Consider the following 72089-nt stretch of genomic DNA (forward strand, 5'->3'; position numbering starts at 1 on the left):
AGGTGGAAATCTCAGAAGGAGAAGTTGGAGCTCTCAGAAGGAGAAGGTGGAGTTCTCAGGAGAAGGTGGAAATCTCAGAAGGAGAAGGTGGAGCTCTCAGAAGGAGAAGGTGGAATTCTCTGAAAGGTTCAGGAGCTGCGTTCCTGTGAGCTCTCACTGAGACACTTGAAAGGGGTTTATACAGAAATGAGTTGGCTGTGTTGGCCAAGGGTTTGAAGAAATTGCTAAAAGGATTGTTTGCAGCTTGAAGAAGCTCAGGCGAAACAAGGGTTCCAGTACGACCTTGTCCTTTTGAAAATGTGGATTATTGGCTGCATCCATCAATAGACATTGATCTTCTATACTACTGCACCAGGATTCCAAGGAATGAACTGAGCATTTTGCTATAGAAAAAAAGAGGACTCTTGGTGTAAACGTTCCCTTTCTGTACTAAGGACTAAGTGCCATGGTTCTTTTGTGAAATTAATATATGTCTTTGTAATTCTAGGTTGAATTTGTTTATTTGGATACGGAAGGTGCTTTTCGCTGTAGGCGGTATGCTTTATATTTCCCCCCCCCTTTTTGCCGTGATTCTATAGTGTGTTGTACAATCCCCAGGTGGGGGCAGGGGATCCCCCAGTTTGGGGGCCCTCCCCCCACTTCAGGGTCATCAGAAAACCGGGGGGAGGGGCGGAAGTAAAATGTCTGCTGGGCACTCATTATTCCCTATGGAGACCTATTCCCATAGGAATAATGGAGAATTGATCTACGGGTATCTGAGGCTCTGGGGGGCTTTATTTTGAGGTAGAGGCACCAAATTTGCAGCATAGCATCCAATGCCTCTCCTCAAAAGACTCTCCAAGTTTCAAAAAGTTAGAACAAAGGGGTCCAGTTCTATGAGCCCCAAAAGAAGGTGCCCCTATCCTTCATTATTTCCAAGGGGGGGGGAGGCATTTAAAAGGTGTGCGGTCCCTTTAAATGTAAAGAAGAAGACTTTGCCCCGCCCTTCTCTCTGAATCAGAGACTCAGAGGGGCTTACAATCCCCTATATCTTCTCCCGCCCACAACAGACACCCTGAAAGGCAGGTGGGGCTGAGAGAGCTCTTCCAGCAGCTGCCCTTTCAAGAAAAACTCTGCAAGAGTTATGGCTGACCCAAGGCCATTCCAGCAGTTGCAAGTGGAGGAGTGGGGAATCAAACCCAGTTCTCCCAGATAAGAGTCCACACACTTAACCACTACACAAAACTGGCTCTCACTGTGATGGCCAGAACTCCCTTTGAGCCTTTCTCATGGCTCCACCCCCATGTCTCCTGGCTCCACTTCCAAAGTCCCCAGATATTTCTTGAATTGGACTTGGCAATAGGGTTGCCAAGTTCAATTTAAAAATACACGGGGACTTTGGGGGTGGAGCCAGGAGACTTTGGGGGTGGAGCCAGGAGACATTGGGGTGGAGCCAAGATCAAGGCTGTGACAAGCATAATTGAACTCCAAAGGGAGTTCTGGCCATCACATTTAAAGGGACGGCACACCTTTTCAATGCCTTCCTTCCATAGGAAATAATGAAGGATAGGGACACCTTCTTTTGGGGTTCATAGAATTGGGCCCCCTGGTCCAATCTTTTTGAAACTTGGGGGGTATTTTGGGGAGAGGCCTTAGATGCTATATTGAAAATTTGGCGCCTCTACCTCAAAAAACAGCCCCCCCCCCAGAGCCCCAGATACCCGCGGATCAATTCTCCATGATTTTCTATGGGAATAAATCTCCATAGGGAATAACAGAGTTCCCAGCAGACATTTCCCTCCCCTCCCCCCGCTTTCTGACGACCCTGAAGCGGGGGGGGGTGTCTCCAAACTGGGGGATCCCCTGCCCCCACCTGGGGATTGGCAACCCTAGCTGAGATGATGTGTTTGTTCATTCTTTAAATTGAAAAACCTTTGATCCCCACAAGGACCTCTTCACACCGATAGAGAGATCGAGGGGTAAGAAAAGATGCACCGCAAAGAATTGATAGGAAGTGGAAGTTTTAATGATGAACAGCAAGAGCGCAAGACAGTTTGGACGTGCCGGTACAATTTGAAGATGCTCCAGTACACGTACAATCGGTAGCACGATAGTGACTCTTGGGACCGATGTAAATTATAACTTTTGAGGTGGAACACCCAGAACTCTCGACCGAGCAAGTTTCCAGCCGTTCTGGCTGCAAGGATGTCCTTGAAAGCACAAGTAATACTTCAAACATCACAGGAAGTGGTAGACAAGGTGTTCGGTGTCTTCCGAAGGTCCCTGCAGTTGGCCCAGAGAGGTACAAATCTTGCAAAGCAGGAAAGGAAGGTGGAAACCGTGGCGCAAATGAAGAGGCCTCAATTGGCACGATTTATACGCGTGGAAGAATTGGCCGCAGGGTTTTGATTCAGCGCAGACGCCACGCAGCCCCGTGCCTTTCGTCATCTGTTTGTTTTGTTTTTTCCACTTGGTCGTTCGTGGTTTGCTGCTGATCCTGACATCGTTTTGGCTATTTGCAGTTGGAAACGCAGGGCTCCACGCATGTTTCAGCGCACAGTTTCACACATTGAGGAGCACACGGAACACCGCAGGCTGAGACACACGATGAGCAAGCCGGAGTACAGGTTTGAAGGCACTGGGGCTGGCAAACCTTAACACACAGGTGAGGAGGAAATGGGTGGCAGAGCCCCGCACATGTCGAAGCACATGGGTTGCAAGGCTCTGAACACTTGGATGCACATGGGTTGCAGGAATACACGCACTTGGGAGCACATGGGTTGCAGGAATCCACACACTTCGGAGCACATGGGTTGCAGGGATCCACACACTTCGGAGCACATGGGTTGCAGGGATCCACACACTTCGGAGCACATGGGTTGCAGGGATCCACACACTTTGGAGCACATGGGTTGCAGGGCTGCACGCACTTGAGAGCACATGGGTTGCAGGGATCCACGCATTTGGGAGCACATGGTTTGCAGGGATCCACACACTTGGGAGCACATGGGTTGCAGGGATCCATGCATTTGGGAGCACATGGGTTGCAGGGATCCATGCATTTCGGAGCACATGGGTTGCAGGGATCCACACACTTGGGAGCACATGGGTTGCAGGGATCCACACATTTCGGAGCACATGGGTTGCAGGGATCCACACACTTGGGAGCACATGGGTTGCAGGGATCCACGCATTTGGGTGAGCATGTCTTCACACATGGAGAGCAAGCCTTCATACAAGGAGGTGGCAGGCAAGGCTGCTTGCACTGATATTGGTGGCAAGACATCTTTCTTATCTTGTGGATGAGGAAGCCTAGAACGAGATAGGGAGATAAATCAGGCATCTGTGTCTCAGGAGACGTGTACACGGCCACAGCTTCGAGACCTACCGATGAAGCTGTGAAAACGAACGTTTCCAAGCTGCTGAACTGCTGTAGCCAAGCGCAAAAAGCCAAAAGGCCGTCGCAATCACCCTTCACTAAACCATAAACCTGCAACTATATCAAAACTATGCTACCAAGTCTTCTCATGTCAACTTGAACATATGAACATATGAAGCTGCCTTCTACTGAATCAGACCCTGGGTCCTTCAAAGTCAGTCTTGTCTACTCAGACTGGCAGCGGCTCTCCAGGGTCTCAAGCGGAGGTTTTTCACGCCTATTTGCCTGGACCCTTTTTAGTTGGAGATGTCGGGGATTGAACCTGGGACCTTCTGCTTGCCAAGCAGATGCTCTGCCACTGGGCCACCGTCCCTCCCAGCTTATATAATGTTACTACTTATCACTATCATATGCAAATATTATAATTGTGAATGCTCATATTCTCATGTACAACCTGAGTAAGCCTTGCTATGTGTGCCATATATGATTGAAGACCTCCTTAACAATATTTAAAGTCCAGTCTTCGTTTAATAATAGTCCAAGGGAACCAGGCAAGGATATTCTGTAGTCACCAGCAGGGGGTTTTTTTGTAGCAGGAACTCCTTTGCCTATTAGGCCACACACCCCCTGATGTAGCCAATCCTTCTGGAGCTTACAGGGCTCTTCTTACAGGGCCTGCTGTAAGCTCCAGGAGGATTGGCTACATCAGGGGGGGTGTAGCCTAATAGGCAAAGGAGTTCCTGCTACAAAAAAAGCCCTACAACAACATGGGATCACAGTTCATTATTGAGGCAAGACAAAGAACAAACACTGTGATATACAAGCTACAATGTTTAGTAACTCTGAGTCATATAAATCTGTAGTATGTGTTATATTACAAAGACGTACAATTTTACACAAAGGGTTCATCCACAACATTACAAGAAAAGTCAATCCCTATGAGCACCCAGATATAAGCTCATTTCATCGTGTCCAAAGACTTCCTCAGGAGTAGTCCTGTTTCCTTCAAGGGTTATCAGCCACTTTTTACAATTCATTATTAATGTTTCCTAATGCTTTCTGCAGCATCTTTACTTTCTTCAAAAATTCTCTTCCTGGAATAAACCATGGTAAATACATACAGCAGATTACTAAAGTTACTAAACTCAAAGTTTAAACTTTGAGTTTAAAGTTTACTAAACTCAGATTACTCAAAGTTACTAAACGTTGTAGCTTGTATATCAGAGTGTTTGTTCGTTGCATTGCCACAAAAAAAGCATCACAGCTTGCTTTGCACAGGAGCTCCAGAGGGAAGCCTCTATCTTCTCTATTGGCTGAGACTCCTCCCTTGGGAAGGAATAGCTTGTTTTGCCAGGCTCTCTCAATCGCACAGCAGAGCTACTTAGCCAAGCCTGTCTTCATTGATTGGCTGAGATCCTAAATCGTTCCTAAATTAAGAATGAAGTAGCCTTAATTCTTAATTGGTCTATCATAGAATCGTAGAGTTGGAAGGGTCCTCCAGAGTTATCTAGTCCAACCCCTGCACAAGGCAGGAAACTCACAAACACCTCCTCCTAAATTCACAGGATCTTCATTGCTGTCAGATGTCCATTTAGCCTCTGTCTAAAAACCTCCAAGGAAGGAGAGCCTTCTTGCTTTACACTTCTTGCAATCTTGCTTTATACGTCTTTCCCAAAATGTCCGGAGTAGTTCTTAAACATAGCATCCTATGCACCGTCAAATCAGTAACACATCATGGTAAACCTAAATATATGAACTTTTTACCTAAAGAAGACCATAGATTTATAACCTATCCTTCTCTCTGAATCAGAGTCTCAGAGCAGCTCACAATCTCCTTTCCCTTCCTCCCACACAACAGACACTCTGTGAGGTAGATGAAGATATTGGATTTATATCCTGCCCTCCACTCCAAAGAGTCTCAGAGCGGCTCACAATCTCCTTTACCTTCCTCCCCCACAACAGACACCCTGTGAGGTAGATGAAGATATTGGATTTATATCCCACCCTCCACTCCGAAGAGTCTCAGAGCGGCTCCCAATCTCCTTTCCCTTCCTCCCCCACAACAGACACCCTGTGAGGTAAATGAAGATATTGGATTTATATCCCGCCCTCCACTCCGAAGAGTCTCAGAGCGGCTCACAATCTCCTTCCCCTTCCTCCCCCACAACAGACACCCTGTGAGGTAAATGAAGATATTCGATTTATATCCCACCCTCCACTCTGAAGAGTCTCAGAGCGGCTCACAATCTCCTTTCCCTTCCTCCCACACAACAGACACCCTGTGAGGTAGGTGGGGCTGAGAGAGCTCTTACAGCTGCTGCCCTTTCCAGGACAACTCCTACAAGAGCTATGGCTGACCCAAGGCCATTCCAGCAGGTGCAAGTGGAGGAGTGGGGAAACAAACCCAGTTTTCCCAGATAAGAGTCCACGCACTTAACCACTACACCAAACTGGCTCTAAGAAGAAAGGAAAGAACAGCTTTCTTCAAAGCCGTTAGACAGCCACTAGACAGCCCATTCCAACAGGTGATGAAGAGGCCACAGAAAACATCCTTAAGACTAAAACCAACCCATTCTGTGCATGTCAACCTAGTCTTCAGATGTATGCAGCAGATTTAAGAATGGACAAAGGCAGGCTTTTGAAGCCATCAGAAGTCCACTTACCCAACTCGCCGAGAAGATCGAAGGTGTAAGTTGTTCAGGAGTTGAGGGAAGGAAGGACTTTTATACGCTTTCCATATGTTCCGGATGTGACAGCTAAATGTGTCAGGAAGTCAAGCTGACGATTTGTCCATCAGCACCATGATAGGAACATCTGCGCTCATTTGGAGACCTGTTTTGGCACATGCTTTGGACGTACCTCAAGTTCGGTCCAACCCTCTCAGAAGGAAATGGATGTCTACTCATTCAACACTGGAGACAAGATGTATCACATCATCGTCACAATCATCCCTTCTTCCTAAAGAACTGAATCAACTTTTTTTCTACATATACCAGCAAAATCTCAGTAAATGCCAAATATGGGCAGATCAGTGCAAAAAGATTAGGTCTTCCTCTATTGAAACGGCATCATAAGAACATAAGAGAAGCCACGTTGGATCAGGTCAATGGCCCATCCAGTCCAACACTCTGTGTCACATAAGAACATAAGAGAAGCCATGTTCGATCTGGCCAATGGCCCTTCCAGTCCAACACACTGTGTCACATAAGAACATAAGAGAAGCCACGTTGGATCAGGTAAATGGCACATCCAGTCCAACACTGTGTCACATAAGAACATAACAGAAGCCATGTTGGATCAGGCCAATGGCCCATCCAGTCCAACACTCTGTCACATAAGAACATAAGAGAAGCCCTGTTGGATCAGGTCAAAGGCTCATCCAGTCCAACACTCTGTCACATAAGAACATAAGAGAAGCCATGTTGGATCAGGCCAATGGCCCATCCAGTCCAACACTCTGTGTCACATAAGAACATAAGAGAAGCCATGTTGGATCAGGCCAAAGGCTCATCCAGTCCAACACTCTGTCGCATAAGAACATAAGAGAAGCCATGTTGGATCAGGCCAATGGCCCATCCAGTCCAACACTCTGTGTCACATAAGAACATAAGAGAAGCCATGTTGGATCAGGCCAATAGCCCATCCAGTTCAACACTCTATGTCACACAGTGGCCAATAAATGTGTGTGTGTGTATACACACACGCACACATATACATATACACACATACACACACACACACACACACACACACACACACACACACATATATATATATATATATATATATATATATATATATATATATATATATATATATATATATATATATATATATATATATATACACACACTGTGGCTAATAACCACTGATGGACCTCTGCTTCATATTCTTATACAATCCCCTCTTAAAGCTGGCTATCCTTGTAGCCGCCACCACCTCCTGTGGCAGTGAATTCCATATGTTAATCACCCTTTGGGTGAAGAAGGACTTCCTTTTATCCGTTTTAACCCAACTGTTCAGCAATTTCACTGAATGCCCACGCCACGAGTTCTTGTATTGTGAGAAAGGGAGAAAAGTACTTCTTTCTCTACTTTCTCCATCCCATGCATTATCTTGTAAACCTCTATCATGTCACCCCTCAGTCAACGTTTCTCCAAGCTAAAGAGCCCCAAGCGTTTTAACCTTCTTCATAGGGAAAGTGTTCCAAACTTTTAATCATTCTAGTTGCCCTTTCCTGGACTTTTTCCAATGCTATAATATCCTTTTTGAGGTGCAGAGACCTGAACTGTACACAGTATTCCAAATGAGACTGCAACTTCAATTTATACAGGGGCATTATGATACTGGCTGATTTGTTTTCAGTTCCTTTCCTAATAATTCCCAGTGGGTGGGGCTGAGAGGGCTCTCACAGCAGCTGCCCTTTCAAGGACAACCTCTGCCAGAGCTATGGCTGACCCAAGGCCATTAGAGCAGCTGCAAGTGGAGGAGTGCGGAATCAAACCCGGTTCTCTCGGATAAGAGTCCACACACTTAACCACTACATCAAACTGCTCTCTTTGGTGTAGCGGTTAAGTGTTTGGGTCAGCCATAGCTCTCGCAGAGCTGTCCTTGAAAGGGCAGCTGCTGTGAGAGCTTCCTCAGCCCCACCCACCTCACAGGGTGTCTGTTGTAGAGGAAGAAGAGAAAGAAGATTGTAAGCCTCTCTGAGACTCTGATTTAGAGAGAAGGGTGGGGTCTATATCTGCGGCCTTCTTCTTCATGATAGATCATTTAAACCAACTTAGCATCATGAAATGTTTTTTTTTTTTTAAATAAATATGTATAGGGCTGGAACAAACCTGAGATACTTCCGAAACATGTGCTAGAACAGGTCCCAAAAGGAGGGCAGATGTTCACAAGTGGTGATTGTTACAAATTGTTGATGATCACGTTGACGGACAAATCATCCCTTTGACTGCCTTACGCACCGAGGTGTCATGGTCAGGACAACTGAAAAGCGTATAAAAGTTCTTCCTTCCCTCATCTCCAGAACAGCTTACTCCGTTGATCTTGCAGTTTCGAAGGTAAGTCAATTTCTGATGCTTAGAAACCTTCTCACTTTTTTTTTCCATTCCGAAGTCGGCTGCGTGGCTCTGAAAAGTGGGATTGGCTTGCGCAGACCGGGTTGGTTTTAGTTCTAGGAATGTTTTCCGTGACTGCTCTGTCTCTTTGGAAATGGCTGTCAAATGAGATAAAGCAGGGTTGGTTGGTTGGTTTTTCGTTTAAGGAACTCCTTTGCATATTAGCTACACCCCCTTGATGTAGCCAATCCTCCAAGAGCTTACAGGGCTCTTCTTACAGGAAGATTGGCTATATCAGGGGGGTGTGGCCTAATAGGCAAAGGAGGTCCTGCTAGAATTCCTTACAGGGCTCTTCGTACAGGGCCTACTGAGAGCTCCAGGAGGATTGGCGACATCAGGGGGGTGTGGCCTAATAGGCAAAGGAGGTCCTGCTAGAATTCCTTACAGGGCTCTTCGTACAGGGCCTACTGAGAGCTCCAGGAGGATTGGCTACATCAGGGCTGTATGGCCTAATATGCAAAGGAGGTCCTGCTAGAATTCCTTACAGGGCTCTTTGTACAGGGCCTGCTGGAAGCTCCAGGAGGATTGGCTACATCAGGGGGGTGTGGCCTAATATGCAAAGGAGGTCCTGCTAGAATTCCTTACAGGGCTCTTCTTACAGGGCCTGCTGGAAGCTCCAGGAGGATTGGCTACATCAGGGGGGTGTGGCCTAATAGGCAAAGGAGGTCCTGCTAGAATTCCTTACAGGGCTCTTCGTACAGGGCCTACTGAGAGCTCCAGGAGGATTGGGTACATCAGGGGGGTGTGGCCTAATAGGCAAAGGAGGTCCTGCTAGAATTCCTTACAGGGCTCTTCTTAAAGGGCCTACTGTAAGCTCCAGGAAGATTGGCTACATCAGGGGGGTGTGGCCTAATAGGCAAAGAAGGTGCTGCTAGAATTCCTTATAGGGCTCTTCGTACAGGGCCTGCTGTAAGCTCCAGGAAGATTGGCTACATCAGAGGGGTGTGGCCTAATAGGCAAAGGAGGTCCTGCTAGAATTCCTTACAGGGCTCTTTGTACAGGGCCTGCTGTAAGCTCCAAGAGGATTGGGTACATCAGGGGTGTGTGGCCTATTACGCAAAGGAGTTCCTTCTACAAAAAAATCGGCCACTTTGTGACACAGTGTTGGACTGGATGGGTCATTGGCCTGATCCAGCATGGTTTCTCTTATGTTCTCATGTGACACAGAGTTGCAGCCAACTTCTTCCAAGTAACACAGACACCCCATCCCAAGAGGAAGCCTTTCAATCGGAGACTGAAGCCTCCAGAGGTGGAAAGTCACATGGCTTTGGGGCTTCCCCCCGCCGGCCAGCTGACTGGGGGCGGGAAGGAGCTTGGGAAAGCGGAAGAACCCCCACTGGGACCTGGAGATTGGCAAGCCTAATTCAATTATATATTGAATGTTATGTTTGTGAGCCTCATTAGGCTTTTGGGGAAAGTAGGAATCTATCAAATAGGGCTGCCAAGCCCCTGGGCCCAGCGGGGGTTCTCCTGCCCTGAAGGTTCCCAACTCGACGTCTCTGGCGCAATGACATCACCTGGAAGTGATGCCATTGTTCCAGCGACGTCGCTCGCCGACTGCTCTAGCCGTTTCCGGGAAAACTCTATGGTTTTCCCGGACGCTTTAGCAATTTGGGAGGGAAAACACTATGGTACAATAGGAGGCCTTGGGAACCCTACTATAACTAATAAGTCCCCAGGTCCGGATGGCATACATCCAAGAGTTCTGAAAGAACTCAAAGTTGAATTTGTGGATCTTTTGACAAAAATATGTAATCTTAAATTGAAATCTGCCTCCGTTCCTGAGGACTGGAAGGTAGCAAATGTCACCCCCATCTTTAAAAAGGGTTCCAGAGGAGATCCGGGAAATTACAGGCCAATCAGTCTGACTTCAATACCGGGAAAGTTGGTAGAAACCATTATCAAGGACAGAATGAGTAGGCACATTGATGAACACGGGTTATTGAGGAAGACTAAGCATGGGTTCTGTAAGGGAAGATCTTGCCTCACTAACCTGTTACAGTTCTTTGAGGGGGTGAACAAACATGTGGACAAAGGAGACCCAATAGATGTTGTTTACCTTGACTTCCAGAAAGCTTTTGATAAAGTTCCTCATCAAAGGCTCCTTAGTAAGCTCGAGAGTCATGGAGTAAAAGGACAGGTCCTCTTGTGGATCAAAAACTGGCTAATTAATAGGAAGCAGAGAGTGAGTATAAAGGGGCATTCTTCGCAATGGAGGATGGTAAACAGTGAGGTGTCGCAGGGCTCGGTACTGGGTCCCATGCTCTTTAACTTGTTCATAAATGATTTGGAGTTGGAAGTGAGCAGTAAAGTGGCCAAGTTTGCAGATGACACTAAATTGTCCAGGGTGGTGAGAACCAGAGAGGATTGTGAGGCACTCCAAAGGAATCTGTTGAGGCTGGGTGAGTGGGCATCAACATGGCAGATGAGGTTCAATGTGGCCAAGTGCAAAGTAATGCACATTGGGGCCAAGAATCCCAGCTACAAATACAAGTTGATGGGGTGTGAACTGGCGGAGACTGACCAAGAGAGAGATCTTGGGGTCATGGTAGATAACTCACTGAAAATGTCAATGACAGTGTGCGACTGCAATAAAAAAGGCCAACACCATGCTGGGAATTATTAAGAAGGGAATTGAAAACAAATCAGCCAGTATCAGAATGCCCCTGTATAAATTGAAGGTGCAGTCTCATTTGGAATACTGTGTGCAGTTCTGGTCACCGCACCTCAAAAAGGATATTATAGCATTGGGAAAAAGTCCAGAAAAGGGCAACTAGAATGATTAAAGGTTTTGAACACTTTTCCTATGAAGAAAGGTTGAAACGCTTGGGTCTCTTTAGCTTGGAGAAACGTCGCCTGCGGGGTGACATGATAGAGTTTTACAAGATTATGCATGGAATGGAGAAAGTAGAGAAAGAAGTACTTTTCTCCCTTTCTCACAATTCAAGAACTTGTGGGCATTCGATGAAATTGCTGAGCAGTCAGGTTAAAACGGATAAAAGGAAGTCCTTCTTCACCCAAAGGGTGATTAACATGTGGAATTCACTGCCACAGGAGGTGGTGGCGGCTACAAGCATAGGCAGCTTCAAGAGGGGGTTAGATAAAAATATGGAGCAAAGGTCCATCAGTGGGTATTAGCCACAGTGTGTGTGTGTGTGTGTGTGTGTGTATATATATATATATATATATATACACATATATATATATATACACATATACATACACATACACACACATACACATACATACATACATATACATATAATTTTTTTGGCCACTGTATGACACAGAATGTTGGACTGAATGGGCCATTGGCCTGATCCAACATGGCTTCTCTTATGTGACACAGAGTTGGACTGGAGGGGCCACTGGCCTGATCCAACATGGCTTCTCTTATGTTCTTATGTGACATAGAGTGTTGGACTGGAGGGGCCATTGGCCTGATGCAACATGGCTTCTCTTATGTTCTTATGTGACACAGAGTGTTGGACTGGAGGGGCCATTGGCGTGATCCAGAATGACTTCTCTTATGTTCTTATGTGACACAGAGTGTTGGACTGGATGGGCCACTAGCCCGATCCAACATGGCTTTTCTTATGTTCTTATGTGACACAGAGTGTTGGACTGGAGGGGCCATTGGCCTGATCCAGCATGGCTTCTCTTATGTGACACAGAGTGTTGGACTGGAGGGGCCATTGGCGTGATCCAGAATGACTTCTCTTATGTTCTTATGTGACACAGAGTGTTGGACTGGATGGGCCACTAGCCCGATCCAACATGGCTTTTCTTATGTTCTTATGTGACACAGAGTGTTGGACTGGAGGGGCCACTGGCCCGATCCAACATGGCTTCTCTTATGTTCTTATGTGACACAGAGTGTTGGACTGGAGGGGCCATTGGCCTGATCCAACATGGCTTCTCTTATGTTCTTATGTGACACAGAGTGTTGGACTGGATGGGCCACTGGCCCGATCCAACATGGCTTCTCTTATGTTCTTATGTGACACAGAGTGTTGGACTGGAGGGGCCACTGGCCTGATCCAACATGGCTTCTCTTCTGTTCTTATGTGACACAGAGTGTTGGACTGGATGGGCCACTGGCCTGATCCAACATGGCTTCTCTTATGTTCTTATGTGACACAGAGTGTTGGACTGGAGGGGCCATTGGCCTGATCCAACATGGCTTCTCTTATGTTCTTATGTGACACAGAGTGTTGGACTGGATGGACCATTGGCCTGATCCAACATGGCTTCTGTTATGTTCTTATGACAATAAAGTTACATCAGTATTGCTTGTCATTCAGGATATGAGGATTAAATTACATATTTCCTGTCTATTTTTTTTTTGGGGGGGGGGGGTGCTAATAATTGGCCAATGTTTATTGAATTGTTTTAGAAGCAAAGAGCACCAAGCCACAGAGACTGAAAACATTGGGATTTTCTGCCTTCTGAATAATTTGTTGTCTTATACTCAAGTCTCTGACTGTCATGGGCATGATCCCATGAAGGAGAGCCAGTTTAGTGAAGTGGTCGACTCTTATTTGGGAGAACCGGGTTTGACTCCCCATTTCTCCGCATGCACCTGCTGGTGTGACCTTGAGTCAGTCACAAGCTCCCTCAGAGCTGTTCAGAGTTTCTGTCAGTGCTATCTCAGCCCCACCGACCTCACAGGGTGTCTGCTGCAGGGAGGGGAAGGGAAAGGAGATTGTAAGCCACTCTGAGATCCTTTCAGGTAGTGAAGGGTGGGGTATAAATTTAATTTAATGTTGGAAGCCGCCCTGAGCCATTCGTGGGAAGGGCGGGATATAAATCCCAAATAAATAAATAAATAAATAAATAAATAAATAAATAAATAAATAAATAAATAAATAAATAAATAAATTTCTCCTCCTCCTCTTCCTCCTCCTTCTGTAAATTAAGAGCTGCAGGCCACACCAATTCTGTGTTTTCTTTTTGTCTCTCTCTCTCCCCCCCACCCCAATTTATTCTCGTGGCTTTATTGGTAAATATCAAAACCACAGTCAGGTTCATGGCTCCTGAGAGATGGAGACATGGATGCATGATTAATCTTTCCCCTGCATTTCAGGCTTCATCATCCAGGATCAGAAAGATGTCTTGCTATCAACAGTGCCAGCAGCCTTGCCTGTCTTCTCCTTGTGTGATGACATGCTCTCCCAGATGCATGGATCCCTGCAACCCATGGGCTCCCAAGTGTGTGGATCCCTGCAACCCATGCGCTCCCAAGTGTGTGGATCCCTGCAACCCATGCGCTCCCAAGTGTGTGGATCCCTGCAACCCATGCGCTCCCAAGTGTGTGTACCCCTGCAACCCATGTGCTCCAAAGTGTGTGGATCCCTGCAACCCATGCGCTCCCAAGTGTGTGTACCCCTGCAACCCATGTGCTCCCAAGTGTGTGTACCCCTGCAACCCATGTGCTCCCAAGTGTGTGGATCCATGCAACCCATGCGCTCCCAAGTGTGTGTACCCCTGCAACCCATGCGCTCCTTGCCAGTACCCTCAAACCTGTGTTCCAGCCTGTGTGCCATGCGTTTCGTCTTGTTCACCATGCGCTCCAGCCTGTGCAGCTCCATGTCTTCCTCGGTGCGTTAAAACGTGCACTACCGCATGCCTGAAGCCCCGTGTTTCCTTGTGTCTGTAGCCGAAGGAATGCCGACATCACCTGAGAACCAGGAACGGTCCCGAGAAGAGCACACGACGAAGGCGCAGGGCTGCGCGCATTCTGTGCCGAATCAACATTCTCCACCGAATTCTGTAACGCGTGTAAATCCTGCAAAGTAAAAGCCTTTTCATTTCCATCGCTGTTTCCACCTTCCTTTACCTGCTTTGAAAGACCTCTTGTGGCAGTTATGGGCACAAAAAGGGCATCTTGAACCTTGTCTATCGACTCCGGCAATTTTGGGAATTTTACTCAAGGTTGCCTGCATCCTTCCAAGCGCATCCCTGCATCCATGACGGCTAGAATTCCGCTCGCACGGGTGATTCCAAGATCCAGTTTCTGATGCCACCAATTATAAATGTACTGGAGCAGTTTCAAATTGTACGCAGATTTCTAGCCTGTCTTGCCCTGTAACTATTCATCATTAAAGCTTTCGCTTCATATCATTTATTTGTGTTTTTCTTCCCTGTCCCTTTAATCCCTTGGTCTCTGTGAAGAGGTGGGCCGTGGGAATCAATAGCTTTAAAGGGGGATTAGAGAGATTAATGGAGGAATTCTTTTTCAAAACGTTTTATTAGTTTCAAGGAATAGGGGATAGGGAATAACAAGGGATAAGGGATAGGAGTACATATTAGTCTTATTCTGCATAAGAAATACTTTTCAAAGAATATAAGTCTACATCTGCAATACTTTCTTAAAATACATAAATTGTCACATATTATTCTCTCTAAACTATGCATCATCAACATTTTAATATTTTATGTTATAAATCTTTTTGTTAAAATGTCTATTGAATTTGAACACTTTCCCTATGAAGAAAGGTTAAAACACTTGGGGCTCTTTAGCTTGGAGAAACGTCGACTGCAGGGTGACATGAGAGAGGTTGACAAGATTATGCATGGGATGGGGAAGGGAGAGAAAGAAGTACTTTTCTCCCTTTCTCACAATACAAGAACTCATGGGCATTCGATGAAAGTCAGGTTAGAACGGATAAAAGGAAGTCCTTCTTCACCCAAAGGGTGATTAACATGTGGAATTCACTGCCACAGGAGGTGGTAGCAGCTACAAGAAGAGGCAGCTTCAAGAGGGGGTTAGATAAAAATATGCAGCAGAGGTCCATCAGTGGCTATATATATATATATATATAAATTTTGTCCACTGTGTGATACCGAGTGTTGGACTGGATGGGTCACTGGCCTGATCCAACATGGCTTCTCTTATGTTCTTATGACAATTCCAATAAAGGGAATTTTGTATTACAGAGTACAAGAAAAAAAAAAAGATGTAAGTTCACAACTATAAAAAATACTTCCAAAAAATATAAATCTACATCTGCAATACTTTCTTAAAATACATAAATTGTCACATACTATTATCTCTAAACTATGCATCATCGACGTTTTAATATTTAAGTTATAAATATTTTTGTTAAGGTATCTAATAAATTTGACAATTCCAATAAAGGCAATCTTGTGCTACGCAATACAGGAAAAAAGGAGATATGAGTTCACACCAGATCATGGAGGAATTCACTGCGGCAGGAGATGGTGGCAGTTACAAGCATAGCCAGCTTCAAGAGGGGATTGGATAAACATGGAGCAGAGGTCCATCAGCGGCTATTAGCCACAGCATATTCTTGGAACTCTCTGTCTGGGGCAGTGATGCTCTGTATTCTTGGTTCTAGGGGGAAAGCACAAAGAAAAAAAGCACAAAAGAAAAAAAACGCATGGACATAAATGCTCACAGGAAAAAAGCCCCCATGGAAACATGCTCACATGGAAAGAAACCCACATGGGAAAAAAGCCCATACTGAAAGAAGCCCACATGGAAAGAAGACCCCATGAAAAAAAGCCCCAATGGAAAAATACGTAAAGCAACATAGATGATCTGTAAGCCGTCCTGTAAAACATACATAAAGTGCCTCTGAATGTAGAGGTTTCCCTCAGTCATGATGGCTAGTAGCCACCGAGAAACCACTAAGAACATAAGAGAAGCCATGTTGGATCAGGCCAATGGCCCATCCAGGCCTACACTCTGTGTCACATAAGAACATAAGAGAAGCCATGTGGGATCAGGCCAATGGCCCATCCAGTCCAATACTCTGTGTCACATAAGAACATAAGAGAAGCCATGTTGGATCAGGCCAATGGCCCATCCAGTCCTACACTCTGTGTCTCATAAGAACATAAGAGAAGCCCTGTTGGATCAGGCCAATGGCCCATCCAGTCCTACACTCTGTGTCACATAAGAACATAAGAGAAGCCATGTTGGATCAGGCAGTGGCCCATCCAGTCCTACACTCTGTGTCTCATAAGAACATAAGAGAAGACATGGTGGATCAGGCCAGTGGCCCATCCAGTCCTACACTCTGTGTCACATAAGAACATAAGAGAAGCCATGTTGGATCAGGCAGTGGCCCATCCAGTCCTACACTCTGTGTCTCATAAGAACATAACAGAAGCCATGTTGGATCAGGCCAATGGCCCCTCCAGTCCAACACTCTGTGTCACATAAGAACATAAGAGAAGCCATGTTGGATCAGGCCAATGGCCCATCCAGTCCAACACTCTGTGTCACATAAGAATATAAGAGAAGCCATGTTGGATCAGGCCAGTGGCCCATCCAGTCCTACACTCTGTGTCACATAAGAACATAAGAGAAGCCATGTTGGATCAGGCCAGTGGCCCATCCAGTCCTACACTCTGTGTCACATAAGAACATAAGAGAAGCCATGTTGGATCAGGCCAATGGCCCATCCAGTCCTACACTCTGTGTCACATAAGAACATAAGAGAAGCCATGTTGGATCAGGCCAGTGGCCCATCCAGTCCTACACTCTGTGTCACATAAGAACATAAGAGAAGCCATGTTGGATCAGGCCAATGGCCCATCCAGTCCAACACTCTGTGTCACATAAGAACATAAGAGAAGCCATGTTGGATCAGGCCAGTGGCCCATCCAGTCCTACACTCTGTGTCACATAAGAACATAAGAGAAGCCATGTTGGATCAGGCCAATGGCCCATCCAGTCCTACACTCTGTGTCACATAAGAACATAAGAGAAGCCATGTTGGATCAGGCCAATGGCCCATCCAGTCCAACATCCAGTCCAACACTCTGTGACTGGCCCATCCAGTCACATAAGAACATAAGAGAAGCCATGTTGGATCGGGCCAATGGCCCATCCAGTCCAACACTCTGTCACACACAGTGGCCACAAAAAAACAAAAAAAGCATAGCCAGCTTTAAGAGGGGATTGGATAAAAATATGGAGCAGAGTTCCATCACTGGCTATTAACCACAGCATATTGTTGGAACTGTCTGGGGCAGGCCCATGGCGCAGAGCGTTAAAGCTGCAGTACTGCAGTCCTAAGCTCTGCTCACGACCTGAGTTCTATTCCAGCGGAAGCTGGTTCAGGTAGCCGGCTCCAGTTTGACTCAGCCTTCCATCCTTCCAAGGTCGGTCAAACGAGTACCCAGCTCATGGTGGAGAGGGGGGAGAAGCGTCGATGACTGGGGAAGGCAATGGCAAACCACCCCATAAAAAAAAAGTCTGCCATGAAAACGTTGTGAAAGCAACATCACCCCAGAGTCGGAAACGACTGGTGCTTGCACAGGGGACCTTTCCTTTTCCTTTCCAAGCCGCCCTGAGCCAGCTTCAGTGGGGAGAGTGGGATATAAATCTAATAAATAAATATATCCCAGACCAGGAGTTTCCCACATTGGGCTGGCGGGGGAGAAACTCCCTCGACATTGCTGGCATGAAGGGTGTTTTTACATTCAGTTTTCATCCAGACTTATTGAGTATTCATAAGGAGAGCCAGTTTGGTGTAGTGGTTAAGTGTGCGGACTCATATCTGGGAGAACCAGGTTTGATTCCCCACTCCTCCACTTGCACCTGCTGGAATGGCCTTGGGTCAGCCATAGCCCTGGCAGAGGTTGTCCTTTAAAGGGCAGCTGCTGTGGGAGCCCTCTCCAGCCCCACCCACCTCACAGGGTGTCTGTTGTGGGGGAGGAAGGGAAAGGAGATTGTGAGCCGCTCTGAGACTCTTCGGAGTGGAGGGCGGGATATAAATCCAATATCATCCTCATCTTCCTTGAAAGGGCAGCTTCTGGGAGAGCTCTCTCAGCCCCACCCACCTCACAGGGTGTCTGTTGTGGGGGAGGAAGGGAAAGGAGATTGTGAGCCGCTCTGAGACTCTTCGGAGTGGAGGGTGGGATATAAATCCAATTTCTTCATCTACCTCACAGGGTGTTTGTTGTGGGGGAGGAAGGGAAAGGAGATTGTGAGCCGCTCTGAGACTCCAATATCTATAAATCCAATATCTTCTTCTTCTTCTTCAGATCACCTGCCACTGTTTCGCTTTAATTATTTCCTTTTTTTACATTTGTGGATTGGCTGCGCCAGGGCCTTTTCTGTAGGAAAAGCCCAGCAGGAACTCATTTTCATATTAGGACACACACACCCCGGACATCACCATTGTTTAGCATAGGGCATTTCTGTAGAAAAAGCCCAGGAGAGGCTCATTTGCATATTAGGCCACACCCCCTGGTGCCAAGACAGCCGGAACTGCGTTCCTGTGCGTTCCTGCTCAAAAAAAAAAAATCCTGCGCTCCGCTCATTTTGCGGAACTGAGCTTCTGTATCGCAGCTCATGCACAGACCGCTGATGTCCGTTACAGAAACTGCAGATATATGGTTCTGAGACATCGCATTTTATCCTGAAGCCTGATTGCTACATTCTGCAGATCTTTCCAGTGTCATAACGCCCCTATATAAATCGATGGTGCGGTCTCATTTGGAATACTGTGTACAATTCTGGTCACCGCACCTCAAAAAGGATATTATAGCATTGGAAAAAGTCCAGAAAAGGGCAACTAGAATGATTAAAGGGCTGGAACACTTTCCTTATGAAGAAAGGTTAAAACGCTTGGGGCTCTTTAGCTTGGAGAAAGGTCGACTGTGGGGTGACATGATAGAGGTTGACAAGATTATGCATGGGATGGAGAAAGTAGAGAAAGAAGTCCTTTTCTCCCTTTCTCACAATGCAAGAACTCATGGGCATTTGATGAAATTGCTGAGCAGTCAGGTTAAAACGGATAAAAGGAAGTCCTTCTTCACCCAAAGGGTGATTAACGTGTGGAATTCACTGCCACAGGAGGTGGTGGTGGCTACAAGCATAGCCAGCTTTAAGAGAGAATTGGATAAAATGCTTGGGGCTCTTTAGCTTGGAGAAACGTCGACTGCGGGGTGACATGATAGAGGTTTACAAGATTATGCATGGGATGGAGAAAGTAGAGAAAGAAGTCCTTTTCTCCCTTTCTCACAATACAAGAATTCATGGGCATTTGATGAAATTGCTGAGCAGTCGGGTTAAAACGGATGAAAGGAAGTACTGCTTCATCCAAAGGGTGATTAACATGTGGAATTCACTGCCACAGGAGGTGGTGGCGGCTACAAGCATAGCCAGCTTCAAGAGGGGGTTAGATAAAATTATGGAGCAGAGGTCCATTAGTGGCTATTAGCCACAGTGTGCATATATATGTTTATATATGTGTGTGTGTGTATATATATGTGTGTGTGTGTGTGTATAATTTTTTGGCCACTGTGTGACACAGAGTGTTGGACTGGAGAGGCCACTGGCCTGATCCAACATGGCTTCTCTTATGTTCTTATGTGACACAGAGTTGGACTGGATGGGCCTTTGGCCTGATCCAACAGGGCTTCTCTTATGTGACACAGAGTGTTGGACTGGATAGGCCACTGGCCTGATCCAACAGGGCTTCTCTTATGTTCTTATGTGACACAGAGTGTTGGACTGGATAGGCCATTGGCCTGATCCAACAGGGCTTCTCTTATGTTCTTATGTGACACAGAGTGTTGGACTGGATAGGCCACTGGCCTGATCCAACAGGGCTTCTCTTATGTTCTTATGTGACACAGAGTGTTGGACTGGATAGGCCATTGGCCTGATCCAACAGGGCTTCTCTTATGTTCTTATGTGACACAGAGTGTTGGACTGGATAGGCCATTGGCCTGATCCAACAGGGCTTCTCTTATGTTCTTATGTGACACGGAGTGTTGGACTGGATAGGCCACTGGCCTGATCCAACAGGGCTTCTCTTATGTTCTTATGTGACACAGAGTGTTGGACTGGATAGGCCATTGGCCTGATCCAACAGGGCTTCTCTTATGTTCTTATGTGACACGGAGTGTTGGACTGGATAGGCCATTGGCCTGATCCAACAGGGCTTCTCTTATGTTCTTATGTGACACAGAGTGTTGGGCTGGATGGGCCACTGGCCTGATCCAGCATGGCTTCTCTTCTGTTCTTATGTTGATGGCAACTTCATCAGCATGCATTTTCAACACCGTGATATTCATAAAAGGTCACGTACTAGGAATATAAGGAAGCTACCTCATAACAGAGCAGCTGGTCCACCCATTTCACCACCGTCTAGTCCGCCAGGAGACAATTCTCCACGGTGTTTGGCTGAGAAAGTTCTGCTACCCACGATTCCTTTACGTTCCTGAAGTCAAGGATTCAACTTGGAGCCATCCGCATGAAAAGCAGCTGCCCTGCCATTGAGTGACAACGGCGATGATAGATTGTTTAAACCAACGTCACATTATGGAATGGGCTTTTCCCCCCAAAGAGAGTTGAAAGAAATCTGAGATACATCTCAAGCGTGTCCAGAAACAGGTCTCTGAAACCAGCAGATGTTCCCAAGTGACGATTGTTAGAATCCATTTGTGGTTGTGTTGATTGACAAATCATCAGTTTGACGGTCTGACGCACCCGGCTGTCAGACATTGGAGGAAGCATATAAAAGCCTTCCCTTCCCTCATCTCTGGAGCAGCTCACTCCTTTGGTCTTCGTTGCAGTTTCGGTAAGTCACTTTCTGATGGCTACAAAAGCCAAACTTTGTCCGTTCTGAAGTCTGCTGCTTGTATTTGAAGATCAGGTTGGCTTGCACAGAACGGGTTGGCTTTATTCCTAAGAAGGTTTGCCGTTGCTGCTCAGTGTATTTGGAATCGGCTGCCGAATCATAGAATCATAGCGTTGGAAGGGACCTCAAGGGCCGTCTAGTCCAGCCCCCTGCACAATGCAGGAAACTCACAAAGACCTTCCCCTAAATTCACAAGATCCTCATCGCTGTCAGATGGCCATCTAGCCTCTGTTGAAAAACCTCCGAGGAAGGAGAGCCCACCACCTCCCAAGGAGAAAGCCTGTTCCACTGAGGAACCTCTCTAACAGTCAGGAAGTTCTTAATGTTGAGCTGGAAACTCTTCTGATTTAATTTCAACCCGTTGGTTCTGGTCCGACCTTCTGAGGCCACAAAAACAATTCCACACCCTCCTCTATCTGGCAGCTTTCAAGTACTTGAAGATGGTGATCCTATCACCTCTTCAAGTACCTTAAGGGCTGTCCTACGTTTCAAAATATGTTTCAAATGTTTCAAAGAAGGATTTTCTTTCCTGTCTTCAGATGAGGCAAAAGTTCACGGCAGAGCTTTACAGAAGAACATCGGGGAGGGGGCTTAAAATGGGGGGGGTTAGGTTGACCTTGATGTGCTGTTGATTTATTTTATATGGAACGATATGTTTGGGCACTACTTGGGTCTTGTGGGGAAAGTAGCACAGAGATGTATCCAATAATAGCTTTTGACATGCTTAAACGGGCGGCCACCGCTGAAAATGTGGTACTCTACTTGCCGGCTAACATAATTTCCTTAAGCGAAGGCCCCCAAAAGGAGTAGAACGTTGTTCGCTGGTAAGCGTTTCTACACTGCATGCAGATGTTTGATTTTTTTTTTTAGGTGTGTGTGTGACACGCACTTGTATGTCTGGAAATCATGGCCACATCTAGTGGGGCTAAGACATATTTCAGAGAGGTGGCTTGCGGTGTTCCCTCTAAGCTGAGATAGTGTGAGCTAACTCCCCGTTTTTTAGCCTCCGACTCACACACAGGAAATACGGCCCCGGAGGTAGAATGTTTGCTCACAAAGTAGAATTGTTGCTCACAAGACTCCACAGCTTAGAGGGAACACTGGTGGTTTGTATTACCTACCTCTGCATACCAGCCCTGGTATTCCTTAGATGTCTCCTTCCAAGTCCTTGCCACTGGGCAAGCACCTGGGCAATGTCTCCTGGATTCTTTTGCATCAGGAGCTAAAAGCATAAGGCTACAAGCAGTGAAAACGTTTCAAATCTTCAAAGGAAAGAGCTTTGGGATTTCCTGTCTTCTGAGCAATTGGTTGTCCTATGTGCTAGCTCAGGGGTGGCAAAACTGTGGCTCGTTCACACATATCGTGTGGCTCTTGGAGCCCTCACTGCCCCATTGGCCAGCTTGGAGAAGAATATTATAGCATTGGGAAAAGTGCAGAAAAGGGCAACTAGAATGATTCAAGGTTTGGAACACTTTCCCTGGGAAGAAAGGTTAAAACGCTTGGGGCTCTTTAGCTTGGAGAAATGTCGACTGCGGGGTGACATGAGAGAGGTTGACAAGATTATGCATGTGATGGAGAAAGGAGAGAAAGAAGTCCTTTTCTCCCTTTCTCACAATACAAGAACTCGTGGGCATTCGATGAAATTGCTGAGCAGCCAGGGTAAAACGGATAAAAGGAGGTCCTTCTTCACCCAAAGGGTGATTAATATGTGGAATTCCCTGCCACAGGAGGTGGCGGCGGCTACAAGCATAGCCAGCTTTAAGAGGGGATTGGATAAAAATATGGAGCAGAGGTCCATCAGTGGCTATTAGTCATGGTATATTTATATATATATGCGTGTGTGTATATGTATGTATGTATATGTGTGTCTTGAGGACAAAAGGAGATTGAGGAAGAATCGCACTGCTACAGCACCAACCCCAAATCAGACTTTTCCCTGCAGCCACTGTGGCCGGACCTGCCTGTCCCGCATTGGTCTTGTCAGCCACCAGTGAGCCTGTAGCAGACGTGGACTACTGCACCTTTCTTAAATCTTCGTTCGCGAAGTCAAGCCGAGAGAGATATGTGTGTATGTGTGTTTCTTTCCACCTCTCCTTCCTTCCTTCCTTCCTTCCTTCCTTCCTTCCTTCCTTCCTTCCTTCCTTCCTTCCTTCCTTCCTTCCTTCCTTCCTTCCTTCCTTCCTTCCTTTTCTTAGGTGCTTCTGATAAGCGGAATTTTTGTTTCTTTAAAGCACGGAGATAAACAGTAACCTTTTTCCCTAACTTGACCCCAGCCAGCTGGCCACTCTTAAAGTATGCTAATACCTAGCTTCTGTTGTAAATTAAGAGCAATTCAACAGCTTGGAAATGCTTCTTTTCGTGATTTCATGGGTAGAAACCTGGCGGAGTCCATAGAACTTGTGGCATGGATTCATGTTTAATCTTTCTAATGCATTCCAGGTTTTGCCGTAGAAGAAAACAAAGATGTCTTGCTATCAACATCAGTGCAAGTGGCCTTACCTCCTTCCTGCATGTGCGACATGCTCTCCGTGTGTGAAGAAATGCTCTCCCAAGTGCGTAGAGTCCTGCAACCCATGTGTCCACCACTCTGAAGAGCCTTCTTCCAACCCATCTCCTCCTAGCCTGAGTGTGACGGGTTGCCATCTGTGTTCTCCCAAGTGCTTGGAGCCCTGCCATCCGAGTTGTCCTCACCAGTGGGGAGTTTACCAACCATGGGTTCCCACGCATGCAGAGTTCTGCAACCCCTCTGCTCCCAAGTGTGTGGATCCCTGCCACCCATGTCGTTCTTGCCAACATGTGAAGATTTGCCTCCCTCATGTCCCCAAGTGTGGGGTACCCTCCCACCCATGTGCTCCCAAATGTGAGGAGCCCTACAACTCATGCATTCCCAAGTGTGAGCAACCATATAACCCATGTGGTCCCAGGTATGAGCAACCCTGCAGTACAGGTAGTCCCACCTGTGTGGGGACCTGCAACTCACATGGCCCCATGGGTGAAAAGTCCTGCAACCTATATGCTCCCAAGTGTGAGGAGCCCCTCAACCAATGTGGTCCAAAGTGTGAGGAACCCCGCAACACATGTGGCCACAAGTGTATGGAACCCTGCAACCTTTGTAGTCCCATGGGTGTGGAGCCCTGCAACCCATGCCCTTCCAAGTGTGTGAAGACCTGCAACCCATGTGGTTTCAAATGTAAGGATTTGTGCAACCCATGTGCTCCCAAGTCTGAGGAGCATTGCAACCCAGGTGCTGCCAAGTGTGAGGATTCCTACAACCCATGTGGTCCCAAGTGTGTAGAGCCCTGCTACCCATGTGCTCCTAAGTATGAGGATTCTTGCAACCCATGTGGTCCCAAGTGTGAGAAGCCCCTCATCCCGTGTGGTCCAAAGTGTGAGGAACCCCGCAACACATGTGGCTACAAGTATGTGGAGCTCTGCAACACTCATGGTCCCATGTTTGCGATGCCCTGCAACCCATGCCCTTCCAAGAGTGTGGAGCCCTACAACCCATGTGGTTCCAACTGTAAGGAGCCCTGGAACCCATGTGGTTTCAAGAGTAAGGATTCATATAACCCATGTGGTTTCAAGTGTAAGGATCCCTGCAACCCATGTGCTCCTAAGTGTGAGAAATTCTGCAACCTATGTGCTCCCAAGGGTCTGGAGCCCTACAACCCATGCGGTCCCAAGTGTGTGGATCCCTGCAACCCATGTGCTCCCAAATGTGAGGATCCCTGCAACCCATGTGCTCCCAAGTGTGAGGATCCCTGCAACCCATGTGCTCCCAAGTGTGTGGATCCCTGCAACCCATGTGCTCCCAAGTGTGAGGATCCCTGCAACCCATGTGGTCCCAAGTGTGTGGATCCCTGCAACCCATGTGCTCCCAAGTGTGTGGATCCCTGCAACCCATGTGCTCCCAAGTGTGTGGATCCTTGCAACCCATGTGCTCCCAAGTGTGTGGATCCCTGCAACCCATGTGCTCCCAAATGTGAGGATACCTGCAACCCATGTGCTCCCAAATGTGAGGATCCCTGCAACCCATGCGGTCCCAAGTGTGTGGATCCCTGCAACCCATGTGCTCCCAAATGTGAGGATCCCTGCAACCCATGTGGTCCCAAGTGTGTGGATCCCTGCAACTCATGTGGTCCCAAGTGTGTGGATCCCTGCAACCCATGTGCTCCCAAGTGTGAGGATCCCTGCAACCCATGTGGTCCCAAGTGTGTGGATCCCTGCAACCCATGTGCTCCCAAATGTGAGGATCCCTGCAACCCATGTGGTCCCAAGAGTGTGGATCCCTGCAACCCATGTGCTCCCAAATGTGAGGATACCTGCAACCCATGTGCTCCCAAGTGTGTGGATCCCTGCAACCCATGTGGCCCCACGTGTGTGGATCCCTGCAACCCATTTACTCCCAAATGTGAGGATCTCTGCAACCCATGTGATCCCAAGTGTGTGGATCCCTGCAACTCATGTGCTCCCAAAGATGAGGATCCCTGCAACCCATGTGCTCCCAAATGTGAGGATCCCTGTAACCCATGTGCTTCCTCAAAGTGTGAGGAACCTTGCAACCCAAGTGGAACCAAGTGTGTGGAGACCTGCTACCCATGTGCTCCTAAGTGTAAGGATCCATGCAACCCATGTGCTCCCAAGTGTGAGCATCAGGAAGACAAAGCACCTGTCAACAATCGCCGGAAAATCATGAAGAAGATAGTAGACTGATGGGATGACACCACTTAGCAATGAGAAGCTGGGAGCTGAACTGTCTAATCATTGTGTCTCTGTTGCCCTGTGACTCGTCAACATTAAAACTGTCACTTTATGCCACTTCTGTATGGTGTATCTTTTGTTTTCTGTTGATGCCGCAGTCTCTGTAAAGAAGTCCTGGCGACTAAAGAAAACAGCTCTTGGAGAACTTAAGGCCGACAAGGTTGTTGTTATTGCTTGCTAGCTGTACATGACACTTTACATGCGCTTGAACATCTGAACATATGGACATATGAAGCTGCCTTATACTGAATCAGACCTTTGGTCCATCAAAGTCAGTATTGTCTTCTCAGACTGGCAGCGGCTCTCCAGGGGCTCAAGCTGAGGTTTTTCACACCTATTTGCCTGGACCCTTTTTTGGAGATGCCAGGGATTGAACCTGGGACCTTCTGCTTCCCAAGCAGATGCTCTACCACTGAGCCACCGTCCCTCCCCAATCTTGAATACACCAGGGCGTCCCCAGCACTTCCAGTTCTTCTGAATCCTACTCTTGAGGGGTAACTCACCCCTCCCCTTTAGTGGCTCTCCAGGGTCTCAAATGGAGGTTTTTCATGCCTACTTGCCTGGACCCTTTTAGTTGGAGATGCCGGGGATTGAACCTGAGACCTTCTGCTTACGAAGCAGATGCTCAACCACTGAGCCACCACCCCTCCCCTTTAGTGGCTCTCCAGGGTCTCAAGCTAAGATTTTTCACACCTATTTGCCTGGGCCCTTTTTTAGTGGAGATGCCAGGGATTGAACCTGGGACCTTCTGCTTACCAAGCAGATGCTCTACCACTGAGCCACGGTCCCTCGCCATGCAGGGCTTTTTTGTAGCAGGAACTCCTTTGCATGTTAGGCTATGCCCCCCCCCCCCGATGTAGCCAATCCTCCAAGAGCTTACAGAGCTCTTAGTCCAGGGCCTACCGTAAGCTCCAGGAGGACTGGCTCCATCAAGGGTGTGTGGCCCAATATGCAAAGGGTGTGTGGCCCAATATGCAAAAAAGCCATGTCAATCAGTGTTCCCTCTAAGCTGAGTGAGCATGAGCTAGCTCACAGATTTTTAGCTTCCAGTTCACACATTTTTGCCTTGCTCAGGGCCCCAGAGCACATTAATTTATGCAGTAGGCTCCCAACTTTAATGCCACTCGCTCACAAAACAGAATCTTTGCTCACAAGACTCTGCAGCTTAGAGGGAACATTGCTGTCAATGTGGTATGAGGGAGGTGAATGTGAAGGTTCACAGGGCCGGAAAACTGCATTCATTTCAGAAATGTTTAGTTGAGCTTAGCTCACGTAGGGGAAGGCGAAGAGGAGGTCACGTCAACGACCTCACAGGAAAAGGTGGGTTTTATGAAAGGCTTTGAAAGAGATGAGGGGGGTGTCGCGCAAGTAGTTTGGGATGGAGCTGCTAGTGTGAGGACCCCTGCAACCCACCTGCCGCCAAGTGTGTGGAGCCCTGTCAAGTATGCTGAGCAGTTGGGTTAGAACGAATAAAAGGAAGTCCTTCTTTACCCAAAGGGTGATGAACGCATGGAAATCACTGCCACAGGAGGTGATGGCAATTACATCCATAGACAGCTTCAAGAGGGGATTGGATTAACATATGGAGCAGAGGTCCATCAGTGGCTATTAGCCACAGCGTATTGTTGGAACTCTCTGTCTGTCTGGAGTATTCTTGGTGTTTTGGAGGGGGCACAGTGGGAGGGTTTCTAGTATCCTGACCCCACTGGTGGACCTTCTGATGGCACTTGGTTTTTTGGCCACTGTGTGACACAGAGTGTTGGACTTGATGGGACATTGGCCTGATTCATCATGGCTTCTCTTAGGTTGTTATGTTTGGGGCAGTGATGCTCTGTCTTCTTGGTGCTTGGGAGGCCACATAGAGAGGGGCTTCTGGAGTCCTGGTCCCACTGGTGGACATCCTGATGGCACTTGGTTTTCTGGCCATTGTGTGACACAGAGTGTTGGACTGGATGGGCCATTGGCCTGATCCAACATGGCTTCTCTTATGCTCTTCTGTGACCCAGAATGTTGGACTGGATGGGCCATTGGCCTGATCCAACATGGCTTCCCTGATGTTCTTATGTTTTTAAGCAGGCCCGGGGCTAGGGGTGCCTCCACCCCTAGGTCAAAGGCCTATCCTCAGTTTTGCGTGCTCTTTGCGCACACACATCCGATGACATCATAATGATGTCACTGCCATGCCCCCCCAGACTTAGCCGAGCCGGCACAGGTGGGTGGGGACAGCACTGCAACGGGGGCGGGCACTCGGAGGTGAAGGGGGGGCGGGTGGCCATGGGGAGAGGACGGCCACCTGCTTTGCCTACTCCCACACACCAGCCTTGTTCTTAAGGCATAAAGGGCAGCAAGGGAGAAAGTAACAAGAGACCTTCTGGTGGCCGATGGTGCTGAAACTGAAGGGTCGAGCATCACCGCTGGAGAGGCGAAGGGGAGGCAAAGACCGTGGAGGTCTAGAAGGTCAATCTCTCCTGGACATCAGTACTTTGAGTCATACTACAGGTTCAGGGTTTGGATTCCATATATACCAAATACTCTACACAGGACAGAAAAATGGGGGAATAACTGTTCACCCTCCCCACCCCAGGGCTGTTTTGACATGAGAAAACAGCTTGGGGTGAAGGAACGATCATTCTCCTCTCCCTTTGAGTTGGGTTTTGGATGACAAAGGTCAGTTTTCGATGACTCGGGGCTGTTTTTGATGACTCCTAGAATCGTAGAGTTGGAAGGGATCTCCAGGGTCATCTAGTCCAACCCTCTGCACAATGTAGGAACTTCACAAATACCTCCCCCCCTACATACATCTCCAGTGACCCCTGCTCAATGCTCTGAAGATAGGCAATGAAAAAACCACTGAGTACAATCATATTTCCAAATTTGATTAAACATATATTCAATTCAGTTTTCAGATTCTTGTATCAATTAGTAAAGGGTTTGTACAAATTGCAGACACAAAAACAAATTTCCCACCAGTCCTCCGCCTCCTCTCATAATTTCCTTCTAACCTCCTAGGGTTGCCAAGTCCAAATCAAGAAATATCTGTGGACTTTGGGGGTGGGGCCAGAAGACGTTGGGGTTGGAGCCAGTAGACATGGTGGTGGAGCCAGGAGCAAGGGTGGGGCAAGCATGATTGAACTCCAAAGGGAGTTCTGGCCATCACATATAAAAGGGACCGCACACCTTTCAAATGCCTTCCTTCCATAGGATATAATGGAGGATTGGGGCACCTTCTTTCAGTGCTCATAGAATTGGACCTCCAGGTCCAATCTTTTTGAACCTTGGGGCACATTTTGGGAAGAGGCACTGGATGCTATGCTGACATTTTGGTGCCTCTATCTCAAAAAACAGTCCCCCAAACCTGGGAATTGGTAACCCTAGAGCGTTGGACTGGGTGGGCCATTGGCTTGATCCAGCATGGCTTCTCTTATGTTCTTACGTGACACAGAGTGTTGGACTGGAGGGGCCAATGGTCTGATCCAACATGGCTTCTCTTATGTTCTTATGTGACACAGAGTGTTGGACTGGATGGGCCACTGGCCTGATCCAACAGGGTTTCTCTTATGTTCTTATGTGACACAGAGTGTTGGACTGGAGGAGCCACTGGCCTGATCCAACATGCCTTCTCTTATGTTCTTATGTGACACAGAGCGTTGGACTGGATGGGCCATTAGCCTGATCCAACATGGCTTCTCTTATGTTCTTCCATAACACAGAGTGTTGGACTGGATGGGCCATTGGCCTGATCCAAAATGGCTTCTCTTATGTTCTTATGTGAATCCACAGGGCTTCCACACTTTTCCAATAGGGGGATGAAGTATATGAGGAGGAAGCACATTTGACTGTGAACGTTACAAACTGCATGTCTATGAATGAAGCCGTTGAAATCAGGTCCCGTTTCACAGCCTGAAAACTAAGGACAATTTTAAACGTCTTGGAATATCTGGAATGGGCGTCTTTTGTGAAGGTTGATCTGCGAAGGTCATTCCACTCGAACCTGTAATTCTAATCCCAGAGCTACTGATCGGGGTGCAGAAATTTTCATTCTGCACCCAGAGAAGTCATTTACTGCACTCCATCTAACACTTCTATGACTGGGCAAACTCTGCTATATTAACCAAATATCCCCATAATTCCACCCCTGGGGCTCTCGTTCCAGGCACTGAATCCTTCTGCTACATCCAGAGGTTATCACTGCACATTGGGGGCTGTCATTCCAGTCCCAGAGCATGTTACCTGCTGCCAGGAAAACCATTCAACTCTGAGGACTACTATTCTAGTCCCCAGGCACTGATTCCAGCACTAGGGACCATCATTTCAATCCCAGAGCCACTTATCTAGACTCAGGGGGACCATAATTTCATTTTGGGGTGTTATTCCAATTGCAGATAGAGTTGCCAGGTCTTTTACTCTTGCCAGCGAGGTGAGAGTGTTCAGCTCAACGATGTTGTTATGCATATCTCTAGATAAGAACATAAGAGAAGGCATGTTGGATCAGGTCAATGTCCACTCCACTCCCACACTCTGCGTCACACAGTGACTGAGACCCTGGTGCCATCAGGAGGTCCTCCAGTGGGGCCAGAACTCCAGAAGCCCTCCCACTCTTGTCCCCCAAGCACCAAGAAGATGGAGCATCACTGCCCCAGACATAAGTACATTAAGAGAAGCCATGTTGGATCAGGCCAATGGCCCATCTAATCCAACACTCTGTGTTGCACAGTGGCCAAAACCCAGGGGCCATCAGGAGGTTCACCAGTGGAGCCAGAACTCCAGAATCCCCCCCTCAAAAAAAAAGCACCAAGAACACAGAGCATCACTGCCCCAGATTTAGGATCATAAGAGAAACCATGCTGGATCAAGCCAATGGCCCCTCCAATCCAACACTCTGTGACACACAGTGGCCAAAACCCAGGGGCCATCAGGAGGTCCACCAGTGGGACCAGATGAGAAGGGCATCAGACAAGTGATGTGGAGGAAAATGCCACCAATTTTTATAGAACAGAAAGTCTCTGTAGCAGTCCATGGTTGCTAACTTCAACCTACAGATTAACTGAAAAATGCAGTAAATGTTCCCTTCCTTCAGTAGAGCACTTGCTGTGGTTTCAGGCCAAGCAAAGGCTTAAAATGAGGTTTTCAGTATTTCTAGAGGAGCTTCAAACTGTGAGGAACCTGCAACCCATGTGGTCCCAAGTGTGAGGAGCCCTGCAACCCACATGGTTTCAAGTGTAAGGATCCATACAGCCCATGTGCTACTAAGTGTGAGGAGCCCTGCAACCCATGTGCTCCCAAATATGAGGATCCCTGCAACCCATGTGCTTCCTCAAAGTATGAGGAACCTTGCAACCCAAGTGGACCCAAATGTGTGGAGACCTGCTACCCATGTGCTCCTAAGTGTAAAGTTCCCTGCAACCCATGTGCTCCCAAGTGTAAGGATCCCTGCAACCCATGTGCTTCGAAGTGTGAGGATCCCATATATGTGTTCACCAAGTGTTCACCTCCCATATATGAACATTTAAATTGTAGGATCCCTTGGGCAGGAAGGAGTGCTCTGTGTAAAGCATCCTTCAGGTTAGTTGTTGTAGATTTTCTGGGCTGTATGGTCGTGGTCTTGGCATAGTAGTACCTGACGTTTTGCCAACAGCTGTGATTGGCATCCTCAGAGGTATAACACAGAAAGAGGGAGTTCTCACTGTGTCAAAGTGAGAAGAAAGAAAGTGGTAGGAATTTATATCTACTCAGGGAGGAAGGTTAGGGCTGAGTCATGATCTTGTAAGACTTTCCAAGGCTGTGACATGTTAATGGAGGAGCTTTTCTGAGGAGATTCTTTTGTATATGGAGCTTTCCTGAGGAGGTTCTTTCCATATGGAATGGCTGTTAGAATTCTAATCTTATCTGTAGTGCTGTACAGGCCAGAAAATCTACAACAACTAATGGACTCCAGCCATGAAAGCCTTCAGGTTGCTAGCATGATATAAATATTAAACCACAACATCATTGCTGCCTTTGGTTCCCCAGGTGTTGTCATGCTGTTTCTTTCTTTCTTTGTCTCACAAGGGACAGAGAGGTCAAAGGGAAAGAAAAGATACACCCCAAAGGAAGTGATATGAAGTGGAAGTTTTAATGATGAAAAGCTACAGCGCAAGACAGTATGGACACATGGGTACAAATTGAAACTACTCCAGTACAGTTACGATTGGTAGCGTAATACAGTGAGGATCTCAGGAGAACCAATGCTAGTCACACATTTTAAGGCAGAATGGTCAGTAGTTTCATCGAGCAAGGTTCTAGCCGTCATGGTTGCAAGGGTGTCCTTGGAAGGAGGTGGACAACAGGACAAAATTGCAAACATCACCAAAATTGCTAGACAAGGTACATTGCCCATCCCCATAACTGCCCAAAGAGGAACAAATCTCTCAACATAGTAAAGGAAGGTGGAAACAGCGATGCATATGAAGAGGTCTTGCTTTTCATGATAGATAGAGATTGCAGAATTTGGTGTGGAATTTTGATTCCGTGCAGAACAGACACAGCCTTTGTGCATTCGTCATCCATTCTTCTCTCGGCCATTCGTGGCGCGCCAGTGGCATCGACAACCTTTCAGCTATATACACCTGGAAACACAGGGATCCACGCAGGTGGTAGCACACGTGCTCACGCACTGAGGCGTGCACGAAGCCCCGCAGGCCGGAGCACACGGTGCACAGGCCGAAGCGCAGGCTGGGGCACACACTGGCTCACAGGGTTGACAACACTGGGGCTGGCAAACCTCTACACACTGGCGCGGGTGGCATGGGTGGCAGGGCTCCACACATTGAGCAGAGCATGTCGTCACACATGGAGAGCACATATTCCCACAGGGAGGAGGCAGGCAAGGCTGCTTACACTGATGTCGGTGGCAAGACATCTTTCCTTCTTCTGGATGACGACGCCTGAAACGCATTAGAAAGATTAAGATCTACCAGTGAAGCCAAGCAACGGAAACAAACCTTTCCAAACCACTGATTCACCGTAGCCTGCAGCTCCTCATTTACAAGCGCGCCTGGCCTGCTGGAGTCACGTTAGAAGAAAAAGTTGATTTATATCTATACGCTTGACTAACGCGCAACGGAATCTCGGGGGTGGAATTCTAGCAGGAGCCCCTTTGCATATTAGGCCTCACACACCCCTGATGTAGCCAATCCTCTAAGAGCTTACAAAAAAGAGCCTTGCGAGCTCTTGGAGGATTGGCTACATCAGGGGATGTGTGGCCTAATATGCAAAGGAGCTCCTGCTAGAATTCCACCCCTGGGAAATCTAAAAGGACAGTAGATAGTGACGTCCAAACTCCCTTCATCAAAGGCGCCTAAGTAGGGCTGCCAATCCCCAGGCGGGTAGCAGGGGAGCCCCTAAGGGTTCTGTGACTAAACCAGCCTCCAATATAATCAACAAATTTTCACTGAAATTTATAAAGGAAACATAAACAGCCGCTTAAAGCAGTGAATTGTACATAAGGTGAAATCATCCAGTGTGCTCAGTCCTTTATAAGGACAAGATAAGGTGAAGTATTATAATAGGCACAGTCTTTCTTGGGACCGATAGGCCTCCAAATAGTTTCAGCCAAGAACTGGCGAAGTAGAGTCTTCTTCACGAGTCAAACGGCTGTAGAAAAAAAGCCCACAGCAGCCGACAGCTACGAAGGCGGCGCCTCTCTGCCTCCGTTTCTCTGAAGCTTCCACGGGCTTAATGCAAACGATTACAAAGTTGAGAATGGAAATCAATCCTTCACGTACAATGAAAGTTATGTTTATAATGAGGTGCTCCAGCGACCATGAACATAACGTTCATTGTACTTGTACACACTGGGCTGCATGGGGCTGGCCATCCCAGAGTCCAGGAGAAGGTGAATCTCTGCTTCCACCTCGATCAGGCGCTTAGAAGGTCCGGCTGAACTTTGGGTGGACATGGGACATGTAGGCATAGGAGTAGAGTCTTGCAGGAGGGGAGGAGTCAGACACTTCTCATTCTTATTTTGGTAGGACAATAAGCAGGATTTCAATTCTTCTAACCCGGCTGTAATTAGTTGTTGCTCAGTGGTAGACAGGTTTTTGTAAGCAACCAGGAGGTCACCCTCCAAGTCGGGCCGGCCCACAGGGTTCTCACCCAGGAGGCGAGGAGACTCGGCAGGTTCCGTCCAATTAATTAGGTCATTTGGCATAGCAGAGGTTTTTCACACCTGAGTCTGCTTGTGGAGAGGGCGGGATATAAATAAAAAGTAATAAATAAATAAATAAATGATAAATATTTGCCTGGACCCCTTTTTAGTTGGAGATGCCAGGGATTGAACCTGGGACCTTCTGCTTACCTAGCAGATGCTCCACCACTGAGCCACTGTCCCTCCCCTAACTGGCAGCTGCTCTCCAGGGTCTCAAGCTGAGGTTTTTCATGCCTACTTGCCTGGACCCTTTTTAGTTGGAGATGCCATGGATTGAACCTGGGACCTTCTGCTTACCAAGCAGATGCTCTACCACTGAGCCACTGTCCCTCCCCTAACTGGCAGCTGCTCTCCAGGGTCTCAAGATGAGGTTTTTCATGCCTACTTGCCTGGACCCTTTTTAGTTGGAGATGCCATGGATTGAACCTGGGACCTTCTGCTTACTTAGCAGATGCTCCACCACTGAGCCACCGTCCCTCCCCTTAGACATATGAACATATATGAACATACGAAGCTGCCTTCTACTGAATCAGACCCTTGGTCCATGAAAGTCAATATTGTCTACTCAGACTGATAGCGGCTCTCCAGGGTCCCAAGCTGAGGTTTTTCACACCTACTTGCCTGGACCCTTTCTAGTTGGAGATGCTGGAGATGGGACCTTCTGCTTACCAAGAAGATGCTCTGCCACTGAGCCACTGTCCCTCCCCAAAGATTATGAACGTATGAAGCTGCCTTCTACTGAATCAGACCCTCGGTCCATCAAAGTCAATCTTGTCTACTCAGACTGGCAGCAGCTCTCCAGGGTCTCAAGCTGAAGTTTGTCATGATTACTTGCCTGGACCCTTTTTAGTTGGAGATGCCGGGGATTGAACCTGGGACCTTCTGCTTACAAAGCAGATGCTCTACCACTGAGCCATCATCCCTCCCCAAAGATTATGAACATATGAAGCTGCCTTCTACTGAATCAGACCCTCGGTCCATCAAAGTGAGTCTTGTCTACTCAGACTGGCAGCGGCTCTCCAGGGTCTCAAGCTGAGGTTTCTCACACCAATTTGCCTGGACCCTTTTTAGTTGGAGATGCCATGGATTGAACCTGGGACCTTCTGCTTACTTAGCAGATGCTCCACCACTGAGCCACCGTCCCTCCCCTTAGACATATGAACATATATGAACATACGAAGCTGCCTTCTACTGAATCAGACCCTTGGTCCATGAAAGTCAATATTGTCTACTCAGACTGATAGCGGCTCTCCAGGGTCCCAAGCTGAGGTTTTTCACACCTACTTGCCTGGACCCTTTCTAGTTGGAGATGCTGGAGATGGGACCTTCTGCTTACCAAGAAGATGCTCTGCCACTGAGCCACTGTCCCTCCCCAAAGATTATGAACATATGAAGCTGCCTTCTACTGAATCAGACCCTCGGTCCATCAAAGTCAATCTTGTCTACTCAGACTGGCAGCAGCTCTCCAGGGTCTCAAGCTGAAGTTTCTCATGATTACTTGCCTGGACCCTTTTTAGTTGGAGATGCCGGGGATTGAACCTGGGACCTTCTGCTTACCAAGCAGATGCTCTACCACTGAGCCACCATCCCTCCCCAAAGATTATGAACATATGAAGCTGCCTTCTACTGAATCAGACCCTCGGTCCATCAAAGTGAGTCTTGTCTACTCAGACTGGCAGCGGCTCTCCAGGGTCTCAAGCTGAGGTTTCTCACACCAATTTGCCTGGACCCTTTTTAGTTGGAGATGCCGGGGATTGAACCTGGGACCTTCTGCTTATGAAGCAGATGCTCTACCACTGAGCCACCATCCCTCCACATCTGAGGAGAAAGGGACACCCTGCTTTAACTCATTTGAAGGCCAATTCCGAAGAGATAGAATGGCTCTGGGAAACATTCTTAGAACTAAAACCAACCCAGTCCATGCAAGCCAATCCAAGTCTTCAGAGTCATGTAGCAGACTCCAGAATGGACAAAAGTGAGGTTTCTAAGCATCAGAATTTGACTTACCTAACTCGCCAACAAGATCAAAGGAGAGAGCTGTTCTGGAGATGAGGGAAGGAAGGACTTTTATACGCTTTTCAGTTGTCTTGGACATGACAGCTTGGTGCGTAAGACAGTCAACCTGATGATTTGTCCATCAACACTATCACAAATGGTTTCTGACAAGTGCCACTTCTGAGCATCTGCCCTCCTTTGGAGCACCTGTTCTTGCACATGCTTGAGATGTACCTCAGATATGTTCCAGCCCTGTCAGGGGGTGGGGGGAAGTCCATTTTGTGGCAAAATCTGGGGGTTATTTATGTATTTATTTCTGTTCCCCTATTTGTACCCCACTCCAGAGCCAGTTTGGTATAGTGGTTAAGTATAGCAGTTAAGACTCTTATCTGGGAGAACCGGGTTTGATTCCCCACTCCTCCACTTGGGTCAGCCATAGCTCTCGTAGGAGTTGTCCTTGAAAGGACAGTTTCTGGGAGAGTTCTCTCAGCCCCACCTACCTCCCAGGGGAGGTAAAGGAGATTGTGACCACTCTGAGACTCTGAGATTCAGAGTATAGGGTGGGATATCAGAACAGACACCCTTTGAAGAAGAAGAAGAAGATATTGGATTTATATCCCACCCTCCACTTCAAAGAGTCTCAGAGCGGTTCACAATCTCCTTTACCTTCCTTCCCCACAACAGACACCCTGTGAGGTGGGTGGGGCCGAGAGGGCTCTCACAGCAGCTGCCCTTTCAAGGACAACCTCTGCCAGAGCTATGGCTGACCCAAGGCCATTCCAGCAGCTGCAAGTGGAGGAGTGGGGAATCAAACCCGGTTCTCCCAGATAAGAGTCCGCACACTTAACCACTACACCAAACTGTCTTTGAAGTAGGTGGGGCTGAGAGAGCTCTCCCAGAAGCTGCTCTTTCAAGGACAACTCTGTGAGAGCAATGGCTGACCCAAGACCATTCCAGCAGCTGCAAGTGGAGGAGGGGGGAATCAAACCCGGTTCTCCCAGATAAGAGTCCATGGACTTACCTGCATACACCTAACTGGCTCTCACTGACCTGTGGACCGCTGAAAATTCCTGGCCAGAGACAGTGAAGAATAGCTGCCAGATAGACTGGACAGTAATGAACTAGTTAGACTAAAGTTCTGCTTTGATATGAGGTGCCTTCAATGTTCCGGGGCGGCGGGGGGATACTATTTTTGTGATCTATGAAAGTATGGATACAGCATATTAGCTCCAGATAAGAACATAAGGGAAGCCATGTTGGTTTAGGCCAATGGCCCATCCAGTCCAACACTGTGTCACACAGTGGGAAAAAAAAACAGGTGCCATCAAGAGGTCCATCAGTGAGGTCAGGACATTAGAGCCCGTTTGGGGTAGTAGTGAAGTGTGCGGACTCTTTTCTGGGAGAACCAGGTTTGATTCCCCACTCTTCCACTTGCACCTGCTGGAATGGCCTTGGGTCAGCCATAGCTCTGGCAGAGGTTTTCCTTGAAAGGGCAGCTTTTGTGAGAGCTCTCTCAGCCCCACCCACCTCATAGGGTGTCTGTTGTGGGGGAGGAAGATAAAGGAGATTGTGAGGCACTCTGAGATACGGAGTGGAGGGCAGGCTATAACTCCAATATCTTCTTCATAATCATCTTCTTCTCCCATTGTTGCCCCCCCCACCCCAAGCACCAAGAATACAGAGTATTACTGCCCCAGACAAAGAGTTCCAACAATTAAAAAAAAGATAAAGATAGTCCCCTGTGCAAGCACCAGTCGTTTTCGACTCTGGAATACACATGAGAACATAAGAGAAGCCATGTTGGATCAGGCCATTGGGCCCTCCAGTCCAATACTCTGTGTCACACCAAAAAAAAACAAGTGCCACCAGGAGGTCCATCAGTGGGGCCAGGACACCAGAAGCCCTGCCACTGTGCCCCCACTCCAAGCATCAAGAATACAGAGCATCACTTGCCCCAGACAGAGAGCTCCAACAATACACTGTGGCTAATAACCACTGATGGACCTCTGCTCCAAATGTTTCTCCAATCCCCTCTTGAAGATAGAATGAGATGCTCCAATGCTCTAATTTTGTTAGATGAAGGGTTCATTTCCTGGCTCTTAAGCCAATGTCCATATTTGGACTTCCCGGATGATTTTGTGAGTAATTCTGACAAAAAAAAACCCTGTCGACGGGAGTTCTTCAGGAAAGAGGGATGATCGTGGTGCTGAGAGATACATCTCGTCAACAGAGTTCAAGCATGAAAGGCGACCATATGTCAATCGAAGTGCAATGCCCAACCTCTCAATTTCTTTTCTGAGAGGGTTGAACCAAACCTGAGATACCTCCAAAACATGTGCTAAAACAGGTCCCAAAATGAGGACGGGTGTTCACTAGTGGCAATACTTAGAAGCCATTTGTGGTAGCGTTAATGGACAAATTATCGGCTTTACTGTCTTACGCACCCAGCTGTCACGGTCAAGACACTTGAAAAGAATATAAAAGTCCTCGCTTCCCTCTTTCCCACAACAGCTTACTCCTTTGGTTCTGCTGTGAAGTTGGGTAAGTCATTTTCTGATGGCTGCAAAAGTTTCCTTCTGTTCATTCTTAATCCTGCTGCATGTATCTGTAGATTGGGTTGGCCAGTTTGGTGCAGTGGTTAAGTATGTGGAAATCTCATCTGGGAGAACCCGGTTTCATTCCCCACTCCTTCATATGCACCTGCTGGAATGGCCCTGGGTCAGCCATAGCTCTCCTAGGAGTTGTCCTTGAAAGGGCAGCTTCTGGGAGAGCTCTCTCAGCCCCACCCACCTCACAGGGTATCTGTTGTGAGGGGGAGGGGGAAGATAGAGGAGATTGTGACCGCTCTGAGATTCAGAGTATAGGGTGGGATATAAATCCAAATGCCAGCTTGGAGTATTATTATTATTATTATTATTATTATTATTATTATTATTATTATTATTATTATTATTATTATTATTATTATTATTATTATTGGTTTCCCTTTGATTCTGTGGTCTCTGCGAAGACATTCTGAAGGAATATAAATGGTGGAGTGCGCAACTCAGCATGTCTGGACATTGGGAGGCACTACATCACCTTGAGTGAGATTCCTCCCTTTGTCTTAACCTGGGAGCTGCCCTCTCTTTCCTCCTTGATCCTCTCACTCTCTCTACATGGCCTTCCATGGAGGCACATGATATCTTTATTATTATTATTATTATTATTATTATTATTGTTGTTGTTGTTGTTGTTGTTGTTGTTGTTGTTGTTGCTGTTGTTGCTGTTGTTGTTGTTGTTGTTGTTAGCTTCTGTTGTTAATTAAGAGCTGCAGGCTACAGTGATTCAGCACTTTGGAAAGGTTTCTTTCCATGGCTTTATAGGTAGATCTCAAAAACTTTTGTGGTTCCTGAGACATAGATGCACCTTTCATCTTTCTATTGCATTCCAGGCTTGGCCATCCAAGAGGAGAAAGATGTCTTGCCATCAACATCAGTATAAGCAGCCTTGCCTGCCTCCTCCTTGTGCAAAGACCTGTTCTCCATGTGTGAAGACATGCTCCTCTCAATGTATGGATCCCTGCCAGCCATGCACTCTCAAGTGTGTGGATCCCTGCAACCCATGTGCTCCCAAGTGTGTGGACCCCTGCAACCCATGTGCTCTGAAGTGTGTGGACCCCTGCAACCCATGTGCTCCCAGGTGTGTGGATTCCTGCAACCCATGTGCTCCCAAGTGTGTGGACCCCTGCAACCCATGTGCTCTGAAGTGTGTGGACCCCTGCAGCCCATGTGCTCCCAGGTGTGTGGATTCCTGCAACCCATGTGCTCCCAGGTGTGTGGACCCCTGCAACCCATGTGCTTCCTCAAAGTGTGTGCAGCCTTGCTACCCATGTCCTCCTCACCAGTGTATAGAGGTCTGTCACCCACAGTGTTCTCAGCCTTGGGAGCCAGCTTGCGTACCGTGTGCTCCAGCTTACCATTGCTGTTCTAAGGTCCGTGAAGTTCCGTGCGCTCCTCGGTGTGTGAACACCTGCACTACCACCTGCGTGGAGCCTTGTGTCCCCGAGTGCAAATAGCTGAGATGATGGAGAGACAACACCCGTGAACCGTGCGAATGGTCGAAGCGAAGAACGGATGACGAAAGCGCAAGGCTGCGCGCACGCTGTGCTGAATCAAAATCCTCCGCCAGATCCTGCGACTGCAAACAACATTCTACAATGTGTATCCATCATGCATATTCAGGCCTCTTCATGAGCATCAGTGGTTCTGCTTTCCTTTCATGGTTTGAAAGGTTTGTTCCTTTTGTGGCATGTATGGGCAAAGACAGAGCCCCTTGAATACCTTGTTTAACAATCCCTGTGGTCTTTGACTCTGGAGAAGGGCCATAGCTTTACTTACTTACTACAGTCTTACTTACTACTTACTACAGTCTTACTACTTACTTACAGTCTTACTTACTACTTACTACAGTCTTACTTACTACTTACTACAGTCTTACTTATCACTTACTTACAACTTTCCTTACTGTTACTACAGTCTTCTAAGCATATCCTGGCAGCTGTGATGGCTTGACCAAGAATAAGGGGATTGGAATAATATCAGTTTAGAGAGAGATGTCCAAACTGTCTCGCCCAATGGCTACTCACCATTAAAACTTTCACTTTACATTGCTTCTTTGTGTTGCATTTTTTGGTTTCCCTTTGATTCTGTGGTCTCTGTGAAGACGCTCTGGAGGGATATAAATGTTGGAGTGCGCAACTCAGCATGTCTGGACATTGGGAGGCACTACATCACCTTGAGTGAGATTCCTCCCTTTGTCTTAACCTGGGAGCTGCCCTCTCTTTCCTCCTTGATCCTCTCACTCTCTCTACATGGCCTTCCATGGAGGCACATGTCTCTGCAGGCCGGACATCATGTGCCAGACAAGCTGGCATTTGTGATAGGAAAAGTACTCTTTATATTAGTCTTTCCGAGAGCCAGTTTGGTGCAGTGGTTAACAGTGATAGACTCTGATATGGAGAACCTGGTTTAAGAACATAAGAGAAGCCATGTTGGATCAGGCCAATGGTCCATCCAGTCCAACACTCTGTGTCACATAAGAACAGAAGAGAACCCATGTTGGATCAGGCCAATGGTCCAACCAGTCCAACACTCTGTGTCACACAGTGGCCCAAAATAATTATATATATAAAATATATAATAATTCCCCACTCCTCCTGCAAATGCAGCTGCTGGGTGATCTTGGTTCAGTCAGTTCTCTCAGAGTTGTTATTTCATGAGTGGTTCACTCTGAGCTCTCTCAGCCCTACCTGTCTCACTGGGTGTCTGCTGCAAGGAAAGGAAGGGAAAGATTTGTAAGCCACTCTGAGACTCCTTTGGCTAGAGAAGGGTGGGGTATAAATCCAACCTTCTCCTTAAAGATCAATACAGTTTTCTCATTTATAAACTAGCCTTTTAGGAGCCAAAGCTCACTTTGCCAGATATCACTGGTTGTCCACATACAGCAGAAACAGAGAATCTTGAGATGATAGGCTCCTTTGTGTCATTTTGGGTTGAAGGGTGGGGATGCTGCTGGTGATTGGTCATCTGATAAGAACATAAGAGAAGCCATGTTATAAATAAAGGATAATGTTATAATAAAGAATATTAGAGCATTGGAAAAAAGTGCAGAAAAGGGCAACAAGAATGATTAAAGCTATCGAACACTTTCCTTATGAAGAAAGATTAAAACGCTTGGTGCTCTTTAGCTTGGAGAAACTTTGACTGCGGGGTGACATGATAGAGATTTATAAGATTATGCGTGGGATGGAGAAAGTAGAGGAAAAAAGTCCTTTTCTCCCTTTCTCACAATACAAGAACTTGTGGGCATTCAATGAAATTGCCGAGCAGTCGGGTTAGAATGGATAAAAGGAGGTACTTCTTCACCCAAAGGTTGGTTAACACATGGAATTCACTGCCACAGGAGGTGGTGGCGGAAACCAGCCAGGGAGGCAGTGAGGCCTCAAAGTTGAACTTGTGGATCTCCTGACAAAAATATGTAATCTTTCATTGACATCTGAGGACTGGAAGGTAGCAAATGTCACCCCCATCTTTAAAAAGGGTTCCAGAGGAGATCCGGATAACTACAGACCAGTCAGTCTGACTTCAATACTGGGAAAGTTGGTAGAAACCATTATCAAGGACAGAATGAGTAGGCCACATTGATGAACACGAGTTATTGAGGAAGACTCAGCATGGGTTCGCAGTGGAGGACGGTAAGCAGTGGAGTGCTGCAGGGCTCAGTACTGGGTCCCATGCTCTTTAACTTGTTCATAAATGATTTGGAGTTGAGAGTAAACAGTGAAGTGGCCAAGTTTGCGGATGACACTAAATTGTTCAGGGTGGCAAGAACCAGAGAGGATTGTGAGGAACTCCAAAGGGATCTGTTGAGTCTGGGTGAGAGGGCGTCAACGTGGCAGATGCGGTTCAATGTGGCCAATACAAGAACTCGTGGGCATTCGATGAAATTGCTGAGCAGTTGGGTTAGAACGGATAAAAGGAGGTACTTCTTCACCCAAAGCCAGCTTCAGGAGGGGGTTAGATAAAAAATATGGAGCAGAGGTCCATCAGTGGCTATGTGTAAGAAGGATTCCTTTAAGCAGTGGAAAGCTAGTCCAAGTGAGATTAATAAAAGGGAACACAGGCTGTGGCAAATCAAATGCAAGACTGATCAGGCAGGCAAAAAGGGACTATGCGGAGCATATTGCAAAAAACATAAAGACCAACAATAAAAATTTCTTCAAATATATTAGAAGCAGGAAACCAGCCAGGGAGGTAGTGGGACCCTTGGATGATCAAGGGGTAAAAGGATTACTGAAGGAGGATAGGAAAATGGCTGAGCAGCTGAATGCATTTTTTGCCTCAGTCTTCACTGTGGAAGATAAGAAGTGTTTGCCCGCTCCAGAACCATTAATTTTGGAAGGGGTGTTGAAAGACCTGAGTCAAATTGAGGTGACAAGAGAGGAGGTCCTACAACTGATTGACGAATTAAAAACTAATAAGTCACCAGGTCTGGATGGCATACATCCAAGAGTTCTAAAAGAACTCAAAGTTGAACTTGTGGATCTCCTGACAAAAATATGTAATCTTTCATTGACATCTGACTCCATTCCAGAGGATTGGAAGGTAGCTGTGATGGAACCGGCCCGATTCTGCCTTCAGGCCCGGTCCCGTCAGCTCCCTATTGAGTCGCCAACTCCTGGAGGGAGCTATGTCTCCTCCTGCCCCTTGGGCGCGCTGCCACCACCTGCTCAGTCCCGGGGTTCAGATTGAGAGGAACAGGACTCCCAATCCCCCTCTCCAGCTGTGAGGCTAGGCCTCCAGGTCCTCTGCCACCCCGCACTTGGGTTTCACAGAGACCTCAGCGCTTCTTTGGGGCACCCCTGGAGGGTTGGCACCTTATCCAACTGCATGCCTTCCCCCTTCCCCGGGGCCCCCTTCTCAACACAGCGTGGTCTAAAGCGGTTTGGGGATCTATGTGGTACAGAGTTTGACTGCCAGCATTTTAAACAGTTTCTCAGTTTGCAGCAGAGGCTCGGGAAGAGAGGCTGCTTGCCTCTGAGCTCCGGCCTGTGGGGGGCCTGCTCAGGAAAATGAGGCCCCCAGGCAGGCAGACAAAGTAAGTCATTCTCTTAGGCAGATCAAGTATAGACCAGGGACAATACGATGCGTTTAAAAACCACCTTTATTTTGTTATGCTGTTTGCTGTGCTAACTTTTTAAATGCAACTGGTTTTGTTTTGTGTTTTTCTTTTCCTATATTTTTCTCTTTTAAATAAATGTTTTTTCTGTTTTAAATGCTGGCAGTTAATCTCTCTGTACCACCTAGATCCCCAGACCGCTTTAGACCACGCTGTGTTAAGAAGGGGCCCCAGGTGAAGGGGGGAAGGCATGCAGTTGGATAAGGTGCCAATCCTCCAGGGGTGCCCCAAAGAAGTGCTGAGGTCTCTGTGAAACCCAAGTGCAGGGTGGCAGAGGACCTTGAGGCCTAGCCTCACAGCTGGAGAGGGGGATTGGGAGTCCTGTTCCTCTCAATCTGAACCCCAAGACTGAGCAGGTGGTGGCAGCGCGCCCAAGGGGCAGGAGGAGACATAGCTCCCTCCAGGAGTTGGCGACTCCATAGGGAGCTGACGGGACCGGGTCTGAAGGCAGAATCGGGCCGGTTCCGCCACAGTAGCAAATGTCACCCCCATCTTTAAAAAGGATTCCAGAGAGCAGATCCAGGAAATTACAGGCAGTCTGACTTCAATGCTGGGAAAGTTGCTAGAAAGCATTATCAACAGAATGATTAGGCACATTGATGAACACAAGTTATTGAGGAAGACTCAGCATGGGTTCTGCAAGGGAAGATCTTGCCTCACTAACCTGTTACAGTTCTTTGAGGGGGTGAACAAACATGTGGACAAAGGAGACCCAACAGACATTGTTTACCTTGACTTCCAGAAAGCTTTTGATAGCTCCTCATCAAAGGCTCCTTAGTAAGCTCAAGAGTCATGGAGTAAAAGGACAGGTCCTCTTGTGGATCAAAAAGTGGCTTATTAATAGGAAGCAGAGAGTGAGTATAAATGGGCAGTTTTCACAGTGGAGGATGATATGCAATGGGGTGCCGCAGGGCTCGGTACTGGGTCCCATGCTCTTTAACTTGTTCATAAATGATTTAGAGTTGGGAGTGAGCAGTGAAGTGGCCAAGTTTGCAGACGACACTAAATTGTTCAGGGAACCAGAGAGAATTGTGGGACGCTCCAATGGGATCTGTTGAGGCTGGGTGAGTGGGCGTCAACGTGGTAGATGAGGTTCAATGTGGCCAAGTGCAAAGTAATGCACATTGGGGCCAAGAATCCCAGCTACAAATACAAGTTGATGGGGTGTGAACTGGCAGAGACTGACCAAGAGAGAGATATTGGGGTCATGGTAGATGACTCACTGAAAATGTCCAGACAGTGTGCGATTGCAATAAAAAGGGCCAATACTATGCTGGGAGTTATTAGGAAGGGAATTGAAAACAAATCAGCCAGTACCAGAATGCCCCTGTACAGGGGTCGTTATGTAGAAAAATAGGTGGTGGAACTCATCCAGGAATTGTTATGCGGCTGCAGTACTATTCAATGGATAAGGAGGTGGAACTCTCAGAAAGGTTCAGGAGCTGTGCTCCTGTGAGCTCCCACTGAATCTGAGGCCTGCCTCTGTATAAAACAATTGTGTGGCCTCATGTGGAATACTATGTACAATTCTAGTCACCGCACCTTAAAAAAGATATTATAGCATTGGAAAAAGTGTAGAAAAGGGCAACTAGAATGATTCAAGGGTTGGAACACTTTCCCTATGAAGAAAGGTTTAAAGCGCTTGGGGCTCTATAGCTTGGAGAAATGTCAACTGCGGGGTGGCATGATAGAGGTTTACAAGATAATGCATGGGATAGAAAAGGTAGAGAAAGAAGTACTCTATTAGCCACAGTGTGTGTGTATGTATAAAAATTTTTGCCACTGTGTGACGCAGAGTGTTGGACTGGAGGGGCCACTGGCCTGATCCAACATGGCTTCTCTTATGTCCTTATGTGACACAGAGTGTTGGACTGGAGGGGCCACTGGCCTGATCCAACAGGGCTTCTCTTATGTTCTTATGTGACACAGAGTGTTGGACTGGAGGGGCCACTGGCCTGATCCAACATGGCTTCTCTTATGTTCTTATGTGACACAGAGTGTTGGACTGGATGGGCCATTGGCCTGATCCAACATGGCTTCTCTTATGTTCTTATGTGACACAGAGTGTTGGACTGGATGGGCCATTGGCCTGATCCAACATGGCTTCTCTTATGTTCTTATGTTCTTATGACTAACTCCATTTTGAGCATTTGCTACTAACCCTGAAACAGAGGCCTTGCATATCAAAGTAGCGACAGAGATGTTACTAACCCCTGCTGGGAATTCTTCTTCATAGTACTAACAAAAGCAACAGCCCTTTGAAGATAGCGCGCCTCAAGGAGAGCCAGCAGGGCTCCTCCGTGAGAAAAGGAACCACAAGAGATAAGAGGGAGGGAAGGTGTTACATGTATCCTAGAAGTGTGAGAATGTAGTATTGTTTAGAAATCCTTTGATGTACACTGCTTAAAGCATTGCTTTTCCTGCCAACTGGTATCAGACCCAATGCTCCTTTGTTCAGAACCTTGAGATATCAAATAAACATCTTAACGTTGTAACAAACGGAAGCTCGTTTACTTTGAACCTCCATCGTCTGACACCTTGGGTCAGTCATAGCTCTTGCAGAGTTAGAACATAAGAGAAGCCATGTTGCATCAGGCCAACGTCCCATCCAGTCCAACACTCTGTGTCACACAGCGGCAAAAAAAAGTTGTTTTTGAAAGGGTAGCTTCTGGGAGAGCTCTCTCACAGAGTGTCTGTTGTGGGCGAGGGGAGGTAAAGGAGACTGTGACCGCTCTGATACTCTGAGATTCAGAGCATAGTTGTTGTTGTTCCGTCGCACAGTCGAATCCGACTCTTTGCAACCCCATGGGCCAAGTCATGCCAGGCCCTCCTGTCTTCCACCATCCTCCAAAGTCTGCTCAATTTTGTGTTAGTTACATCAGTAACCAGCGGTCATTTTGTAGAAAAATAGGTGGTGGAGCTCATCCAGGGATTGTTTTGCAGCTGCACATACTATTCAATGGACAAGGAGGTGGAACTCTCATAAGGAGGAGGTGGAACTCTCAGAAAGGTTCCAGAGCTGTGCTCCTGTGAGTTCCCACTGAATCTGAGGCCTGTCAGTAACGCTGTCCAGCCATCTCATCTTTTGCCATCCCCTTCTTCTTTTGCCGTCTGTCTTTCCCAGTCAGAGTATAGGGCGGGACATAAAACCTATATCCAATATCCTCCTCTTCTTGTTTTCTGTGACCCCAGAAGGCAGGACCAGAACCAATGGGTTGAAATTAAATCGAAAGAGTTTCCGGCTCAACATTAGGAAGAAATTCCTGACCGTTAGAGCGGTTCCTCAGTGGAACAGGCTTCCTCCTTGGGAGGTGGTGGGCTCTCCTTCCTTGGAGGTTTTTCAACAGAGGCTAGAGGGCCATCTGACAGCGATGAAGATCCTGTGAAATTAGGGGAGGTGTTTGTGAGTTTCCTGCATTGTGCAGGGGGTTGGACTAAATGACCCTGGAGGTCCCTTCCAACTCTATTCTTCTTCTTCTCTGTATCTTCAATGGATCTAGCATGGCTTCACACTTCTAGTGTCCTGGACTTGTCTTGAAAGCAACCATTTCAAGAGAAGTCCAGAACAATAGAAGTGTGGAGCCATGCTAGATCCATTGGAGATACAGAGCAGTGCCAGCTGAAATACTTTATCCTTTGGTGAGCTGCCTGGAGAAGAATGCACGGGATGGAGAAAGTAGAGAAAGAAGTCCTTTTCTCCCTTTCTCACAATACAAGAACTCGTGGGCATTCGATGAAATTGCTGAGCAGACAGGTTAAAACGGATCAAAGGAAGTCCTTCTTCACCCAGAGGGTGATTAACATGTGGAATTCACTGCCACAGGAGGTGGTGGCAGCCACAAGCATAGCCACCTTCAAGAGGGGCTTAGATAAAAATATGGAGCAGAGGTCCATCAGTGGCTATTAGCCACAGTGTGTGTGTATGTATAAAATTTTTGGCCACTGTGTGACACAGAGTGTTGGACTGGATGGGCCACTGGCCTGATCCAACATGGCTTCTCTTATGTTCTTATGTTAATTGATTCCGAAAGCAGACGGAAGTCTGCTTGCAACCACACCTGTTTGGGAATTGCAGTCACACCTGTTTGGGAATTACTGGACTTCAGGAAATCCTACAAACAAAGAAAGAACGTTGCACGTCGTCTTTGTAAATATTTCTAGAATGGATTAGTAAAAACTCTCACAGAGTGTTTAATAGTCATGTGCCTTACTCACACCCGTGAGCTCTCTGGTTGGTCGTGTTTGGGATCCTTGGTTGGAAGACAGAGATATCTCTTTCTTGATCTTGGTGTTCAGTGAACACTAAGTTTTATGCTCTGAGTTTTTTTTTTTCTGTTATTCCGTTTCATGGTTCAATAAAATAGACTTTAGTTCTAGTTCTTGTCCTCTTCACTTGAACTTAGGTGTGTGCAAGATTCCCCCCCCCCCCTAAAAATCTGAAATCATTCCCAATCATAACAATTCACATTCTTTCGTGCTCACATCCACATTCATAATTCACACTCATAATTCATTACAACGCCATGCTAAAGAAAATCAGCCCAGAACAGGGATGGCTAAACTTGCTTCAGGTAAGAGCCACAGAGAATGAACATCAGATGTTTGAGAGCTGGAAGACATGAATGTCAGATGTTTGAGAGAAAGAAAGAAAGAAAGAAAGAAAGAAAGAAAGAAAGAAAGAAAGAAAGAAAGAAAGAAAGAAAGAAAGAAAGAAAGAAAGAAAGAAAGAAAGAAAGAAAGAAAGAAAGAAAGAAAGAAAGAAAATAGATGGAAGAGGGGGAGGAAGGAAGTAGAAAGAAGTAGTTTTCTCCCATTCTCACAATACGAGAACTCGTGGGCATTCAATGAAATTGCTGAGCAGTCGGGTTAGAACGGATAAAAGGAAGTCCTTCTTCACCCAAAGGGCCATTAACACGTGGAATTCACTGCCATAGGAGGTGATGGCAACTACATGCATAGACAGCTTCAAGAGGGGATTGGATAAACATACGTAGCAGAGGTCCATCAGTGGCTATTAGCCATAGCGTATTGTTGGAACTCTCTGTCTGGGGCAAGTGATGCTCTGTATTCTTGATGCTTGTGTGGCGGGGGGGCACAGTGGGAGGGCTTCTAATGTCCTGGCCCCACTGATGGACCTCCTGATGGCACCCGGGGGTTTTTTTTGGCTAATGTGTGACACAGAGTGTTGGCCTGGATGGGCCACTGGCGTGATCCAACATGGTTTCTCTTATGTTCTTAAGAAAGCAAATTTAACTTTAAACGAATTGTCCAAGTTGCTAGCTGGCTTGGTTTGGAGAAGTGATTTAAAGAAAGAAATGTTTTCTCCAAGCCAGCTGCTTGGAAGGTAGGGGCTTTGAGAGCCCCACAATATATATCAGGGGTGGCCAACGGTAGCTCTCCAGATGTTTTTGCCTACAACTCCCATCAGCCCCAGCCATCGGCCATGCTGGCTGGGGCTGATGGGAGTGGTAGGCGAAAAACATCTGTCGAGCTACCGTTGGCCACCCCTGATATATGTGAAAGAGAGCCACATCTTCCGCAGTCAACTTTTCCTAAACTGAAGATGGGAAGGAACACCTGTTTTAAAATCATTTGATACCCCCATTCCGAAGGGAACAGCCATGGAGACCATTCTTAGGACTAAAACCAACCCAGCTGTCAGCCCAATTGTCAGACAAACACAGCAGACTTACGAACAGACAAAGGCTGACATTTGTAGCCATCAGAAAGCGACTTACCTAAGTTGCGAAAAAGAGCAAAGGAGTGAGCTGCTCAGGTGATGACTAAAGCAAGGACTTTTCTATGGCTTCCAAATGGCCTGAATCTGACATCTTGGTGCGTCAGACAGTCAAACTGATCATTTGTCCATCAGCAATACTGCAAAAGGTTTCTAACGATTGCCACTTGTGAACATCTGCCCTCCTTTGGGGACCTGTTCTAGCACATGCCTGAGATGTACCTCAGGTTTCTTCCAGCCCTATCCAGGGGGCGGGGGGGGGGGGGAAGTCCATTCTATAATGTAAAGTTGGGTTAAACAATCTATTATTATCAGGAAGGGTTATATGACTCAATGGTAGCACTGGTTTTGCTCATAAAATTCCCATGTTCCATCTCTTTCAGGTGAAACAGCCCTTCTCTGGCCTGCAGATAAGAACATAAGAATATAAGAGAAGCCATGTTGGATCAGGCCAATGGCCCATCCAGTCCAACACTCTGTGTCACATAAGAACATAAGAGAAGCCATGTTGATGTTGGATCAGGCCAGTGGCCCATCCAGTCCAACACTCTGTGTCACATAAGAACATAAGGGAAGCCATGTTGGATCAGGCCAGTGGCCCATCCAGTCCAACACTCTGTGTCACATAAGAGCATAAGGAGAAGCCCTGTTGGATCAGGCCAATGGCCCCTCCAGTCCAACACTCTGTGTCGCATAAGAACATAAGGGAAGCCCTGTTGGATCAGGCCAGTGGCCCATCCAGTCCGACACTCTGGGTCACATAAGAATATAAGAGAAGCCATGTTAGATCAGGCCAATGGCCCACCCAGTCCAACACTCTGTGTCACATAAGAACATAAGAGAAGCCATGTTGGATCAGGCCAGTGGCCCCTCCAGTCCAACACTCTGTGTCACATAAGAATATAAGAGAAGCCCTGTTGGATCAAGCCAGTGGCCCATCCAGTCCAACACTCTGTGTCACATAGGAAAATAAGAGAAGCCCTGTTGGATCAGGCCAACGGCCCCTCCAGTCCAACACTCTGTGTCACATAAGAACATAAGAGAAGCCCTGTTGGATCAGGCCAGTGGCCCATCCAGTCCAACACTCTGTGTCACATAAGAACATAAGAGAAGCCATGTTGGATCAGGCCAATGGCCCATCCGGTCCAACACTCTGTGTCACATAAGAACATAAAAGAAACCATGTTGGATCAGGCCAATGGCCCATCCGGTCCAACACTCTGTGTCACACAGTGGCCAAAAAACCCAGGTGCCATCAGGAGATCCATCACTTCATCAGGAGGTCATGTTCATTCTGGTCCTCTGAGGTGTCTGGGTATCTGCCATCCACATGGCCTTCCCAACACCCAGAAGGGCTTCTCTCTCTCTTTCTCTCAGTTCAGCCACTGCCACCACATAGTCAGAGCGGCTCATAATCTCCTTTACCTTCCTCCCCCACAACAGACACTCTGTGAGGTAGATGAAGATATTGGATTTATATCCGAAGAGTCTCAGAGCGGCTCACAATCTCCTTTTCCTTCCTCCCGCACAACAGGCACCCTGTGAGGTGGGTGGGGCTGGAGAGGGCTCTCACAGCAGCTGCCCTTTCAAGGACAACCTCTGCCAGAGCTATGGCTGACCCAAGGCCATTCCAGCAGGTGCAAGTGGAGGAGTGGGGAATCGAACCCCGTTCTCCCAGATAAGAGTCCGCACACTTAACCACTATACCAAACTGGAGATTAGAACAACTCCTTCCAAGGTCACACTTAACCAAAACACTGCTGGAAGAATAAACATTGGCAAACAGCCCAGAAACCAAAACCACCAGATTAGATAGATAGATAGATAGATAGATAGATAGATAGATAGATAGATAGATAGATAGATAGATAGATAGATAGATAGATAGATAGATAGATAGATAGATAGATTTTTAAAATCCACAATACCCTTTAAAAAAGATCTTCATTACCTACAACTCCCATCAGCCCCAGCCATCAGCCATGCTGACTGGGCTGATGGGAGTTGTAGGCAAAAAACATCTGAAGAGCTACCGTTGGCCACCCTGGCCTAAAGCATCGTTGATGTGAGTTCTTGAGGAATACAGGATGATCATGATAGTGATGAATACATCTTTTCGCCAGCATTCAAGTGTGAAAGGCAGACCGGTGTTGTTGATTGAAATGTGCAACTGGAGCATGTGCTAAAACAGGTCTTGCGATGAGGGCAGGTGTTCACTAGTGGAAGTCCTTAGAAGCCATTTGTGGACACGTTGATGGACAAATCACCAGTTGGATTGTCTTACACGCCAAGCTGTCATGCTCAGGACAGTCGAAAAGAATATAAATGTCCTCCCTTCCCTTTTCCTCAGAACATCTTACTCCTTGGATCTTGTTGGCAAAGTTGGGTAAGTTGATGTCTGATGGCTACAAATGCCAATCTTTCTCTACTCTTGCTTCTGCTGCCTGCATCCAAAGACTGGGTGGGCATACTCAGAATAGGTTGCTTTCAATCTTCAGAATGTTTCCATGGCTGCTCCGTCTCTTTGGAAAGGAAGGTCAAAAGAGTTTAAGAGCACCGTTGCTTCCCTTCTTAAGTCTTGGAAAAAGTTCACAGCACAGATATTTGTAGAACATCTGGGAGTTTTCTTTTTTCTTTTTTTTTAGGAGTAGCATGAGGCATTACTGACTTATTGTATATGGAACATTATGTTTGGGTACTACTTTGAGGCAGTATGTCAAGTATGTCATGCGGACAAAGGAAACCGAACAGATGTTGTTTGCCTTGACTTCCAGAAAGCTTTTGATAAAGCTCCTCATCAAAGGCTCCTAAGTAAGCTCAAGAGTCATGGGGTAAAAGGACAGGTCCTCTTGTGGATCAAAAACTGCCTAATTAATAGGAAACCAGAGAGTAAGTATAAATGGGCAATTTCCGAAGTGGAGGACGGTAAGCAGTGGGGTGCCACAGGGCTCAGTACTGGGTCCCATGCTCTTTACCTTGTTCATGTAATGATTTGGAGTTGGGAGTGAGCGATGAAGTCGCCAAGTTTGTGGATGACGCTAAATTGTTCAGGGTGATGAGAACCAGAGAGGATTGTGAGGCACTCCAAAGGGATCTGTTGAGGCTGGGCGAGTGGGTGTCAACATGGCAAATGAGCTTCAACGTGGCCAACTCCAAGGTAATGCGAATTGGGGCCAAAAATCCCAGCTATAAATACCAGTTGATGGGGTGTGAACTGGAGGAAACCGACCAAGAGAGAGATCTTGGGGTCATGGTAGAGAACTCACTGAAAATGTCAAGATGGTGTGCAACTGCAATAAAAAAAAAGGCCAGTGCTATGCTGGGAATTATTGGGAAAGGAATTGAAAACAAATCAGCCGGTATCATAATGCCCCTGTATAAATCGATGGTGCGGCCTCATTTGGAGTACTATGTACAATTCTGGTCACCGCACCTCCCAAAAGTTATTGTAGCATTGGAAAAAGTGCAGTAAAGGGCAACTAGAATGATTCAAGGTTTGGAACACTTTCCCTATGAAGAAAGGTTAAAACGCTTGGGGCTCTTTAGCTTGGAGAAACGTTGACCGAGGGGTGACATGAGAGAGGTTTGCAAGATTATGCATGGGATAGAGAAGGCAGAAAAAGAAGTATGCTATTTTTTTTATCTAGTCTTTTTTTCTAATGTGCATTGCTCTTGACGGATTTTTTTCCCCCTGGTGCATTAATAACTGTCTAGTGTTTCCTGGATTTGTTTCCATCAGCAGCAAAAAAGCGCTAGGCTTCATGGACTGAAAACTTCTCAAATGTTGCTTTTACAGGCAAAGCTACCTGCAGTCACATTGGGATTTTCTTCCTTCTGAATACTTTGCTCTCATAAAAAACAAGACTCTATATCAAGGGTGGCCAACGGTAGCTCTTCAGATTTTTTTGCCTACAACTCCCATCAGCTGGCGGATGGCTAGGGCAGATGGGAGTTGTAGGCAAAAAACATCTGGAGAGCTACCGTTGGCTACCCCTGCTCTATATCTTATTATTTCACTCGCAGTTGCTACATTTTGTTAGTTGCCTTTGATAACAGGAGTTTGAGCTTCCCCACCCACTGTCCTTTAGGTTTCTTCATACATTAAGACAGGACTTTTTTTTGTAGCAGGAATCCCTTTGCATATTAGGCCACAACCCCTGATGTAGCCAATCCTCCAAGAGCTTACATGGCTCTTAGTACAGGGCCTACTGTAAGCTCCAGGAAGATTGGCTACATCAGGGGTCGGTGGCCTAATAGGCAAAGGAGGTCTTGATAGAATTCCTTACAGGACTCTTAGTACAGGGCCTACTGTAAGCTCCAGGAGGATTGGCTACATCAGAGGGGTGTGGCCTAATAGGCAAAGGAGGTCCTGCTAGAATTCCTTACAGGGCTCTTCATATAGAGCCTACTGTAAGCTCTTGGAGGATTGGCTACATCAGAGGGGTGTGGCTTAATAGGCAAAGGAGGTCCTGCTAGAATTCCTTACAGGGCTCTTAGTACAGGGCCTACTGTAAGCTCCAGGAGGATTGGCTGCATCAGGGGGGTGTGGCCTAATAGGCAAAGGAGGTCCTGCTAGAATTCCTTACAGGGCTCTTCATACAGGGCCTACTGTAAGCTCTTGGAGGATTGGCTACATCAGAGGGGTGTGGCCTAATAGTCAAATGAGGTCCTGCTAGAATTCCTTACAGGGCTCTTCGTACAGGGCCTACTGAGAGCTCCAGGAGGATTGGCTACATCAGGGGATGTGGCCTAATAGGCAAAGAAGTTCCTTCTACAAGAAAAGCCCTGCTAGGGCTGCCAACTCCCTGGTCCAGGGGGGAATTTCCCGCCTGGGAGGTTCTCAACCCTCCCAGGCAGGAAATTCCCCCCTGGACCGGGAGTTGGCAGCCCTAGCAGGGCCGGCCCACATCGGGCTGACGGGGGGAACCTCCCCCTGCGATGACATCACCCAGAATTGGGAGGCTAAAAACTCTACTGTACTTTTGCATCATAGAGTTTTAACCTCCCAAATGGCTAGAGCATCTGGGAAACCTATAGAGTTTTCCTGGAAATGCCTAGAGCAACCCCCGCATGGTCGCCGCCATTTTATGATGTCACTTCCGGGCGACGTCATTCATTGTGCGCGGGGGGATGAAGAGGACTTGGCAACCCTAAGCCCTGCATTAAGAACATAAGAGAAGCCATGTTGGATCAGGCCAGGGGTGGAATTCTAGCAGGAACTCCTTTGCATATTAGGCCACACACTCTTGAGTTCTATGTGCAGTTCATTTGGAGTACTGTGTGCAGTTCTGGTCGCCACACCGAAAAAAGGATATTATAGCATTGGAGAAAGTCCAGAAAAGGGCAACTAGAATGATTAAAGGGCTGGAACACTTTCCCTATGAAGAAAGGTTGAAACGCTTGGGACTCTTTAGCTTGGAGAAATGTTGACTGTGGCGTGACATGATAGAGGTTTACAAGATAATGCATGGGATGGAGAAAGTAGAGAAAGAAGTATTTTTCTCCGTTTCTCATAATACAAGAACTCGTGGGCATTCGATGAAATTGCTGAGCAGACAGGTTAAAACGGATAAAAGGAAGTACTTCTTCACCAAAGGGTGATTAACATGTGGAATTCACTGCCACAGGAGGTGGTGGTGGCCACAAGCATAGCCACCTTCAAGAGGGGTTTAGATAAAAATATGGATCAGAGGTCCATCAGTGGCTATTAGCCACAAAAAAAAATTGCCACCCAACATGGCTTCTCTTATGTGACACAGTGTTGGACTGGATGGGCCACTGGTCTGATCCAACATGGCTTCTCTTATGTTCTTATGTGACACAGAGTGTTGGACTGGATGGGCCACTGACCTGATCCAACATGGCTTCTCTTATGTTCTTATGTGACACAGAGTGTTGGACTGGATGGGCCATTGGCCTGATCTAACATGGCTTCTCTTATGTTCTTATGTTCTTGATGAAACCAATCCTCCAAGAGCTTACAAGGCTCTTTTTTGTAAGCTCTTGGAGGATTGGCTACATCAGGGGTGTGTGGCCTAATATGCAAAGGAGCTCCTGCTAGAATTCCCACCCCTGGATCAGGTCAACGGCTCATCCAGTCCCACACTCTGTGTCACACAGTGGCCAAAAAAACCAGGTGCCATCAAGAGGTCCATCTGGGGGCCATTAGTCAAGTGCGTAGATAAAAAAAACCCCCAGCATTTCTCCTAAGCTGACTCCTGCAGGCTGGTCACTCTGTTATTGCGCTGGCGACTGGCTTCTATTGTAAATGAAGAGCTGCAGGCTGCAGCGATTCAGCCGGTTTGTTAATTTATTTTATTTATTTAGCAGATTTCTATTCCGCCCTCCCCCATATGGGGTCAGGGCAGATTACAAGCATAAAAACAATTAAAATATAACAATACAATTAATACAACCGCACAACTCAATAAAAGTGCAATACAGGCGGGACGGGCACATTTTGCAGATGAAACACAATTATTGGTCCGAATATAATAATTCAGACGGTAAGTCATTGTAGGGGAAGGGAGTAGACGGCTGAAGCATACGAGGAAAGAGGAGGACGCCCGCTTGCCTCAACCGAAGGCCCAGCAGAACAGCTCCGTCTTACAGGCCCTACAGAATGGCAATACGTCCGGTACTGCCCAGATATCCATGGGGAGCTGATTCCACCAGGCCGAGGCCAAAAAACCCTGGCCTTGGTTGAGGCAAGATGAACATCCTTTGGGCCAGGGATGGCCAAAAGATGTTGATTGGCAGATCACAACAGTCTTTGGGGCTCATATGGTGAGAGGTGGAGAGCCAGTTTGGTGTAGTGGTTAAGTGTGCGGACTCTTATCTGGGAGAACCGGGTTTGATTCCCCACTCCTCCACTTGCACCTGCTGGAATGGGGTTGGGTCAGCCATAGCTCTGGCAGAGGTTGTCCTTGAAAGGGCAGCTGCTGTGAGAGCCCTCTCCAGCCCCACCCACCTCAAAGGAGATTGTGAGCCGCTCTGAGACTCTTCGGAGTGGAGGGCGGGATATAAATCCCATATCTTCATCTACCTCACAGGGTGTCTGTTGTGGGGGAGGAAGGTAAAGGAGATTGTGAGCCGCTCTGAGACTCTTCAGAGTGGAGGGCGAGATATAAATCCAATCTTCTTCTTCATATGGGGAGAGGCGGTTTTGAAAAGTTTGTTTTCATAGCTCGGCTTTATGGGTAGATCTCAAAACCGTGGTGGGGTCTGTGACTCCTGAGGCATAGATGGATGTGTGTGTAATCTTTCTATTGCATTCTAGGCTTCATCGTCCAAGGGGGAAAAAAGAAAGATGTCTTGTCACCGACACCAGTGCAAGCAGCCTTGCCTGCCTCCTCCTTGCGTGAGGACGTGCTCCCCGTGTGCACAGCCATGTGCTGCCCAGTGTGTGGATTCCTGCAACCCGTGTGCTCCCAGGTGTGTGGAGCCCTGCCACCCGTGCCCTCCTCGCCAGTGCGTGGAGGTTTGCCAACCCCAATGTCATCAACCATGCATCCCAGCTTGCCCGCCGTGTGCTCCTCAGTGTGCAAAAGTGTGCGCTACCACCTGTGTTCCCAAGTGCATATGATGTCGGCAACGCCAGCAAACCGAGAACGGCCAAGGAAAGAACGGATGACGAAAGCCCCGGGTTGTGGGCTGAGCGAATCTCTCTGCCAAATTCTGAAGCGACAAACAAGGAACCATTTCTGCGATGGCTATCTAAAGCCTGCGAATTAACTCCTCTTCAGCTGTATCACTGATTCCGCTTTCCTTCCCTGCTCGATGGCTAGAAACTCCCTTTGTTGAAAGGGCTGGTCATTCCACGTCAAAAAAATATTGTTTGTATTGCTCCTGCGATCCACTTTATTATGCTACCAATCATAACTGTGCTGGAAGAGTTTCAATGTGTACCCAGATTTCCAAGCTGTCTTTCTCTATGGCTATTGCTCATTAAAACTTTCACTTCATATCATTTCTTTGTGGCGTATTTTTGGGGGAATTGTTGAAATTCTCTGTCTGGGGCAAGTGATGCTCTGTGTTCTTGGTGCTTGGGAGGGACAACAGAGTGAGGACTCATAGTGTCCTGGCCCCACTGGTGGACCTCCTGATGGCACCTGGGTTTTTTTGGCCACTGTGTGACACAGAGTGTTGGACTGAATGGGCCATTGGCCTGGTCCAACATCACTTCTCCTATGTTCTTATTATTTAGTGTTCTGTGAATGCACCCACAAACAACAGAGCCAACCCAGTGAACTATATATGCTTTGGCTGAGTAGAGCACGTCCCCCTGAGTTGGCGGCAATCCCTCCTATTGGTTTCTCCAGGATCCTTCATTTGCATTTCCTGGAAGAAATGCCTTGCATCCTGATTGGCCAGTTCTAGGAAAACAGCCCATTGCAATGTAGGCATCAGGACCCTGGAGGGTAAGGGAAGTAGGCTTCAAGCTTGAGCCTGAACAAATCAAACCATACCAAATGCATAACAGGCGGGATGTAAAAACTTTTCAAGGCAAGAGATGTTCAGAGGTGGTTTGCCATTGCTTGCCTTCTAGTCCTGGCCCCGGGGTTCCTTGGGGGTCTCTCACCCAAATGCGAACCAGAGCCAACGCCATTTAGTTTCCAAGATCTGATGAATGTAAGAACATAAGACAAGCCATGTTGGATCAGGCCAATGGCCCATCCAGACCAACAATCTGTGTCACATAAGAACAGAAGAGAAGCCATGTTGGATCAGGCCAATGGCCCATCTAGTCCAACACTCTGTGTCACATAAGAACATAAGAGAAGCCATGTTGGGTCAGGCCAATGACCCATCCAGTCCAACAATCTGTGTCACATAAGAGAAGCCATGTTGGATCAAGCCAATGGCCCCTCCAATCCAACACTCTGTGTCACATAAGAACATAAGAGAAGCCATGTTGGATCAGGCCAATGGCCCATCCAGTCCAACACTCTGTGTCACATAAGAACATAAGAGAAGCCATGTTGGATCGGGCCAATGGCCCATCCAGTCCAACACTCTGTGTCACATAAGAACATAAGAGAAGCCATGATGGATCAAGCCAATGGCCCATCCAGTCCAACACTCTGTGTCACATAAGAACATAAGAGAAGCCATATTGGATCAGGCCAGTGGCCCATCCAGTCCAACACACTGTGTCACGGAAGAACATAAGAGAAGCCATGTTGGATCAGGCCAATGGCCCATCCAGTCCAACACTCTGTGTCATATAAGAACATAAGAGAAACCATGTTGGATCACACCAACAGCCCATCCAGTCCAACACTCTGTGTCACATAAGAGGAGCCATGTTGGATCAGGCCAATGGCCCATCCAGTCCAACACTCTGTGTCACACAGTGGCCAAAAAACCAGGCACCATCAGGAGGTCCATTGGTAGAACCAGGACACTAGAAGCCCTCCCACTGTCCACCCCCACCCCCGTCACTAAGAATACTGAGCATCACTATCCCAGACAGTTCCAACAATATGCTGTGGCTAATAGCCACTGATGGACCTCTACTCCAGATGTTGATCCAATCCCCTCTTGAAGCTGGCAAAGGAGCTGTTCCACTTGGCAGCCAAGGACAGGACCCAAAGCAATGGGCTCAAATTACAAGCAGAAAGTACCGGCTGGATATTAGGAGAAAATTTTTTACAGAGTAGTACAGAGGTGGAACCAGTTGCCTGGGAAGGTGTTGAGCTCCCTTTCATTGGCAGTCTTCAGAACACGGCTGGATGATTATTTGTCGGAGGTGCTTTAGGCTGATCCTGCAAGGAGCAGGGGGTTGGACTAGATCAGGGATGTCGAACTCATTTGTTATGAGATCCGGATCTGATATAAATGAGACCTTGTTGGGCCAGGCCATGTTCATCCAATCCCCTCTTGAAGCTGGCTATGCTGACGAGATGGGCCATCCAAACCAGGACTATCTACTGATTCCTAAGTGCCAGTCTAGCAGCCTAGCGGGAGAACTCTGGCAGGCTGCAGCATTAAAAAGTCCCAAACCCTAGTCTGCATTTTCCTACGCTTACAGTGACTGACTGACAATTCCTGATAATTCTACTGTAAACTCTGCATTTGCCATCTTCCCTTGTTGTGGGCTGCTGGTGTCCCTTCACAAACCAAAGTGAAAGCGTCTTTCTTTGCAAATGCCCTAGAGAGCCAGTTTGGTGTAGTGGTTAAGTGTGCGGATTCCTATCTGGGAGAACCGGGTTTAATTCCCCACTCCTCCACTTGCACCTGCTTGAATGGCATTGGGTCAGCCATAGCTCTGGCAGAGGTTGTCCTTGAAAAGGACATCCATCCCAGTGCTATAAGACCTGCTGGACCTGGACAATAGGCCGTGTCTCTATTTTAGTCTCTATTGTCACTCTGTAGTTTTAGATGTTATATATTTTAAATTGGTCTTTTATTATTTGTCACTATTGATTGTTTTATGATGGAACGCGCCCTGAGCCTGTTCTATGGGAAAGGGTGGGCTAAAAATTGAGATAGATAGATAGATAGATAGATAGATAGATAGATAGATAGATAGATAGATAGATAGATAGATAGATAGATAGATAGATAGATAGATAGATAGATAGATAGATAGATAGATAGATATAAAAAAAAATTGGCCACTGTGTGACACAGAGTGTTGGACTGGATGGGCTATTGGCCTGATCCAACATGGCTTCTCTTATGTTCTTATGTGACACAGAGTGCTGGACTGGATGGGCCATTGGCCTGATACAACATGGCTTCTCTTATGTTCTTATGGACTGGATGGGCCATTGGCCTGATCCAACATGGCTTCTCTATGTTCTTATGTGACACAGAGTGTTGGACTGGATGGGCCATTGGCCTAATCCAACATGGCTTCTCTTATGTTCTTATGTGACACAGAGTGTTGGACTGGATGGGCCATTGGCCTGATACAACATGGCTTCTCTTATGTTCTTATGGACTGGATGGGCCATTGGCCTGATCCAACATGGCTTCTCTTATGTTCTTATGTGACACAGAGTTTTGGACTGGATGAGCCATTGCCTTATCCAACATGGCTTCTCTTATGTTCTTATGTTCAGATGGCCAGCAGATAGACGACCTAAAAGCGATTCAGGGGGAAACTACTGGGAAGAACCAGGTAGCTTTTTAATCCGGATAGGAGGTGTCTGGAGACAGAGTTAGAACGGGTGCGGTTCTTGTGATCATGCACATTTAATCTGAATGGGAGGCAGGGCTAGGTTGGGCCAAATCTCTTATGTGAAAGCACCCATACTCTGAGTAAAGCATTCTCCAAGCTGCTAATACTATATAAGTAACAAAGAATAACAATGGCCTTGTAGTTTCTGAGATGCTGTATTTGTTCCTTTTGAATTGCAATCTTATATCCCACCAAGACTGAGGGATCAAAAGGAAAGAAAAGTATTTAATCTATCAGGGTGAGATTCCCAATATTATCAATAAATTCTGTCTTTATGAAATACCTTCTTCTTTCTCTTTTGTTGACTCTTTATGGAACCTCCCCTTCCTTCTTTCTCTTTTTCTTGCTTTCTTTCCTCTCTTTTTTCTCTATCCTTTTTTTGGGAGGAAAGTATTTAATCTATCAGGGTAAGATTCCCAATATTATCAATAAATTCTGCCTTTACAAAATACCTTCTTTTTTCTCTTTTGTTGACTCTTTATGGAACCTCCCCTTCCTTCTTTCTCTTTTTCTTGCTTTCTTTCTTTTCTCTCTATCCTTTTTTTGGAAGGAGGAGGAAGAAGAAGAAGCTAATGTACCTTTCATTTGTTATATTGAATTGACCATACCTGATAGCATTTTCATTAATGCTATTATTATTTTACTTATCGTACTAATCTATTAAGGCATCATCTTTTACTTTGTAGTACGCAATTATTTTGTAGTATATAACTATGAGCCTTGTAATGAATCATAATCGAAATCGTCGATGGGAAAAGGAAAGAAAAGATGCACCACAAAAAAATAAGTGATATGAAGTGTTTTTTTTTTTTTTTTAATGATGAGCAGACATAGTGCAAGACGTTTGGAAAACCGGGTACAAACTGAAACTGTGCTGGGTACAGTCATGATTGGTAACATAACAAAGTGGATCTCAGGGCCAATTCTAATAACATGTCTTAAGGTCAAAGGACCTCTACTGATGTGGTATATCTGCCAGTGTGATCCATCGACATGAGCTGGGATTTTTGAATGTGGCTGTGCTTCAGCAGGTGCGCATAAAATCTCATTTTTCACTTCCATGCATTGCTTGGTACTGCATTTCTCAATCCAAATGTGTCACACAGTCAACATCATGATGACTAGAAGGCTCAGACGCTAATATCCCGTCCTTCTACCGCCTTCGCCATGGTTTTCAGTCCATTGTTGACAGGTATGCTGTTTTCCAAAAGCCGCATCATAATTTTCATGATGGGACGTCTTTTCCAGATGCCGCGCCATACTTTGGATGATGATATAGCTAACCACACCCGCATTCCACATAGAACAGTGGAAGGGAAACGCGCAAACCGAACCCAGGAGAATTGATTGTCAGGTCAACATGCCCATAATCGACGTGTGTCTTTTGCTGTATAATTACCAAACAAGATTACTGAGCTTTAGAGAAAAGCTGAAAAGCATTCGAAAGACACGTCCCAGCACATTCGAAGGCTATGGTGTAAATATTTGCAAGCAGAATTGAGAAGTTTGCAGTTTACATTTTTAAATACTGTTTCCTCTCCTTCTCCTTGGTGGCTTGACAAATGGAAATGTCAAGAGCTTTTTGATGTGACCCCTCGTTAAAAAAAGCAAGCCTGTTTCATAGCTTTTTTAAAAAACTGCATGAGTTAAGGGCGGACATTTAGAAACAGAATGAGACCCTAACAACACATTCTCGGGAGTAACCCTGTGGCTTAAAACGGAATTAACTTCTGAGTTGGCCTGGTAAGATGAAGATGAAGAAGAAGAAATTGGATTTGTATCCCGCCCTCCATTCCGAAGAGTCTCAGAGTGGCTCACAATCTCTTTTCCCTCCTCCCCGACAACAGACACCTTGTGATGTGGGTGGGGCTGGAGAGGGCTCTCACAGCAGCTGCCCTTTCAAAGACAACCTCTGCCAGAACTATGGCTGACCAAGGCCATGCTAGCAGGTGCGAGTGGAGGAGTAGCGAATCGAACCCGGTTTTCCCAGATAAGAGCCCGCACACTTAACCACTACACCAAACTGGCTCTCCAGATGTCACCTATTGCACTTCTAGAAAAGAAAGAAAACGTTGCTTTTAGAATGTTGGTGGGGGGTAATTTTGAAATACCAGAAACCCATCATAACCAATGTTCCCCCTAAGGTGAGTTAGTGTGAGCTAGCTCAGTTTGTTAGCCTCAGCTCACACATTTTTGTCTTAGCTCAGGAAAGATGGCCCCAGAGCAAACTGATATATGCAGTCGCTCACAACTTTAATGCCTGTAGCTCACGAAGTAGAAGTTTTGCTCAAGACTCCACAGCATAGAGGGAGTATTGATCATAGCATGTTAAAATTTTAAAGGCACCCACTTGTCGCTTCCAACCGCGTCACACCTCTTCATTGGGATTGTCAATATTTTTTTAGAAGAAGAAGAAGATGATGATATTGGATTGATCTCCCACCTTCCACTATGAATCTCAGAGTCTCAGAGCAGCTCACAATCTCCTTTACCTTCCTCCCCCACAACAGACAGCCTATGAGACAGGTGGAGCTGAGAGTTCTCTCCCAGGAACTGCCCTTTCAAGGACAGTTCTGTGAGAGCTATGGTTGACTCAAGGCCATTCCAGCAGCTGCAAGGGGAGAAGTGGGGTATCAAACCCGGTTCTCCCAGATAAGAGTCCGCACACTTAACCACTACACCAGACTGGCTCTCAAGAATAACATGGAATTTTACAGGAAAGGGGGTGATTCTTTTCTTCATCTCTTTTGACTCCTGCCCCAGTCCTACCTAGGCATCAGTAGAGGCTACTTCTTTTGAAGATTCCCTTCAGGGTGTACCAGCTCCCCAGGGAGAAGGAGATGTGTCTTGAAATTAAGCACAATTCTTTGTGAAGAGAATTCACAGCTATACAAGGGGGGGGGGAGGGGGGAAGCAAGCAAAAAACCATCACCAAAATGACACTGAAAGGTTATTAAAGGAGACCAGAACTGAAGGAAGCAAAACTGTGTGTATGTGTACAGCCAGGGTTTGGGTTTTTTTGGTAGCAGGAACTCTTTTGCATATTAGGCCTATACCCCCCCCCCCCGAGGTAGCCAATTCTCCTGGAGCTTACAGGGCTTTTAATACAAGGCCTACTGTAAACTCTTGTAGGATTGGCTGTATCAGGAGGTGTGTGGGCTAATACGCAAAGGAGTTCCTGCTACAAAAATAAAAAAGCCCAGTGTGTGGCATTGTTCTGTGTGCTGAGCTGCAGAATAACGTAATGGCTGCAGAATACATTTTCCTAATCCTCTACCCATCACGACTGCGAGGATATGCTGGGTGGGAAGTATGCAAGCGCTGCCAATTAAAATTTCAAAATCTCAGGAATTGCTAAACATGACGACCAAAGTGCCCTGCCAGAAAAGGAACACAGCAACTTTCAAAGCAGGAATGGAAAGCGGCGTCAATTACGCGAAGGAAAGACCTTCCGTTGCGTGACTCTATACGCATCGCAGAATGGTTCATTATCTGCGGTGACGGACATTGTTGCAGAATTTTGCTTCTCTACAGAATACACACAGCCTTGCGCCTTCTTTGTCTGTCCTGTGCTCAGCCATTCGTGGTTCGCCGACAATGTCTTTGTTGTTGAAATTATTTGCACTTGGGAACACAGGGCTCCACGCAGGTGGTACTGCACTTTTTCACACATGGAGGAGCACACGGATTGCAGGCTTGCCCACACTTGGGAGGGCATGGATTGCAGGGCTCCACGCATTTGGGAGCGCATGGGTTGCAGGCTTGCACGCACTTGGGAGCACATGGGTTGCAGGACTTCACACACTTGGGAGCGCATGGGTTGCAGGGCACTGCACACTTAGGAGCACACGGACTGCAGGGCTGCACGCACTGGGGAGCACATGGGCTGCAGGGCTGCACACACTTGGGAGCGCATGGGTTGCAGGGCACTGCGCACTTAGGTGCACACGGACTGCAGGGCTGCACGCACTGGGGAGCACACGGGCAGCAGGGATCCACACATTTGGGGGAGCATGTCTTCACACATGGAGAGCACGTCTTCACACATGGAGAGCAAGTCTTCACACAAGGAGGAGGCAGGCAAGGCTGCTTGCATTGCTGTTGGTAGAAAGACATCTTTCTTTTTCCTGGTTGGTGAAGTCTGGAATGCAACAGAAAGATTCATCATGCTTTTGTGTCCCAGGGACCACAAACCCCACCACAGTTTTGAGATCCATCAATAAAGCATTTCCTTTCCCACCCCCCATTTAATATTTAGTTTTATTAGTTATTAGCTATTTACAATGCAAAAAAGAAAAACATTGAAGAAAAGGTTAATGAGGCAAATTTTCGTATAACCAGCATAATTTCACTTTTCGACATCAAAATGTACCGAGGGAAGATGTGAGCAAATGTCATGTTTAACATTCATCTGTGAATTTACATTTTTTTATCTCCGATACACATGTTCACGGAGAGCCAGTTTGGTGTAGCGGTTAAGTGTCCGGACTCTTATCCGAGAGAACCATGTTTGATTCCCCACTTCTCCACTTGCAGCTGCTAGCATGGCCTTGGGTCAGCCATAGCTCTGGCAGAGGTTGTCCTTGAAAGAGCAGCTGCTGTGAGAGCCCTCTCCAGCCCCACCCACCTCACAGGGTATCTGTTGTGGGGAAGGAAGGTAAAGGAGATTGTGAGCCGCTCTGAGACTCTTCAGAGTGGAGAGCAGGATATAAATCCAATATCTTCATCTACCTCACAAGGTGTCTGTTGTGGGGAGGGGGGAAGGTAAAGGAGATTGGGAGCCGCTCTGAGACTCTTCAAAGTGGAGGGCAGGATATAAATCCAATATCTTCATCTACCTCACAAGGTGTCTGTTGTGGGGAGGGGGGAAGGTAAAGGAGATTGGGAGCCGCTCTGAGACTCTTCAGAGTGGAGGGCGGGATATAAATCCAATATCTTCATTTACCTCACAGGGTGTCTGTTGTGGGGGAGGAACGTAAAGAAGAGTGTGAGTCACTCTGAGACTCTTCGGAGTGGAGGGCAGGATATAATTCCAATATCTTCATCTACCTCACAGGGTGTCTGTTGTGGGGGAGGAAGGGAAAGGAGATTGTGAGCCGCTCTGAGACTCTTCGGAGTGGAGGGCGGGATATAAATCCAATACCTTCTTCATCTAATATTGATATTGCAATTGTAGCTTTAATTTAAATTCTCATTGATTGAATTGAAATCAGCCATATAACTTCTTCCATTTCTTGACGGCTTCTTGTCTAGAATTTTCGTTTATTAAAGCCGTTAGTACATCTGACTCAGCTATGTCTAAGACCTTGGTTATAAGATCATCAATTATCGGTATCTTGCTTTCCTCCCAATTTGTTGCATGGAGAATTCTAGCTGCAGTAATCACAGGCATCACTAAATGCCAATTCTCTTTTTCAATTCCTTCCTGCACCATGCCAAGTAGAAACAATTGAGGAGTAAATGGCATGATAAAGCATTTCCAAACTGAAGAAGAAAAGCTGCTTTTACAACCCACCCTTCACTTACAACCGCCTTCCCTTCCTCTCCCCACAACAGACACCCTGTGAGAGAGGTGGGGCTGAGAGAGCTCTAAGAGAATTGGGACGGGCTCCAAGTCACCCAGCTGGCCACATGTGGAAGAGTGGGGGATCAAACCCGGTTCTCCAAATTAGAGTCTTCCGATCTTAACCACTACACCAAACTGAGACTGAATTTCAACAGGGCAGGATGCCATAAACAGAGGTGTCGCTCATAATCACTACACAAAACCGGCACCAAACCGTTGAATTACTGTAAATTCAATTTACAGGAGAAGCTATTTAGCAACACGATACTACTGTTTTCTGTGGCCCCAGGTCGGATCAGAACCAATGGGTTGAAATTAAATCAGAAGAGAACTTCCTGACCATTAAAGCGGTTCCTCAGTGAAACAGGCTTCCTCTTTGGGAGGTGGTGGGCTCTCCTTCCCTGGAGGTTTTTCAACAGAGGCTAGATGGCCATCTGACAGCAATGAAGATCCTGTGAATTTAGGGGGGAGGTGTTTGTGAGTTTCCTGCATTGTGCAGGGGGTTGGACTAGATGACCCTGGAGGTCCCTTCCAACTCTATGATTCTATGACTGTTAAGAGCGGTTCCTCAGTGGAACAGGCTTCCTTGGGAGGTGGTGGGCTCTCCTTCCCTGGAGGTTTTTCAACAGAGGCTAGATGGCCATCTGACAGCAATGCTGATCTTGTGAACTTAGGGGAAGGTATTTGTGAAGTTTCTGCATTGTGCAGGGGGTTGGAGTAGATGACCCCGGAGGTCCCTTCCAACTCTATGATTCTATCTCGGCCAGCCAAGTCAGATTAAAGAAGGAAAGTTACTTTTTCCTACATGCTTGACTAATGTTCAAAGAAACCTAAAAGGATAGCAGATAGTGAAGCAGGTATCCCACATATCAGGCTCTGTAGTCTAGTGCTCTCCAGATGTCGTTTGCCTACAGCTCCCATCAGCCCCAGCCATCAGCCATGCTGGCTGGGGCTGATGGGAGTTGTAGGCAAAAAACATCTGGAGAGCTATGGTTGGCCTCCCCTGGTCTAGTGCTTCTATTCCTTATCTAAAACAACTCATCAGCATTGCCCAATTATTAGCATCCCTAGAAAACAAGTCAGCTAGGAGAGATGCAGGTTAGAAAAAGGAGCGCTTAATCCTCAGATCCTGAATAACTGTCAACACTAATGGAACTTTTTTTAGTGGGGGGGGGGGTCAAAATTTAATTCAAACATCTTTGAATTGCAGACGCAGCTTTGTCCTGCAGCTTGAAAGAAATCACCCTACCCATCAAAGTGCTGCACTAACAGTGGCAAGCAGAGAGTGTGCCTTTTCAGTGGTGTCACCTTGCTTTTGGAGCATCATCTCCCTTGAGGCTCACCTGGAGCCTGCTCTTTAGCGATCGGACCAGACTGTTTCTTTTTTTTTTTTTAAATCTAGTCCTTCAGCTATGGAGGCAGCTTTTTCTAGCTGCTGAATGTTGCTGTATGCTGTTTTTATGCCCTTGCTCAGGGGTGGCCAAATTGCGACTCGGGAGCCACATGTGACTCTTTCACACATAGTGTGTGGTTCCAGAAGCTCCCACTGCCCCATTGTCCAATTTGGAGAAGGCATTTAAAGTTATTTTCTTTCCACTTCTCCCTCCCCCTATCCCATCTATTTGCCTGCCTTATGTCTATCTATGCCTCCCTCCCTCCCTCCCTCCCTCCCTCCCTCCCTCCCTTCCTTCCTTCCTTCCTCCCTCCCTCCCTCCCTTCCTTCCTTCCTTCCTTCCTTCCTTCCTTCCTTCCTTCCTCTCTCCCTCCCTCCCTCCCTCCCTCTCTCCCTTCCTTCCTTCCTCTCTCCCTCCCTCCCTTCCTCCCTCCCTCCCTTCCTTCCTTCCTTCCTTCCTTCCTCCCTCCCTTCCTTCCTTCCTTCCTTCCTTCCTTCCTTCCTTTCCTTCCTTCCCTCCTTCCCTCCCTCCCTCCCTCCCTCCCTCCCTCCCTTCCTTCCTTCCTTCCTTCCTTCCTTCCTTCCTTCCTTCCTTCCTTCCTTCCTCTCTCCCTCCCTCCCTTCCTCCCTCTCTCCCTTCCTTCCTTCCTTCCTTCCTTCCTTCCTTCCTTCCTTCCTTCCTTCCTTCCTTCCTTCCTTCCTTCCTTCCTTCCTTCCTCTCTCCCTATCTCCCTCCCTCCCTCCCTCCCTTCCTTCCTTTCTTGTGGCTCTCAAGCACCTGACATTATTCTATATGGTTCTTATGGTAAGCAAGTTTGCCCTAGTTTATTTTTATGGTTTACCTCAAATTGGTCTCTGCTGCAGTGGCATACAGATTTTCTAGATTCCTAATGAAGTTCCTTTAATTCTTGGCCATCTTACTTGTCTATCAAGGCCAGTCTTGCCTCATCTGACTATCGAGGGCTCCCCAGAATCCCAAATAGAGGTCTTTCACATTTATTACTATCTAATCTATATTTTAAAAAAAACACACAAAAAACACCAGGGATTGAATCTGGGACCTTCTGCATGTGAGGCGGAAACAGCACTGTGCCACAATCCATTAAGGAAGGGGTTGTGGCTCAGTGGTAAAGCGTCTTCTTGGGATGTAGAAGGTCCCAGGTTCAACCCCTGGCATCTCCAGTTGGGGAAGGACGGTGCCTCAGTGGTAAAGCATCTGCTTGGTAAGCAGAAGGTCCCAGGCTCAATCCCTGGCATATCCAACTAAAAAGGGTCCAGGCAAGTAGGTGTGAAAAACCTCAGCTTGAGACCCTGGAGAGCCGCTGCCAGTCTGAGTAGACAAGACTGACTTTGATGGACTGAGGGTCTGATTCAGTAGAAGGCAGCTTCAGATGTTCGGTTGAAATGATCTGACAGTAGGTGATGTGAAGACCCCTGCCTTATACCCTGGAGAGCCGCTGCCAGTTTGGGTAGACAATACTGACTTTGACAGACCCAACTGTCTGATTCAGTAATAAGGTAGCTTCATGCATTCATCTTTTGGTGAACTTTCAAAGAGAAAAAAAGCTATATTAGCTGATATTGGCATTTGTAGCGGTGGCCAGCGGTCACCAGTTTAAGCAAATGAAATGTTTATTTACTCATTTATTTGCTATTTTCCCGTACTCCCCTAAAGTAGTTCCCAAACATAACATTTCACATGCAATTCATCAGAAACACAACTTGCCAAAACTCAAGAAAAAAAATACATCCCCTTTTTAAAAAGACCCCCGGAAGTTCTTCTCAAAATCTCTGCTCGGAACTTTTCCTTAAACTTAACAAAGAAAGGAGATGCTTTTCTTGGAATCATTCGACGCACACCAAAAAAACATTCTCAAGAGGAAAACCAACCCCGTCTGCTAACCCAGCTTCCAGATGGACACGACAGGCTTCATAATGGACCAAGGTTGGCTATTGAAGCCGTCAGAAATTGACTTACCTGACTCTCCAAGAAGATCGAAGGAGTTAGATGTTCCGGAAAGGAGAGAAGTCTGGACTTTTATATGCTTCCTGCGTTTCCTGCAACATGACTGCTTGGTGTGTAAGACACTCAAAGCCGATGACTTATCCCTCAACACTGCCACCAATGGCTTCGAAGGATTGCCACTTGGAAACCTCTGCCCTCATTTGGGGATCTGTTTTTAGCACATCCTCTGAACGTCTCTGTAGGTTTAAATGATCTATAACGATCAGGAGGGGCGGTGAGTCAGCGGCAGGTCACCGACTTCGCATGTCAGAGTTTCTGTATTCCATCGCTGACATCTTCAGGTGAAAGGAACGGTGGGCAGGAGAACATTCTCAGCCAGAGACCCCAGAGAATTGAGGGCAGGCAGGCACGTTCCAGCTGGATATTTGTGGGGGGGGGGGGTGTGGAATTACAGTCAGGGTAGTTCACAGGTGGAACCGGCTGCCTAGGAAGCCTGGTGAGCTCCCCTTCGTTGGCAGTCTTCAAAACGCGACAGGATGGTTATTTATCGGAGATGCTTTAGGCTGATCCTGCATGGAGCACGGGGGGGAATAGGTGGTCTGTATGGCCCCTTCCGACTCTAGGATTCTATGATTCTAGGTCAGGGGTGGGGAACAGTGGCTCTCCGGAGGTTTTTGGCCTACAACTCCCATCAGCCCCAGCCATTGGCCATGCTGGCTGGGGCTGATGGGAGTTGTACGCAAAAAACATCCGGAGAGCTACTGTTCCCCACCCCTGTTCTAGGCAGTGGTGAGCTAGGTGGACCAAGGATGCCAAGGTCTTTACAAGGTGCTTTCAGTTATGTTTCTAGAAGTGGCCTTTAATAAGAGAGCCAGTTTTGGTGTAGTGGTTAGGTGCGCGGACTCCTATCTGGGAGAACCGGGTTTGATTCCCCGCTCCTCCACTTGCAGCTGCTGGAATGGCCTTGGGTCAGCCATAGCTCTGGCAGAGGTTGTCCTTGAAAGGGCAGCTGCTGTGAGAGCCCTCTCCAGCCCCACCCGCCCCACAGGGTGTCTGTTGTGGGGGAGGAAGGGAAAAGAGATTGTGAGCCGCTCTGAGACTCTTCGGAGTGGAGGGCGGGATTTAAATCCAATGTCTTCATCTACCTCACAGGGTGTCTGTCGTGGGGGAGGAAGGGAAAGGAGATTGTGAGCCGCTCTGAGACTCTTCGGAGTGGAGGGCGGGATATAAATCCAATGTCTTCATCTACCTCACAGGGTGTCTGTTGTGGGGGACGAAGGGAAAGGAGATGTGAGCCGCTCTGAGACTCTTCGGAGTGGAGGGCGGGATATAAATCCAATGTCTTCATCTACCTCACAGGATATCTGTCGTGGGGGACGAAGGGAAAGGAGATTGTGAGCCGCTCTGAGACTCTTCGGAGTGGAGGGCGGGATATAAATCCAATGTCTTCATCTACCTCACAGGGTGTCTGTTGTGGGGGAGGAAGGGAAAGGAGATTGTGAGCCGCTCTGAGACTCTTCGGAGTGGAGGGCGGGATATAAATCCAATGTCTTCATCTACCTCACAGGGTGTCTGTTGTGGGGGACGAAGGGAAAGGAGATTGTGAGCCGCTCTGAGACTCTTTGGAGTGGAGGGCGGGATATAAATCCAATGTCTTCATCTACCTCACAGGGTGTCTGTTGTGGGGGACGAAGGGAAAGGAGATTGTGAGCCGCTCTGAGACTCTTCGGAGTGGAGGGCGGGATATAAATCCAATGTCTTCATCTACCTCACAGGGTGTCTGTTGTGGGGGACGAAGGGAAAGGAGATTGTGAGCCGCTCTGAGACTCTTCGGAGTGGAGGGCGGGATATAAATCCAATGTCTTCATCTACCTCACAGGGTGTCTGTTGTGGGGGAGGAAGGGAAAGGAGATTGTGAGCCGCTCTGAGACTCTTCGGAGTGGAGGGCGGGATATAAATCCAATGTCTTCATCTACCTCACAGGGTGTCTGTTGTGGGGGGAGAAGATATAGGAGATTGTGAGAGCCCTCTCAGCCCCACCCACCTCACGGGACGTGCGGGGAGAAGATATTGGAGATTGTGAGAGCCCTCTCCAGCCCCACCCACCTCACAGGGTGTCCGTTGTGGGGGGAGAAGATATGGGAGATTGTAAGCCGCTCTGAGTCTCTGATTCAGAGAGAAGGGCGGAGTATAAATCTGCAGTCTTCTTCCTCTTTCTTCTCAGCCCCACCCACCTCATAGGGTGTCTGTTGTGGGGGGAGAAGACATAGGAGATTGTAAGCCGCTCTGAGTCTCTGATTCCGGGAGAAGGGCGCGATATAAATCTGCAATTGTTCTTCTTCTAATGGGTGTTGCAGTGCTGGAAAGGCATCCTATAGCTGAGGATGTGGCTTCAAAATCAAACCCACCAAGTGCTATGGAAGAGTAGACTTCTTGGCTCCAAATACTTTGACTTATGCTGTAGTGAAGCTT

The 72089-nt window shown here is 47.2% G+C and overlaps 1 protein-coding gene and 2 non-coding genes across 3 annotated transcripts; 1 reads left to right on the plus strand and 2 right to left on the minus strand.

Annotated features, from left to right (window-relative positions):
* Window positions 1-34904: 34904 nt before the first annotated feature.
* On the minus strand, window positions 34905-34979 carry TRNAT-UGU (transfer RNA threonine (anticodon UGU)). Its single transcript has one exon. It is a non-coding gene; the product is annotated as a tRNA-Thr (tRNA).
* An 813-nt stretch (window positions 34980-35792) lies between these two features.
* On the minus strand, window positions 35793-35867 carry TRNAM-CAU (transfer RNA methionine (anticodon CAU)). Its single transcript has one exon. It is a non-coding gene; the product is annotated as a tRNA-Met (tRNA).
* A 3638-nt stretch (window positions 35868-39505) lies between these two features.
* LOC132585113 (small proline-rich protein 2D-like) lies at window positions 39506-45212 on the plus strand (the record flags this gene model as incomplete). Its single annotated transcript, XM_060256904.1, has 2 exons — window positions 39506-39957; window positions 45197-45212. Coding segments are annotated over exons 1-2 (468 nt in total), but the record flags the coding sequence as incomplete, so codon positions are not given.
* Between the last annotated feature and the right edge of the window lie 26877 nt (window positions 45213-72089).

The sequence above is a fragment of the Heteronotia binoei genome, chromosome 1, assembly GCF_032191835.1.
Source record: "Heteronotia binoei isolate CCM8104 ecotype False Entrance Well chromosome 1, APGP_CSIRO_Hbin_v1, whole genome shotgun sequence".
Lineage (NCBI taxonomy): Eukaryota > Metazoa > Chordata > Lepidosauria > Squamata > Gekkonidae > Heteronotia > Heteronotia binoei.